Here is a 60,191-nt window from a genome sequence, read left to right as displayed (position 1 = left end):
GAATCCACTCAACCATAAATCTCAGAAGGTGAATAGATATTTCTGCAGCCATTCAATGCAGGCCTCCTCCTGCTTCAAAGGACAGACATGTGCCTAGAAAGTGTGGGACAAATATAAGTATGGATAAGCCATTGGAAATGTCCTTTGGTTCTTCTATCAATCATTTCTTTCTGTATTTTAATAATGGTTGCCTTGACAGAGAAGTAGTATAGAAAGGCCGGAAACATGCAAATCTTGAGCTGGAGAAGAGATATTCTTTCCCTTGTTGTAATAAAGGTTGTTTGTGTTGGTTTCCAAATTCCTTTTGCAGAGCGCCGACTCGGAGTGGGACATTTCCCATGCCATGCTTCATTTTCAGACATGCTTTGAATTCAAAATTAATTCAGCACTCACACACAGCCTTCCTTTAACCAGCAGCACCCCTCTGTCCTCCTCCTCCTCCTCCTCCAAGCCTGTGAGGAGCTGCTTCTTGAGAGGCATTTACACGGAGGAGAGCTGCTCAGCTGAGTGAGAATAAGGAAGTGAAGTTATGGGAGCATTGTCTTGTCTTCTCAGAAGGCATACTGAATTGAAATTACAGGCAGGTATCCATGTTGGTCTGCCATAGTCGAAACAAAATACAGTGGTACCTCGGGTTACAGATACTTCAGTTTACAAACGCTTCAGGTTACAGACTCCGCTAACCTGGAAGTAGTACCTTGGGCTAAGAACTTTGCTTCAGGATGAAAACAGAAATCGTGCTCCAGCGGTGCGGCGGCAGCGGGAGGCCCCATTAGCTAAAGTGGTGCTTCAGGTTAAGAACAGTTTCAGGTTAAGAACGGACCTCCAGAACAAATTAAGTTCTTCACCTGAGGTACCACTGTAAAAAAAATTCCTTCCAGTAGCACCTTAGAGACCAACTAAGTTTGTTATTGGTATGAGCTTTCGTGTGCATATCTGAAGAAGTGTGCATGCACACGAAAGCTCATACCAATAACAAACTAATTGGTCTCTAAGGTGCTACTGGAATAAATTTTTTTTATTTTGAATTGAAATTAATTTTTTCCCAGCTTCCCTGTGAGAGGGCAGCCCTCCTTCCAAGAAAATGTCAATTGTAAGGCAGTTAGGCCTGGGCTGTCCCAAAGTGACTAGCAATTCAAGTGAGGAGGGTCTGGCAGCTCAGAGTTGGAAGCTAGATCTGGGAGTTTTCACAAATATTCCCCACCCCCTACTACTACCCACAAACATGGACATCCATAAATTCTTGAGGATATTTCCTTTGTAATTATCAAAATCACAGTGGTTTCCACACATCTTCTGCTCAAGAGAGCTCCAGAGACTTGCCCAAACATCACATTTGAGTGCTCTGAAGTAAACATGAGAATTGAGAGAGAATCTTGCATGTGAGGTGGGAAAGACCGGTGTATAAATGCCTTTTGTTTCAATGAGACTTTGAGTTGGAATTTGGGACAGGTAAGTTGGACGATGACGGTGTGAGGTTGACTTCCATCCCCTTTAAAAGTGAAGCCGTGGCTGGGCTCCATCAACATTAGGAAAGCCGCTGAATGTCGCAAAAAGCGTTTGGCTTCCTCTAATAATTCTCTAGTTGAGAGGAGCAGTCACAAGGAAGGGAGCTGTTCCAGAATGGGACTGCTACTGCTGTTGTTGCTGCTTCTGCTGCTTCTGCTGCTTCTGCCTTATGTGGATTGTGGAGTGAAGGTGAAATGCCCCTTGACTCTGGAGAGAGATGAGATAGACCCATTCAGTTTCTACAGACCAGGAGACTACCTCATTAGTGGGGTCATGTCTGCCACAGGGGCTGTTTTTAAGCTACACACCTTCGAAGAGTCTCCCTCTACCAACTTCAGCCAGTAAGTAAATTTCCAGGGTTACAGATGCTCCTTCAGCTACGAAATTCATGAGTCCCAATTCCAGGTTCTCTCCTACTCACAAGCTTGTGGCTAAAGGGGTCTGTTCTTGGTTTTGCAAGTGGAAAAGTCCAGGGCACCCTCCCTCCACAAATGGATGGCGGAGCAACCACAGTCAGGGGCTAATGCTGTCAAACAGTAAATGTGTCCTACCATTTAATGAACCTTTAAAGTATTTTATCTGCTATTGTTCTTTAATTGAGGGTCAGCTGTTGAGTTTTAGGCTTTAGCTTCCCTTAAATCTTTCTATCTGTCATTATTATTTGAAGGGCTGTGCATGACTAATTCCATCACTAGAATTATCATCTGCATCACTTTTGTTTTCCAAAGGATAATAGCTATTGGCTGAACAACACTATTCAGCCACCTGCAAATCATGAAATAAGGATTGGTTGTTGAGCTTCCAGTTTTTGCTCTGGATCAAGATAAGAATAAGTAAAGTTCTAGAAACTGAATTCAGAAGTTTATATTGTGAGTTTGGGGAAACCCATTGCCAAAGTAGCCAAGTCTGCTTCTTAGTAATGCTTGATTTCTGCTTGCATGCAAGCTTGTATGTAGCTTTGGGAGAAAGAAGGCTTTCTGAGGTGTTAATGCTGTGAGCCCCTGCATCGTAGGCTCATAAAGACACCACAGTGTCCGATTTGCCTCATTCCAAGTAAACTGAACTATGGGTAAGTGTTTGGAACCCCTGGAATCTTGCATGCAACACTATTAGCTTTAAAAACCTGCCAAGAAAGGCAGAATTGAATCTAAAATATTGATGGAATGCTTGGAGAATGATGATGTACTATGTACATTTTTACAGGAAAGGTATAACAAGGTACTGGCTATTTCTGTCCTTTCTGTTGGCCATTCAGCATATCAACCAGAATCCCAGGCTCTTGCCCAACATCTCACTAGGTTACAGCATCCATGATAACTTTTATCATGGAAGGGTGACGTATGAAGCTTTGGCAGACCTGCTCTCTGCTGGGCAGGTGACTGTTCCAAACTTCAACTGCGGGGAACAGAATAAGCTGCTTGCTGTTCTTGAAGGGACTGACTCTGACTCTCAAAACTCCATCCAGATTTCTACCATGTTGGGCCTCTATAAAATCCCACAGGTAGGAATGGTGAGGGGTGTGCCATTTTCTGGCTGGGCTTAATTCTGGAGAACTTAAGGGGGTGGCACAATGTTATCCTCAACAAAATGAAAAAGACTTTGGACATCAACACATTGAATAAAGTGGATCAGAAATGGTCAAGGAGTGTGTCAAATGGTGATTCTAATCTCTCTCTCTCTCTCTCTCTCTCTCTCTCTCTCTCTCTCTCTCTCTCTCTCTCTGTGTGTGTGTGTGTGTGTGTGTGTGTGTGTGTGAATGAGGAATGGAAAAGAATGTCCATAATGCCAGTGGCCATGTAAATAAAAATAGAGGAAAGTAGAAAAGTTTATCCCGAGTGAAACAGTGTTGGTGTGTTTATTAATTTAAAACATTTACAACCCACGTATACAATCTAAATTATAAACAAATAAAAACTGGTTTAAGTTATTTACAGGTGTGGAGATTAAAATTGAGCCCAATGTTAGGTGTCAAGGAAAGCCTTGGGGTGGGACATATTTATTGTATAATTATTTGTTATGCACTGAAAGAAATAATTCAGCTTTGATACAAAACAAGCCAACAGCATTAAACTAAAAGGATAAAGGCGTATTTTAAAAAATGAAAACAGGAACTGTGGGAATTCATAAAAATAAAAATGGAATCCAGTCTTATATCTCAAGAAAAGTCTGGGCAAAAAACCAACAACACATGTGTTTTTACAAAGCAAATATATGTTATTTGGTGTATGAATTATTTCATCTTTGATCTCAAACAATGCAAGCCAACAGTCCTTCTTTTCTTGCCAGGTCAGCTATGCTTTTGGCTCCCATGTTCTGAATGACAAGAGGCAGTTCCCCTTTTTCTATCGGACGGTCCCCAAAGAAGACGCCCTGTACCCAGCGATTGTCAAGCTCCTCCACCACTTCAAGTGGACATTCATTGGTCTCATTGCTCCACACACCGAAAACGGAGAGAGGTTCATGAGGACTTTGCCGCCTGTGCTCCTAGAGAGTGGCATTTGTGTTGCCATCTCAGAAAGCTTCCTCCCACAACTAGGAAATAACAGAGTGAAATTCAGTCCTTTTCAATTCATTGAGTGGAGACAAGTCAATGTATTTATCTACTATGTAGAAACCTTTTATTTTGAATCGGGAATAAAAATTATGGAATATTTAATCAATATGTTTATAAAACCCACTGCAAGGAAAATCTTGATCACAACAGCGATGTGGGACATCTCCTTAGAATTCATGAATACTGGTTTAGATTTCCAACATATCCATGTTCTTTTTTCTTTCTTTGTTGGGAAAAGTGAATTGGCAAAATTTGATGGTTTTCCACAGTATTACTCTGCTATCAAGAAATTTTGGGAGGATAGCTTTAATTGTTCCTATTTAGAACATGCATTGTCAGTGAAAGGCCAGACAAGATGCAGAGAGAGAGAGAACCTGGAGATGCTGCCCCAAGATGATTTGGAAAGAACCCTCTCTCTAGACCAGTGTTTCCCAACCGGTGTTCCGCGGCACACTAGTGTGCCGTGAGACACCGGCTGGTGTGCCGTGGGAGGGAGGCGGGCGAGAGGCGGCGGCGAGAGGCGGCAGGGAGGATCCGCGTCGAGCCGGGGCGGCTCCGCGGTGGTCGTGCCGAGCGGCGGGGCAGCGCGCGCAAAAGGGAGGAGCGCGAGACAGCGGAGGAGGAGGAGGCCGGCATGTCCGGGCAGCAGCAGCAACAGCAGCAGCAGCAACTCCCGGCGACGGCTCCTCCTCCGCCCGCTATCGCAGCCGCCGCCGCCTCAGCTGCCGCCGCCGCCTCAGCTGCCCTCGCTCTGCTGCCTCCTCCCACCCCGGCAAGGGGGAGGGAAAAAACTTTCATTTTTGTGCGTCCCTCCCGGCGTGACGCTGCGCGCTGACGTCACGGGGGCGGGGCTTTAATGGTGGTGTGCCGCGAGATTTTTTTCTGGTAAGCAGGTGTGCCGTTGCCCAAAAACGTTTGGGAAACACTGCTCTAGACAGTCGCAGGATTTACAACACGGTCCAAGCTGTGGCACATGCCTTAAACGCTGCATATTCCTCTAGATCTAAGTGGAAGGTGAAAAATGGTCTGGAAGTTCAAAGGCTACAACCATGGCAGGTATTTCCTTTTCCATCACTGACATCTCTTACATGAACTTCAATCGTACTATTCCAGAATAACTGTCTTGGAGATTGTCTAAGAACTTATGGAATGTAGTGGGGAGATGAAATCTTGCAGACCCCTTTGTGCCGTGAACTGAATGGGTTCCTTTTTAGGCCCGCATAGAGGACACAGCCCCTCTGGTAAAGCACCCCGCACTGGCTTAACTCCCTCCTATTCAGCTGAGTAAACACCCTCCCTACGTAAGAATTCCCTTGGGCAAGCGAAATGGTCTTGCACAAGATCTCTCTCCCTAAAGCTTCTTCCCTCCTGACTGGGGTGCTATGTCAGAACCAACTGAGCTCCACAAAACTCCAGCCTTTTTTCAAGGGACAGGAACCTGTATTGTCTGAGTGTCTCATTTACTTATTAGGAGAGAGGTGGATATATTCTGGCGGGGTTTCGCCAGCCACTCTGGGCGATGTTTAACAGAATGTTAAAAACATGATAAAACATCCAACATTAAAAACTTCCCTAAACAGGGTTGCCTTCAGATGTCTTCTAAAATAGTTGTTTATTTCTTTGACATCTGATGAGAGGGTGTTCCACAGGGTGGGCGCCACTACTGAGGAGGCCCTCTGCCTGGTTCCCTGTAACCTCACTTCTTGCAGGGAGGGAACTGCCAGAAGACCCCCGGAGCTGGACCTCAGTGTCTGGGCTGAACGATGGAGGTGGATACACTCCTGCAGATATACTGGATCAAGGCCATTTAGGGCTTTAAAAGTCAGCCCCAAACTTTCTTTTATTAAATTGAATGAGGCATGCCCCCCAAATAAGTGTATGGGTTCACAGGCTGGGCCAATGTCAGAGACATTGCTCCCCTGAGCGATCCTAGTGGAGGAGGAGTCCCAGCCCAGGCACTGCAATGTGTTGATAGGAACCGGTGGCTGTTAACGGCTCGGAACGTGACTTGTTGTACATAATAAATTTCTTTAACACTGGAGGAGTCAACTGGCTGCCTAATTATGCCGAGTAATGAATCAGATCCTGACAGCGAACTTACATGTAGCCCACATGTGGGAGGCCTCTCAGCAACTTGAGTCTGCACCCAGCTTCAAATCAAAGGAAATTCAAGCTGGAAAAGGTCAGAGTTGGGTACTCATGGTTGTTTCCCATATTCTAAACACTGCCCTTTTCTCTGCCATTCCAGCTCCACCCTTTCCTGGGAAATGCCCGGTTTCACAATTCTTCCATGGATGGAGTGTATTTGGATGAGAATGGAGAAGGGGGAGCTGTCTTGGATGTTATGAACTGGGTGAGATTCCCCAACAAGAGTGTCTTTAGAAAGTATTTTGGCACCATCAAGCAACAGGGGTCCCCAGACCTAAAGTTCACGTTAGCCCAACATGCCTCTGCATGGCCCAAATGGTTTAACCAGGTGGGCAAAATCATCCCTTTCATTTTATTGCATTTCCCATCCTGTTGCAGCTCTAATTATGGTTTCCTGCTTAGGGTGAGGCTACTTTCACTTTCCTGTCAACATCAACATTCAAGATTTTTTTACAATCTAGCATAGTGTGTCTGTCAAAGTGTGTATATGTCGGATTCAACCGTTTTGGAGTGCAATTTCCAGGGGGTTGTTTATTTTAGTAATTTTTTTTATAAGATATTTATTAAAATTTCACAAATTATACAAAGAAACAAAGAAACAAACAAACACAACACTACAAACAAACATAAACAAAAAAAGAACAAGTATAATTTCAAACCCTTATTTTCTTATAACTTACTTCTCCAACCTCCTCATACCTCCCCTTTCTGCATTCCAATTTCCAATTTTAATTCAGCAAATCCTCACCCTTAAATTTACCTAATTTTTAACCTTTCTTTTCTTTTGACTTAATCCTTACAACTATAATCCACTTAATTTCTAAACCAACATCATTCTAACATTCATTAATTTTGCAATGTTTCTTAAGATAGTTCTTAAATTTCTTCCAATCTTCTTCCGCCGTTTCTTTTCCCTGGTCTCGGATTCTGCCGGTCATTTCTGCCAGTCCCATATAGTCTATCACCTTCATCTGCCATTCTTCCAAGGTGGGTAGATCTTGTGTCTTCCCATACTTCGCGATGAGTATTCTGGCTGCTGTTGTAGCATACATAAAAAATGTTCTGTCTTTCTTTGACACCAATTGGCCGGCCATGCCCAGGAGAAAGGCCTCTGGTTTCTTCAGTAGGTATATTTAAATACCTTTTTCATTTCATTATATATCATTTCCCAGAAAGCCTTAATCCTTGGGCACGTCCACCAAAGGTGAAAGAAGGTACCTTCAGTCTCTTTACATTTCCAACATTTGTTATCAGGCAAGTGGTAGATTTTTGCAAGCTTGACTGGGGTCATGTACCACCTATAATTCATTTTCATAATATTTTCTTTTAAGGCATTACATGCCGTAAATTTCATATCGGTGGTCCACAACTGTTCCCAGTCAGCAAACATAATGTTATGACCAATATCTTGTGCCCACTGATTGACTGTTTCATCCTGTGTATTCCATTTCAACAGCAAGTTGTACATCTTTGACAAATTCTTAGTTTTAGATTCCAACAACTCTGTTTCTAATTTTGACTTTTCCACCTGGAAGCCAATTTTCCTGTCCAATTTATAAACCTCCATTATCTGATAATAATGAAGCCAGTCTCTCACTTTGTCTTTCAATTTTTCAAAACTCTGCAATTTCAATTTATCTCCTTCTTGTTCCAGAATTTCCCAATATTTCGGCCATTTGGCCTCCATGTTAAGCTTTTTCTGGGCCTTTGCTTCCATCGGTGATAACCACCTTGGGGTTTTATTTTCCAATAAATCCTTATATCTTATCCAAACATTAAACAATGCTTTCCTTACAATATGGTTTTTAAAAGCTTTATGTGCTTTGACCTTATCATACCATAAATATGCATGCCATCCAAATACATTGTTAAAACCATCTAAATCCAAAATGTCTGTATTTTCAAGAAGTAGCCACTCTTTCAACCAGCAGAAAGCTGCTGATTCATAGTAAAGTTTTAAGTCTGGCAGGGCAAATCCACCTCTTTCCTTTGCATCAGTTAATATCTTAAATTTTATTCTAGGTTTCTTGCCCTGCCAGACAAATTCTGGAAATGTCTCTCTGCCACTTCTTGAAACAATCCATCTTGTCCACAATTTGCAATGTTTGAAATAGAAACAACATTCTAGGCAATACATTCATTTTAATCACAGCAATACGGCCTAACAATGAAAGTTTCAAGTTTGACCATATTTCTAAGTCTTTTTTACTTCTGCCCAGCATTTCTCATAATTATCTTTAAATAGATTCACATTTTTAGCTGTCATATTAATCCCCAAGTATTTCACTTTCTTGACCACAGTTAAACCTGTTTCATTCTGGAACCTCTCCCTTTCAATAGCAGTTAAATTTTTCTCTAATACCTTAGTTTTTAGTTTATTCAATTTAAATCCTGCAACTTGACCAAACTCTTGAATTAGTTCTAAAACTCTTTTAGTACTAGAGTCTGGCTCTTGTAATTTAAGTACCAAATCATCTGCAAATGCTCTCAATTTGTACTGTTTTACTCCGACCTGTACCCCTTTAACCAGCTGGTCCTTTCTAATCATGTTCAGCAAAACCTCCAGGACCGATATAAAAAGCAATGGGGAGATTGGGCACCCCTGTCGTGTCCCTTTTTCTATTTTAAATTCTTCCGTAACCACATTATTTACAATTAGCTTAGCCTTTTGCTCAGAGTATATTGCACCTATACCATTCTCGAAGCCTTGGCCTACCCCCATCCCATGTACATTCTTCTTCATAAAACTCCAAGAGATGTTGTCAAAAGCTTTCTCCGCATCCACAAATATCAATACTGCTTTAGTGTTTATATTCACTTCCAGTATTTCCAAAATATCTGTTATGTTCCTCACATTGTCTGACAAATGTCTTCCTGGGAGAAAGCCTGCTTGGTCCTTATGAATCTCTTCCATCAATACTTTTTTCAGCCTTTTAGCCAAGATGTCAGCAAAAATTTTGTAATCCACATTAAGTAACGATATAGGGCGGTAGTTCTTAAGCTGAGTCTTTTCAGTCTCTGTTTTCGGTATAAGTGTGATATAAGCCTCTTTCCACGATTCTGGTGCCTTTTTCCCCTCTAAAATTTCATTGCAGACTTCCTTCAAGGGTTGTAATAACCACTCCTTCAAAGCTTTGTAGTATCTGGAAGTCAGCCCATCCGGTCCCAGAGATTTGCCCAATTGCATGTTTTGAATGACACCTTCTATCTCCTGTTCAGTTATTTTCTGATTCAAAGCTATTTCACTTTGATGAGAAATTTTTTGTAATCCATTTTTCTTGAGAAATTCATCTATGTCTGAAGGCAGCCCTGTTTAGGGAAGCTTTTAATGTTTGATGTATCATAGTATTTTAATATTCTTTTGGAAGCCGCCCAGAGTGGCTGGGGAAACCCAGCCAGATGGGCGGGGTATAAATAATAAATTATTATTATTATTATTATTATTATTATTATTATTATTATTATTATTATTATTATTATTATTATTACTATGTCCATTTCTTTCTGCAGCCCTTGGGAATATAGTTGTTTAAAATATCTCTGGAAGCAATTTCTAATCTCATTTGGATTATAAATGTTCTTTCCTTCCACTCCTAAATTTGTGACCGTATTTAATTTTTGTCTTTTCTTCATTTGCCAAGCCAATAATTTACCACATTTATCTGCTGATTCGAATGTCTTTTGTCTCATTTGTTTAATTTTCCATTCTATTTCTTGATTCATTAATTCCATATATTGTGTCTGGTATAATTTAATTTCTCTCAGGATCTCTTGGGACTTTGGTTTAGATCTTAGTTTTCTTTCCCCTTCTTTTATCTTTTCCAAGATTCTATCCTTTTTCTCATTTTGGCTTCTCTTCTTTATTGCATTTTGTTGTATCAAGAAACCTCGCATAACAGCTTTACTTGCATCCCAGATTACTCTTATTCAACATTGGTCTTTATGTTTATTTCAAAATAGTCTCTCAAAGTTTTTTGGGCCTTTTTGTATACTTCCTCATCTCTAAATAATTCATCCTCCATCTGAAGGAACCAGCTGTTGTTAGCTTCATCTCCATCCTTACAGCATTATGGTCAGAGCACATTTTTGGGCAGATTTCCACTTTCTTTATCTTAGGTGCCATCCCTCTAGTAACCCATATTTGGTCAATCCTAGTCCATGTCATTTTAGCTTCAGAGAAGAAGGTTCCCTCTCTCTTGAGAGGGTTCTTTGTTCTCCAATGTCAATCAAGTCCATCTTATCAGTCATTTGTTTATTTTAGCAATTAGATGAGGTGGTCAAGGTTTACCGCAACCCCTGCCATATTTAAACTGTAAAAGAAACCAACTCAAAACCCAGAGGTGTGCTACTATGTCATGAGTCTACATGTGAGTTAGCACTCATCTGTATTCATACACACACTAAAGGGAGGTTTAGGATCTTTTGCTGGCGTTCTGACATGTGCCTGTTATGAATATGTGTTTACCTTATCCTAATGTCCAACAGAAGTTCACACCCGCATGCAAACAACTTGTAGAAAAGTGAGCCTGGCCATTTCCCCACAGAAACCCACACTTAATAAAAAGGCAGAAATGCAAAGGGAAGAAAGAGTATAACTATCCTTAAACATCTGTATGTTGGTTCTTGAGAATTGTGGATGATTTCTATTGGACATCGCAGAGCCAACTGACTACTAGCAAAGCCAAATGCCTACTGGAAAATCAGGGGTTTTAAATTGTGGTCTTCCTCTTAGGGAAGGGAAAGGGCTTTGAAATGAACAAGTCCTGCCCATTTCTCTCCTTGCCCTTCCGAGTGAGGAAATGGCTAAAGCTGGCCATCCTATTTCCTTCCCACCCTAGTGTGTGTGAAAGACTGTGATGTTGAGCCATTAACTGAACCCGACCATTGTCCCACCATCATTTTTTTATAAGATTTTTATTAAGATTTTTACATTACAAAAAAAGGATAAAACAAACAAAAAAGAAAAAAGAAAAAACACAGCCATTATTTTTCGTTTACTTGTTTCTTGGACCCCCTCGTACCTCTCTTTTTTGTATTCCAATTCAATTTATTAGCTCAGCAATTTGTTTCCCTCTTTATCCTACCCAAATCTTTATTCTTAAATTTTTATGATCTTAAAATTTTACTTCTATAAACCCATTTTTTCATATTCTTTTAACACATTACAGCTTTGTTGTTGTTTAGTCGTTTAGTCGTGTCCGACTCTTCGTGACCCCATGGACCAGAGCACGCCAGGCACTTCTGTTCTCCACTGCCTCCCGCAGTTTGATCAAACTCATGCTGGTAGCTTCAAGAACACCATCCAACCATCTCATTCTCTGTCGTCCCCTTCTCCTTGTGCCCTCCATCTTTCCCAACATCAGGGTCTTTTCCAGGGAGTCTTCTCTTCTCATGAGGTGGCCAAAGTATTGGAGCCTCAGCTTCACGATCTGTCCTTCCAGTGAGCACTCAGGGCTGATTTCCTTCAGAATGGAGAGGTTTGATCTTCTTGCAGTCCATGGGACTCTCAAGAGTCTCCTCCAGCACCATAATTCAAAAGCATCAATTCTTCGGCGATCAGCCTTCTTTATGGTCCAGCTCTCACTTCCATACATCACTACTGGGAAAACCATGGCTTTTACTATACGGACCTTTGTTGGCAAGGTGATGTCTCTGCTTTTTAAGATGTTGTCTAGGTTTGCCATCGCCTTTCTCCCAAGGAGCAGGCGTCTTTTAATTTCGTGACTGCTGTCACCCTCTGCACTGATCATGGAGCCCAAGAAAGTAAAATCTCTCACTGCCTCCATTTCTTCCCCTTCTATTTGCCAGGAGGTGATGGGCCCAGTGGCCATGATCTTCGTTTTTTTGATGTTGAGCTTCAGACCATATTTTGCACTCTCCTCTTTCACCCTCATTAAAAGGTTCTTTAATTCCTCTTCACTTTCTGCCATCAAGGTTGTGTCATCTGCATATCTGAGGTTGTTGATATTTCTTCCGGCAATCTTAATTCCGGCTTGGGATTCATCCAGCCCAGCCTTTCGCATGATGAATTCTGCATATAAGTTAAATAAGCAGGGAGACAATATACAGCCTTGCCGTACTCCTTTCCCAATTTGGAACCAATCAGTTGTTCCATATCCAGTTCTAACTGTAGCTTCTTGTCCCACATAGAGATTTCTCAGGAGACAGATGAGGTGATCAGGCACTCCCATTTCTTTAAGAACTTGCCATAGTTTGCTGTGGTCGACACAGTCAAAGGCTTTTGCATAGTCAATGAAGCAGAAGTAGATGTCTTTCTGGAACTCTCTAGCTTTCTCCATAATCCAGCGCATGTTTGCAATTTGGTCTCTGGTTCCTCTGCCTCTTCTAAATCCAGCTTGCACTTCTGGGAGTTCTCGGTCCACATACTGCTTGAGCCTTCCTTGTAGAATTTTAAGCATAACCTTGCTAGCATGTGAAATGAGTGAAATTGTGCGGTAGTTGGAGCATTCTTTGGCACTGCCTTTCTTTGGGATTGGGATGTAGACTGATCTTCTCCAATCCTCTGGCCACTGCTGAGTTTTCCAAACTTGCTGGCATATTGAGTGTAGCACTTTAACAGCATCATCTTTTAAAATTTTAAACAGTTCAGCTGGAATACCATCACTTCCACTGGCCTTGTTATTTGCAGTGCTTTCTAAGGCCCATTTGACTTCACTCTCCAGGATGTCTGGCTCAAGGTCAGCAACCACACTACCTGGGGTGTACGAGACATCCATATCTTTCTGGTATAATTCCTCTGTGTATTCTTGCCACCTCTTCTTGATGTCTTCTGCTTCAGTTAGGTCTTTACCACTTTTGTCCTTTATTATGGTAATCTTTGTACGAAATGTTCCTTTCATATTTCCGATTTTCTTGAACAGATCTCTGGTTCTTCCCATTCTGTTGCTTTCCTCTATTTCTTTGCATTGCTCGTTTAAGAAGGCCTTCTTGTCTCTCCTTGCTATTCTTTGGAAATCTGCATTCAGTTTCCTGTATCTTTCACTATCTCCCTCGCATTTTGCTTGCCTTCTCTCCCCCGCTATTTGTAAGGCCTCGTTGGACAGCCACTTTGCTTTCTTGCATTTCTTTTTCATTGGGATGGTTTTAGTTGCTGCTTCCTGTATAATCTTGCGAGCCTCCACCCATAGTTCTTCAGGCACTCTGTCCAGCAAATCTAAATCCTTAAACCTGTTCCTCACTTCCACTGTGTATTCATAAGGGATTTGGTTTATATTGTATCTTACCTGTCCAGTGGTTTTTCCTACTTTCTTCAGTTTAAGCTTGAATTTTGCTATAAGAAGCTGATGATCTGAGCCACAGTCAGCTCCAGGTCTTGTTTTTGCTGACTGTATAGAGCTTCTCCATCTTTGGCTGCAGAGAATATAATCAATCTGATTTCGATGTTGCCCATCTGGGGATGTCCATGTGTAGAGTCGTCTCTTGTGTTGTTGGAAAAGCGTGTTTGTGATGACCAGCTTGTTCTCTTGACAGAACTCTATTAGCCTTTGCCCTGCTTCGTTTTGATCTCCAAGGCCAAACTTGCCAGTTGTTCCTTTTATCTCTTGATTCCCTACTTTAGCATTCCAATCCCCTATAATGAGCAGAACATCCTTCTTTGGTGTCACTTCTATAAGGTCTTGTAAGTCTTCATAGAATTGGTCAATTTCAGTTTCTTCAGCACCAGTAGTTGGTGCATAAACTTGGATTACTGTGATGTTAAAAGGTCTGCCTTGGATTCGTATTGAGATCATTCTATCATTTTTGAGACTGCATCCCAGTACAGCTTTCGCCACTCTTTTGTTGACTATGAGGGCCACTCCATTTCTTTTATGGGTTTCTTGCCCACAGTAGTAGATATGATAGTCATCCGAACTGAATTCGCCCATTCCCATCCATTTTAGCTCACTGATGCCCAGGATGTCAATATTTATTCTTGCCATCTCATTTTTGACCACATCCAACTTACCCAGGTTCATGGTTCTTACATTCCAGGTTCCTATGCAATATTTTTCTTTACAGCATTGGACTTTCCTTTCGCTTCCATGCATATCCGCAACTGAGCGTCCTTTCGGCTTTGGCCCAGCCGCTTCATCAGCTCTGGATCTACTTGTACTTGTCCTCCGCTCTTCCCCAGTAGCATGTTGGACACCTTCCGACCTGAGGGGCTCATCTTCCAGCGTCATAACTTTTATATGTCTGTTGTCTTTGTCCATGGAGTTTTCTTGGCAGGGATACTGGAGTGGCTTGCCGGTTCCTACTCCAGGTGGATCACGTTTGGTCAAAACTCTCCACTATGACCTGTTCATCTTGGGTGCCCTGCTCGGCATAGTTCATAGCTTCTCTGAGTTCTTCAAGCCCCTTCGCCACGGCAAGGCAGTGATCCATGAAGGGGACATTACAGCTAGAAACCTCTTAATTTTAATCCAACATTATTCTAAAGTTCGTTAATTTTTCTTATTCTGTTCTTGTTCGTTAACAGAGGCATTGTAGTCTCTGTAAATAATCTTTAAATTTATTCCAATCTTCTTCCACTGACTCTTCCCCCTGATCTCGGATCCTGCCGGTCATTTCCGCCAATTCCATGTAGTCCATCACCTTCATCTGCCATTCTTCCAGAGTGGGTAGATCTTGTGTCTTCCAATATTTTGCGATAAGTATTCTTGCTGCTGTTGTGGCATACATAAAGAAAGTTCTGTCCTTCTTTAACACCGATTGGTCAACTATGCCCAGAAGAAAGGCCTCTGGTTTCTTCAAGAAGGTATATTTAAATACCTTTTTCAGTTCATTATATATCATCTCCCAGAAAGCCTTAATCCTTAGGCACATCCACCAAAGGTGAAAGAATGTGCCTTCATTTTCTTTACATTTCCAGCATTTATTATCAGGCAAATGATAAATTTTTGCAAGCTTGACCGGGGTCATGTACCACCTATAAATCATTTTCATAATATTCTCTCTTAAGGCATTACATGCCGTGAATTTCATACCTGTGGTCCACAACTGTTCCCAGTCAGCAAACATTATGTCATGTCCAACATCTTGTGCCCATTTAATCATAGCAGATTTAACTGTTTCATCCTTAGTATTCCATTTCAACAGCAAGTTGTACATCTTTGACAAATTCTTAGTTTTAGATTCCAACAACTCTGTTTCTAATTTTGACTTTTCCACCTGGAAGCCAATTTTCTTATCCAAATTATATGCCTCCATTATCTGATAATAATGGAGCCAATCTCGCACTTTATTCTTTAGTTTCTCAAAACTCTGCAATTTTAGTCTATCTCCATCTTGTTCCAAAATTTCCCAATATTTCGGCCATTTAGCCTCCATATTGAGCTTTTTCTGAGCTTTCGCTTCCATCGGTGACAGCCACCTTGGGGTTTTATTTTCCAATAAATCTTTGTACCTTATCCAAACATTAAACAATGCTTTCCTAACAATATGGTTTTTAAATGCTTTATGCACTTTGACCTTATCATACCACAGATATGCATGCCATCCAAATACATTATTAAAACCTTCCAAATCCAAAATGTCTGTGTTCTCGGCAATACATTCATTTTTATAGCTGTGATACGGCCCAACAAAGAAAGTTTCAAATTTGACCATATTTCTAGATCTTTTTTCACTTCGCCCCAGCATTTTTCATAGTTGTGGTTCGAGGACCCGACCCCCGCAAAGTAAAATGAAGACACAGGGACACGTGATATAAGGTTAATGGGCTAGAAAAGGCCACAACTTTATTGATTACAGCAATGGAAAGGTATTGGCTTAGGCATGGGATCGAAACAAGTGGGTTATTCACCAGTAGGTGGAGCCTGTTGATGCTAATCCAACTATAGGCTCACCCCTGCTGTCACCGAGGGTCGTGCCAAGGCCTCCCGCCTAGCAGGCATCGGACGGAATACACGACCCCCAGATTCCTTTACCGGAATACCCCTATAAATTGAAGGCATAGGCGATGGCTACACCTAGCACTTCGACACACCACAACACATTATTCCAATGCCTAACCGCCACCCGAGCTAAAGGCTCGCCGCCAATACCTTCAAAGCTGCAACCAATTCCAGATGCTTTTGCTGACACTAGCTAACCAAATGTCGTTCCCCAGATCCGATAAGTGGACGCCGTCATTCCGGTATAAAGCTTGGTCGCCAATCCGGATACAGTCATGATAAATGACTCGGCCATACATAGAGCGCACCCAATGGGCTACCACCCGAATTACGAGTTTCCTGGTTCTTTCAATGGCCATACAGCTTTGCGCACCGCGCCAAACAGTTCGTTTCAAGAAGGAGGACCTTTGCGCACCGCGCCAAACAGTTCGTTTCAGGAAGGAGGACCAGAGTTTCCTGGTTCTTTCAATGGCCATACAGCTTTGCTCACCGCGCCAAACAGTTCGTTTCAAGGACCAGAGTTTCCTGGTTCTTTCAATGGCCATACCGCTTTGCGCACCACGCCAAACAGTTCGTTTCAAGGACCAGAGTTTCCTGGTTCTTTCAATGGCCATACAGCTTTGCGCACCGCGCCAAACAGTTCGTTTCAAGAAGGAGGGCCTTTGCGCACCGCGCCAAACAGTTCGTTTCAGGAAAGGGGACCAGAACACCGTTGTTCTGGGACACAAGGCTGCAAATGCATTCAGGTCTCTTTTTATGCTCCACAACAAGTCCACACTCCCTCTGTTAGCGAGGTCATTCTCCCCCAAATGAATTACAAGGATGTCGGGAGGGCCGAACTTGGCTACTTTCTCCCACAGCAATGGCATAAGCTCCTCCCAATGCATGCCTCTTCTCGAAAAGCCAGGAAACTCGAACACCATGTGGAAGGCCACGATTGTATGCAAGGCCGCAGCTCACCGCTCGTACGCGGGCCCCATGAACTATACTGTGGCCGCAAATCCACACGCTTCTCCTGAGCATAGCTGGGGGTAAAAGACAGAAAAGAAAAGGCAGATAAGTAGGTTAAAGCTGCAGGTCACACATTAGACTTATAAGCATTGGATTTCCACCGGCCCATTTCTTTGATCCTGTCCGCCGGTAGCCCCAGGTGCACGGCCGTGGTTGCGGCGCCAATCCTAAATGAGTGTGCGGTGTACTCCTGGGAGGATAGACCACAAGCCTCAATAACCTTGCGAAGTACTCTGGTGAATTGGTGCCTCAACAAGGGTTACCCATCTTCATGGACCAGAAACGGACCCGGGCCGGGCGTCTGAGGTAGAGGTACCGCCTAGTGTCCTCTACCGGGCATGGGCCCTGCTGTGCCGACGCCGCGAGCTTAACTAGGACACCCTTACTCGCACAGGACGACGAAGAGAAATGAGGCCGGGGAGAGGCTGGCACTGCAGCATAGAGGCTGCTGGACACGCCCCCCCATGGCACCTGGTTGGGCGGCCACCGGGGGGGCGTGAGTGCCAGCCAGGTGAGCTGGAGGCAGGGGGCAACGCCCCCTGCTAGGAGCGGTGTTCGGGCTCCCGCCCACAACCACTCCCCTCTCTTTCAGGGAGGAGAGTCTTTATCTTTAAATAAGTTCCCATTTTTTGCTGTCATATTGATCCCCAGGTATTTAACTTTCTTGACCATTGTTAAACCTGTCATATTCTGAAACCTCTCTCTCTCGGTTTGTGTTAAATTTTTCTCTAAAACCTTGGTTTTTGACTTGTTCAATTTAAACCCAGTGACATGACCAAATTCTTGAATCAGTTCTAAAACCCTTTTAGCACTAGATTCTGGCTCCTGCAAAGTCAATACTAAGTCATCTGCAAATGCTCTCAGTTTGTACTGTCTATTTCTGACCTGTATACCTTTAACCAACTGGTCCCTTCTAATCATGTTCAGCAAAACCTCCAGGACCGATATAAAAAGCAGTGGGGAAATTGGGCAACCTTGTCGTGTCCCTTTTTCTATTTTAAATTCTTCTGTAACCACATTGTTCACAATTAATTTTGCCTTTTGTTCTGAATATATTGCACTTATACCATTTTCAAAACCTTGGCCAAACCCCCATACCCTGTAAGTTTTTTTTCATAAAAGTCCAAGAAATATTGTCAAAGGCTTTCTCTGCATCCACAAAGATTAAAACTGCCTTAGTATTTATATTCTCTTGCTGTAGAAATGAAAAATCACGGGAGACGAGAGAGGCAGGTGTAACATGAGGCGTCTGTCAGGGCGGGCCCTGGGAGCCTATTTTATTGAATATTGCAAGCATTGCCACAGGCGGGCCTGTGGCTGATTGGTTGATACATACACACAGAAACTTGTGATTGGTTAACATAAGTACTAAGGCGGGAATTACATGTGAGAGGTGGGGATTACATGTGATCATTTATCATTGATGGAGTAAAGGCTGGGAATCGGAGCTAGAACTAGACAGGCATGAAGCCTCCTAATTGAATTGTAACTAGAGATTAATATGGCACAAACAATATAACAATCAGGTTCTGTAGTTGTGGTCAGCTAGGCATGGAGAGCAGGTACGGTTTGTTTTCCATGAGCTTAGGATGTCTGTTACTAATGATTGATCATAGCATGTAACAATATAACAATCAGGTTCAGCTAGGCGTGAAGAGCAGGTTCGTACAGTGTGTGCAAAAGCAGGGAAAAACCTACGAGCAAGACTTCTCAGAAAGCAAGAAAAAAGAGGAGCAAGGCTTCCCCAAAATGGAGCAGTTTTGTGCAGAAAGAGACTAACAGTTATGTGCAGAAAGAAGACTTCCCTTTATCTTGCAATTTCTCTATAATGTTAATTATATTTCTCACATTATCAGAGAGATGTCTTCCTGGGAGAAAGCCTGCTTGGTCTTTATGTATCTCTTCCACCAACACTTTTTTTAGTCTTTTTGCTAAAATGTCTGCAAAAATTTTATAATCCACATTAAGCAGCGATATGGGACAGTAGTTCTTGAGCTGAGTCTTTTCAGTCTCTGTTTTCGGTACAAGTGCAATATATGCTTCCTTCCATGACTCTGGTGCCCCTCTCCCATGCATTATCTCATTGCAGACTTCTTTCAAAGGTTGCACTAACCATTCCTTCAAAGATCTGTAGTATCTAGAAGCCAGTCCATCCAGTCCTGGAGATTTACCCAGTTGCATATTCTGAATGGCACCTTCTATCACCTGTTCGGTTATTTTATCACTCAACATTAATTTGTTTTCTTGAGAGATTTTTTGTAGTCCATTTTTCTTCAAAAATTGGTCTAAATCAATTTCTCTCTGTGGCCCTTGTGTATATAATTGTTTAAAATACCTCTGGAAGCAGTTTCTGATCTCAGCTGGGTTCTGTATATTTCTTCCTTCCACTTCTAAGTTTGTAATTGTATTTTGTTTTTGTCTTTTTTTCATTTGCCAAGCCAAAAGTTTCGCACACTTGTTAGCTGACTCAAATGTCTTTTGTCTCATTTGTTTAATTTTCCATTCAATCTCTTGATTCGTCATTTTCATGAGTTCCGCTTGATATAACTTTATTTCTCTCAAAATCTCCTGCGACTTGGGTTTAGCTCTCATTTTTTTTTCGCCTTCCTTTATTTTTTCCCAAAAAAAATTCCCTCTTCTCATTCTGGATTCTCTTTTTTAGTGCATTCTGTTGTATCAAGAACCCTCTCATAACCGCCTTACTAGCATCCCAGATTATTCTTTTTTCCACATCAGTATTCATATTTATCTCAAAGTAATCTCTCAAGGTTTTTTGAGCCTTCTTTAAAACTTCTTCATCTCTAAACAAGGTGTCATTCATCCTCCATCTGAAGGAGCCAGTTAATATTAATTTCATCTCCATCTTAACAGCGTTATGGTCGGAGCAGGTTTTAGGGCAGATTTCCACTTTCTTAATCTTTGGTGCTATTCCTCTAGTTACCCATATTTGGTCAATTCTAGTCCATGTCATTTTGGCTTCAGAAAAGGTTCCCTCCTTAGCCAAGGGGTTCTTTATTCTCCAGATGTCCACTAGATCCAAGTTGTCTGTCATCTCAAAAAAGGTCTTCGGTAGTCTGCCATCCTTGGTGACTACCTGTTTTTGTGCTTTATCCATATGCGTAGATACCACTCCATTCATGTCTCCCAGCAAAACGAGATTGTAATCCATATAGTCCATCAGGGTCTCATGCAACCTTTTAAAAAATTCAGATTTCCCCTCATTTGGAGCATAAACTCCTACTTTCAAGAATTTCTCTCCCTGTATTTGAATTTCGACTGCCACGATTCTTCCTTGGTCATCTTTAAATATAAATTTTGGTTGCAATCTTTCTTTTGCATATATGACAACTCCTCTTTTTTCACTTTATCCGATGAGATAAACTCCTGACCAAGTCTTTTATTAACCAATAATTTCCTGTGTAATCTTGTTATATGGGTTTCTTGTAGACAAATCAAATCCAATTGCTCCTTTTTTAATGAATGAAACACAGATCTCCTCTTCTGAGGAGAATTTAGACCATTACAATTCTAACTTAGTAGCTGCAGAGCCATGATGTAGATACTATGCTTCTCCTCCGACTTCACCCAGTGCCTGTTCCATTTCTGTTGAGGAAATGGCTAAAGCTGGCCATCCTATTTCCTTCCCATCCTAGTGTGTGTGAAAGACTGTGATGTTGAGCCATTAACTGAACCCGATCATTGTCCCACCATCACCTTGATGCCCCCCCCACAACCATTCAGGACTTTGAATAGACTATCTATGGCAAAATTAAATTAAATTATTTTTAAATATGTTTTTACTACCTGCTCCCATATGTCTCTGCTGTGATACTGTGATACCCCCCCCCAAATGACTGTCCACCTATCAAATATATTTATTCTTTTAAAAACTCTATTTTAAAATCAGTTATAAAAATGATCGAAAGCACTGGAGAATAGCTGGTGGAAAAGCCCATTGGATGGCAGCCTTGAGAACTGCAGTTGTCTCCATGTCTGCTTTGATGCTTGTGCAACACCCATTGAAGGTTTCTGTGGTCCTTCTTTAAAAAATATGGTTAGCCACCTCCGATTAAACAGTGGTCTTTATTGGTGCAACATTTTACAGGGCAGAAGAGTAGAAGTATGTGCTTTCAAGAGTTTACAACCATGGAAGCAATATCATAAGATGATTTATTACAATCAGGTAGTACAGAAATTTCGTCATAGCTTTGAGTTTGTTAAAACAATCAAGTAAATTCACCAATCACCTTCTCCATTTCCATGGTGTGTTACATGGAAGATTGATAAATGAATTTCCATCTGCAACATGCTGTGCTAATTGAGTGAACTATCTTGCAGATCTCAACATTCACCATGGCATAGATTGGGGGGAGGGTGTCCTCCTCTAAGAACTTGGGCTCTGATCCAAGTAGCAACATGCTGAACTGGGCTCAGTAGCAAACACACAGCCAGTGTGGTTCTAGTAATCTCTTGTTCTGTTTTCCACACTTCTACCTCTGTCCCACTTGGCTGCTCCCACACTGAGCAGCCTGGCTGTTTCACTTCACACTATTTGCAGCTTCCAGGTTTCTTCATGTGTAGCCCCACAATAGGAGAGCCAGAAGGTTAGTGTAGCATGTAGAACTGAGGCCAGCCTAACCCCAACCAGGAAGATCCATGGCTAGTGAACCTGCCCGAGGTGGGAATACACACACAATGCCACTAAGCCTTAGTTGCAAGGTTCACGTGAGAATCCTGGGCCTTCCCAAACCGATGTCTCATTTCCATAGGGAAAAATAAATAGGCCTAACACAATTTCTTTGCTGCTTAGACCTTGCCTCCTTCCAAGTGTGTGGAAAGTTGCAGCCCTGGATTGGTCAAACTTGTTCAGGAAGGAATGCCACTCTGCTGCTATGATTGCGTTCCCTGTGCAGAAGGGACCATCTCCACTCAGGAAGGTGGGTAATGCCAGCAGAAAGGAAGAGGAAATCACCTCATTCCGATATACAGAGGGAAATTTTGAACTGATGATAACTCCAATACAGATTGGAGAAGTGGGCCCACATTAACCAAATAAATTTCAATAAGGGGGGGGGATACAAGGTTCTGGACTTTGGCATGAATAACCAGCTGTACAAATGTAAGATGGGGAATGCCTGGCTTGCCATTAGTACCCATGAAAAGGATCTAGGGAATTAGTAGACCACAAGTTTAACAGGAGTCAATAGTGTGATGCATAAGCAAAAACAGCTCATGCTGTTCTAAGCTGCATCAACAGAGGTCTAGTGTCCAGATCAAGGAAAAGAATAGCACTGCTTCATTCTGCCTTGGTCAGACCCCACCTGGAATATTGTTTCCAGTTCTGTGTGTCAAAATATAAGAAAGATATGGACAAGCTGGAACGTGTGCAGAGGAGGCTGACCAAGACGATAAAGGATCTGGAAACTAAGCCTTAGGAGCAATAGTTGAAGGAGTTGGGTATGTTTGGCCTGGATAAGAGGGAACTGAAAGGATGTACTTTAGCCATCTTCAAATACCTAAAGGGCCATCACATTGTTTTCTCCTGCCCCAATGAGTAGGACCTGGAAAACTGTCTTAACATTACAAGAAAGGAGATTCCGACTAAACATCAGGAGGAACGTTTTGATGGTAAGGCTTGATGGCAAGTCTCCCTCAGAAAGGGATATACTCTCCTTCCTTGGAGGTTGTTAAGCAGTGGTTGGACAGCCACCTGTCATGGAAGCTTTCATTGAGATTCAAGGGGGTGGACTAGATGACCCTTAGGTCATGCTACCCATTGTTTTCACCACCAATGGATGGCATATCTGTTGCCTCAAGCAGTCCATCATCCTTGATTTTATTGATACTGATTCCTGATTTCCTGGGTCATATGCAATTATTTTTTACTGGATATAGTTATGTGTCTTCTAGTGGGAACTACTTTGATATCACAGTCTGCACATTAAAAGCAATACAGAAGGATATAAAGTTGGTCTTGTTCTTTCCAGATGCTGAACATTGCACCAAGTGTCCAGAAGATCAACATCCAAACGAGGCCAGAGATCAGTGTCTCCGCAAGAGCTTCAACTTCCTGGCTTATGAAGAATATTTGGGGGTTCTCCTGGCTTCCTTGACCATCGTTTTAACCCTAAGTGCAGCCTTTGTGCTAGGAATATTCATTAAGTATAATGAAACTCCCATAGTCAAAGCCAATAACAGGGACCTCTCTTATATCCTCCTTGTTTCCCTCTTGCTTTCCTTTTTGTCCTCCTTCCTCTTCATTGGAAGGCCAAGGAAAGTGACCTGTCTTCTCCGACAAATGGCCTTCAGCATCATCTTCTCAGTTGCCATCTCTTCCGTGTTGGCCAAAACCATCACTGTGGTGCTGGCCTTCCTGGCCACAAAACCAGGAAACACGATGAGGAGATGGCTGGGGAAGAGTCTGGCCAACTCCATTGTCATTTCCTGTTCCATTGTCCAAGTTGCCATCTGCACCATCTGGCTGGGAATCTCTCCACCCTTCCCAGAGTCTGACATGAGCTCCCAGCCCAGAGAGATCATCCTGCAATGCAATGAAGGGTCTATTGCCATGTTTTATGGTGTCCTTGGCTACATGGGCTTCCTGGCCTCCATCTGCTTCACAGTGGCTTTCTTAGCTAGGAAGCTGCCTGGGGCCTTTAATGAAGCCAAGCTGATTACCTTCAGCATGCTGGTCTTCTGCAGTGTTTGGGTCTCCTTTGTGCCCTCCTATCTGAGCACAAAGGGGAAATACATGGTGGCTGTGCAGATCTTCTCTATTTTGGCTTCCAGTGCTGGGCTTCTGGGCTGCATCTTCTTTCCCAAGTGCTACATAATTGTACTCAGGCCTGAATTGAATACAAAGGAGGATCTAATGACAAAATCAAAAGATGGTATTTGATCTTGTTCTATGGAAATGGTTTGATGATTTAGAGCTAGTGTTCTATCAGATTCTGAATCTGGCAAATGGCGAATCCACCATGTTTCAGCGAAAGAATACTACTTTCTATGCAGCTAGTGCACCTAGGTTCAACTTGCAGAAAACAATGTGTATGCCTCCTTGTCGGATGGATTTAAAATATGTCTAAATGACTAAGCTTTACTTTTAATTGTGCTGTTTTAACTTGGAAAACATGACATCATTTGAGTGTTGTCTTCTTAAAAATCATACTCTTTGGCAGTTATTAAAATACTAATTTAAAAGAAAATGGATTAGGACTGCTTCCAAAACATCTTTGAGCAGAGGTGGCAACATGCAGTCTCTCTAGTCTCAAAGCCATGGTCAGCTCCTTGAAATAAAAATTGCTTGAGTATCTCTACCATGAGCTCCTATTTAACTCTGAATGGAGTTGCGGTTGCTGCTGCTGTTTTTCCACTACCATGATGAGTGGAGAGATTCTCCCTCTTTCATCTGGGCTATCTCTGATTCTCTGTAGCTGAAGCTCTGTCTCCTGACTTCTTTAGACATGGCAGAACTTGTCATAAGGAAGTCAATCCACCCAAGATTAGCTCCAGCTGGCCCTCTGGCATATAAGAGGCAGGGCAGAACTGCTAAAATAAACACACAGAGACACATTTAATCCATAGATAACAGGTGGTGGGGAGCCCTAGATTGTGGAGGGTGGGGACAAGGTCACACTAGCCAGGACACCCTCCTTCAAGGGACTGAGACTGTACTTTTTGAGAATACTAAGGAAAAACCATCTTCCGCAGAAACTGCTGCTTGCCTTCTATCACTGTGCCATTGAGAGCGTGCTCACTTATGGCCTATGTGTGTGGTACGGAAGCTGTACTACCCAGGACAGGATGGGGTTGTGCAGGGTTGTTAAAGCAGCAGAGAGCATTGTTGGCTGCCCACTCTCCACCTTAGAGCAGATTTATGCCACAAGGTGCCATAGGAAGGCACTGGACATAGTAAAAGATCCATCGCATCCTGGTCACTGTCTCTTCGAGCTCCTGCCGTCGGGACGGAGATACAGGACGATGAAGAACGAGCCGTCTTAAGAACAGCTTCTTCTCCAGAGCGATCTTGGCCCTGAATGGGAAGCCCGGACTTTGAAAGTCATCTAATCTCCCTTGCTGTATTAAACTGTATTGTTTTAATTAGTGTTTTTATGGAGCAGTCAAGTAATTTCGTTGTCCCCGAAGGGGGCAATGACAATAAAGATATTATTATTATTATTATTATTATTATTATTATTATTATTATTATTATTATTATTATATTTTAAAAGTTGCTCATTTGGACTCCCAGTGGACCATGGCAAACTGGAAAGAGTCCATTGCTTGCTCATCTGCCAGCATGGATAATTATTTGGTGATAAAAGGTGGTCAGAATATCTGACTGCCAAGAATTTCTCTCCTAGGGTCAATGAGAGATTAATAGGCAGGCCTCAGAAGTTCTGGAAAGACACTCGTCCATCATTATCAAGATGAAGATTAAACCTCCGAAGACATAGGGGGAGGGGTTAGTTCAGAGCATGGGGTTACAGCAGCTCATACACTGAATAATTGTCCTTCAATTAGGGATTCAAGTTTACATCATTATTCTTTGGCTTTTAAAAAAGATTGGAAAGAAAAGTTCACTGGGCTCCCTATTTGCCCATTAAACAGCACCCAGGGACAGTAGTTGCTAAGGGCTACAAAATAATATAAAAAATCATAACAGGGTGAAAATGTCCTCAAGAAGCTTTAAATATCGGCTAACTTAAAAAGATATACCGGACTGTGACTTTATCAACTGTTTACGATGTACTATTAATTTTCTTGCCCAAAGAGGAAGGCTTAATGATTCCCAACTAATAATGTCTGAAGAAAGCGCTATCGCTATCGCGCTCTCATATATATTATATTATTATATTATATTATATTATATTATATTATATTATATTATATTATTATATTATTATATTATATTATATTATATTATATTATATTATATTATATTATATGTTACAAAGTGAGCTATATCTTTTGGTATCACCATACTTAAATATTTAATAGAGTTCAAACAAATGTGGAAATGATACTCCTTAAATGAATTGTGTAAAATTTATTCCTTAAGTAAATTTTGTAGTTTGCTGTGGGAGCCATGAAGTCATGGCAAAGGCTTGTAGCGCCACCTGGTGCCTCGCTGACCTCTGTGACCTGCATGTCCGTGCCTTGCAGTGTATTAAGTGCATAACCTTATATGGAGTTGTGTTTCCTCTGGGCAGTAATTACCTTATATGGCGATGGGTGGGTAAAAGCCATGACCGGATGAGGTAACGTGAGACCTTGAAAAACGGCCATGCGACAGAAGAGAACAAAGGAGAATAAAATCGGAAGAGAGTGGTCGAAGGAGCTGCTCATACCATCCTGAAAATATTGCTGGCTCTCTGTGTCTTCTTTCAAATGCTGTACAGCGCCATTTGTGACGCCTGGCTTCCATCAAGTGGTGCCCCGTGTGAGACTGACTAAAAGAATACGTCTGAGGCTTTTAAAAGAAAACCATGTGAGGTTTTTCAATCCACGCAACGGATATCATCGACTCACCACGTCCGGCAAGGGTTGCAAGCGCTAATCATCTTTGGATCCCCGGTGAGTTCGATCTCTTTTATCTTGATTTTTGAAAAATGGGCAGCTCTTTGTCTATTCCCCAACAGAAATTTTTAAAAGACTTAAAATTTCTCCTCTCTTCCAACAAATTGGAAGTTCCTGAGGGTGATTTGATACAGCTTATTCTGGCCATCGATGAGCATTGCCCCTGGTTTCCTGCAGATGGGACTTGGGAATTAAAACATTGGGATAAGATTGGAGCACATTTTCATGGACACCGCAGCACTGGTGTTCGGATTCTAAATGCATGGTGCAAGGTTCGTTATGCCATGGGCTTTTATCACCCAAAAATATCTCCATGGCTGCATTGCCAACATCACCTCCAGCTTCTTTAATTCAGCCTGCTGTGTTATCGTCTGTTCCGATACTTGCCTTACTAGCACCCCCAGACCCCAAACCTCCAGTTCCTCACCAGAGGACCCAATCCTGCAAAAATACCGTGGTCTGGCTGGCAATGATCCTACTCTCTCAGCGACAGAACCAGCTACCCCCTTTCAACGTGCAGTCCTTGCCTGTTCCTTAATTCAGGATACTGTGGCATTTCCTGTTATTGTGCCCCCTGCTGGTGCCCCAGCAGGCACCCAAGCCCAACACCAACCTTTTGACTTTAAGATCTTGAAAGAGTTGCAGCAGTCAGTAAAGACCAATGGACTCCAAGCCCCATATACGCAGGCGCTATTGGAAGCCACATTAGCCCAACTCTTGGTTCCAGATGACATCACGCTTTTGGCCCATACAGTGTTACCCCCATCAGCTGGTGTATTGTTTGCCCATGAATGGGAAATCGCCTGCCGTGCTTATGCACCGGCTTTATTACAACAAGCCAGAGGGAATAACCCTAACCTTACCCTCGCAGATGTCATAGATGCCATGATGGAGCGTGGTCCCTTTGTTCAGGCTTCAGTGCAAGCCACACTGCTGCAAATCTTATTGAGGGATACCGCTCTTGCTGCTAAACAAGCAATGAGAAAAATCCCAGAACCCACCAGTATTCAATCAAGGTGGGGTTCAATCAGGCAAGAGGCAAGAGAATCATATTCTTCCTTTATGGACAGGCTGCTTACAGCAGTGAGTCGCCAAGTTGAAAATCCTGAAGCCAAACAAATAATTATCAAACAATTGGCCTTTGAAAATGCCAATGAGGACTGTAAGGTTGCGTTACGACCGATAATACAAAATCCTACCACAGACACAGCAGCCATGCTTCCCATTTGTCAGTCTGTAGGTACAGCCACCCACAAGGCTCATCTGTTAGCGGTGGCGCTAAATAAAAACCAGCCTGTAGCCACCGATACAACGTGTTTCCAGTGTGGCAAACCAGGATCACCGATACCCCCATGTGGGTAGAACAGTGGCCTCTACCAAAAGAAAAATCCGCAGCAGTGGCACCAGCTTGTTTCTGAACAGCTTATTTCTGAACAATTGACTTTCGGCCACATTGAACCATCTTCATCCCACTGGCTTCAGCAGACAGGGAACGGTTTGCTTTTACATTGCCAGTATATAACAATGCGCAGCCCACCCAGCGATATCAGTGGGTTGTCCTGCCTCAGGGCATGCGGAACTCCCCTACACTTTGTCAACTTCTGGCAAGCGATGAGCTGCACCTCACAACGGTTGGAAGAAATGTTTTTGCCAAAAATCTCAGAAACCTCATCAGGAGGGCTTTAAACTGACTAATGTGGGGGAGGGAGACAGTGCTCCTGAAGGTAGGAGTCTATCAATTGATGCAGATGATCATCCAAATGTCATAGACCAAATGGAGCAAACAGCACGCAGACCTAGTGGTGGGAGGGGAAAAAAATCCTTAAATAAGAGTCACGGGGGAATGATTAATGGACTTCAATGTCTGTACACTAATGCGCAAAGCATGGGAAATAAACAAGATGAGCTTGAGCTCTTGGTACAGCAAACTAAATATGACATAATAGGCATCACTGAAACCTGGTGGGATAAGTCCCACGATTGGAATGTAATAATGGGGGGGATACGATCTATTTCAGAGAAACAGACCAGACAAGAAAGGAGGAGGAGTGGCGTTATATGTCAGGGATGTGTATACCTGTGAAGAGATCCAAGATTTAGAACCTCAAAGCCAAAGTGAGAGCATTTGGGTCAAAATTAAGGCAGAGAAGAATAATAGAGATCTCATTGTGGGAGTTTACTATAGATCCCCAAGCCAAACGGAGGACATAGATGATGCCTTCCTGGAACAGATGGCCAAGCATGCAAAAGGAAGGGAGATAGTAGTAATGGGGGACTTCAATTACCCGGATATTTGTTGGATGTCAAACTCAGCCAAGAGCTTAAGGTCAAACAGATTCCTCACTGGCCTTGCAGACAACTTCATTGTCCAGAAAGTGGGAGAAGCAACAAGAGGAACATCCATTTTAGATCTGGTCCTAACCAATGTTGATGACCTGGTTAGTGGGGTAGAAGTGGAAGGATCATTAGGCGCGAGTGATCATGCTCTTCTGAAGTTTACTATACAGCGGAAAGGAGCAGCCAAGCATACTAGGACTCAATTTCTTGACTTTAAGAAAGCCGACTTCATAAAACTTAGGGAAGTGCTGGGTGAGATCCCATGAACAGTAATACTAAAAGGAAAGGGAGTTCATGATGGCTGGGAGTTTGTTAAGAGGGAGATAGTAAAAGCACAACGTCAGGCAATACCAATGAGACGGAAACATGGAAGGTGCTTAAAGAAGCCAGGGTGGCTTTTAACTGAGTTAAGATTAAAAAAGGATGTGTACAAAAAATGGAAAAGGGGGGAAACCACCAAAGAGGAATTCAAACAAATAGCCAGCACGTGTAGACACAAAGTCAGAAAAGCTAAAGCACAGAATGAACTCAAGCTTGCTAGAGAGGTTAAAAGCAACAAAAAAGGCTTTTATGGGTATGTTCGTAGCAAAAGGAAGAACAAAGAAACAGTGGGGTCACTCAGAGGAGAAGATGGTGAAATGCAAACAGGGGACACAGAAAGGGGTGAACTCCTCAATGCCTTCTTTGCCTCAGTCTTCTCTGATAAAGAAAACAATGCCCGACCTGAAGAATTTGGAGCAAATGATTCAGCAAAGGAAACACAGCCCAGAATAACTAAGGAGATAGTACAAGAATACTTGGCTAGTTTAGATGTATTCAAGTCTCCAGGGCCAGATGAACTGCATCCAAGAGTATTAAAAGAACTGGCAGATGTGATCTCAGAACCACTGGCAGTCATCTTTGAGAATTCCTGGAGAACAGGCGAAGTCCCGGCAGACTGGAGGAGGGCAAATGTTGTCCCTATTTTCAAAAAGGGCAAAAGAGAGGACCCAAATAATTACCGCCCAGTCAGTCTGAAATCAATACCAGGGAAGATTCTGGAGCAGATCATTAAACAAGCAGTCTGTGAGCACCTAGAAAGGAATGCTGTGATTACCAATAGTCAGCATGGATTTCTGAAAAATAAGTCATGTCAGACTAACCTGATCTCGTTTTTTGACAGAATTACAAGCCTGGTAGATGAAGGGAACACAGTGGATGTAGCCTACCTTGATTTCAGCAAGGCATTTGACAAGGTGCCCCATGATATTTTTGTAAAGAAGCTGGTAAAATGCGGTCTTGACTCTGCTACCACTCAGTGGATTTGTAACTGGCTGACTGACCGAACCCAAAGGGTGCTCATCAATGGTTCCTCTTCATCCTGGAGAAGAGTGACTAGTGGGGTGCCACAGGGTTCTGTCTTGGGCCCGGTCTTATTCAACATCTTTATCAACGACTTGGATGATGGACTCAAGGGCATCCTGATCAAATTTGCAGATGACACCTGTCAGGGGTTCAGGAGCAGTGGCGAGGGCAAGGGAGGAAACAGAGAGCGAGGGGGAGGAGGCCGAAGAAAAGATGAGTGATGACGATGACCCGAGATCTCCGAGTCTTTCCAGTGAATCAGAAGATTCACAGAAAGGAGCGCCAGTGGCCAGAGCAAGGGGGGAGCCTAGGGGGACACCCCAGGAAGAAGGGTCCAGAGGGGGCTCAGAGGGCAGCAGTTGGAAATCGGGGCCAGCGTCACCAACAGAGCGCAGTGGAGAGGAAGGGCGCCAGGTATCGAGCTCTGGCAGCTCGCAGCAGGGGGGAGGGCATGAGTCAGGAGTGGCCACACCTCCATCGGGGAGCGAAGAAACGGTTAAGCGGAAAGTGGAAGGTTGGGCGCGCGCGCCAAGTTCAAATGCACAGGAAGGTGGCGCAGTAAGCAGCCCGGAAAGGGAGCCAGGTCCTAAAGCCCGACGCAAGGAGACAGAAGGGTCCGGGGGGTCAGCGTCAGAAGAGTCCAGGAAGGAAGAGACCGCGGGGGGCAGAGGGACCCAGAGAAGAACGGTCAGGCGGAAAAGGTGGAGTAAGGCTAGGGTATTAAGCTGGTGTACAGGGGGCGGAGACTCAGACGGAGCTTCGCCGGTCTAACCCATAAGACGTAGAGCTGCACGCGGCAGCTTGAGAATGGAAACTGTAACTCAATAAAGACTTTTATAAAGTGAACGCTGGCTAGCGTGATCCTCTGTGAGCTAGGATCTGGAAGCAGCTCTGACAACACCAAACTGGGAGGGGTGGCTAACAGGATCACACTTCAAAACGACCTTGACAAATTAGAGAACTGGGCAAAAACAAACAAGATGAATTTTAACAGGGAGAAATGTAAAATATTGCACTTGGGCAAAAAAAAAGAGAGGCACAAATACAAGATGGGGGACACCTGGCTTGAGAGCAGTACATGTGAAAAGGATCTAGGAGTCTTGGTTGACCACAAACTTGACATGAGCCAACAGTGTGACGCGGCAGCTAAAAAAGCCAATGCAATTCTGGGATGCATCAATAGGAGTATAGCATCTAGATCAAGGGAAGTAATAGTGCCACTGTATTCTGCTCTGGTCAGACCTCACCTGGAGTACTGTGTCCAGTTCTGGGCACCACAATTCAAGAAGGACACTGACAAACTGGAAAGTGTCCAGAACAGGGCAACCAAAATGGTCAAAGGCCTGGAAACGATGCCTTATGAGGAACGGCTAAGGGAGCTGGGCATGTTTAGCCTGGAGAAGAGGAGGTTAAGGGGTGATATGATAGCCATGTTCAAATATATAAAAGGATGTCACATAGAGGAGGGAGAAAGGTTGTTTTCTGCTGCTCCAGAGAAGCGGACACGGAGCAATGGATCCAAACTACAAGAAAGAAAATTCCACCTAAACATTAGGAAGAACTTCCTGACAGTAAGAGCTGTTTGACAGTGGAATTTGCTGCCAAGGAGTGTGGTGGAGTCTCCTACTTTGGAGGTCTTTAAGCAGAGGCTTGACAACCATATGTCAGGAGTGCTCTGATGGTGTTTCCTGCTTGGCAGGGGGTTGGACTCGATGGCCCTTGTGGTCTCTTCCAACTCTATGATTCTATGATTCTATGAACATTTTGTGGGTGAAGCACTGAAACCTTTCCACATGCGCCACCTAGAGGTGCTGCACACAAGCTGCATCTGGCAGTGTTTGCCTTCCTCACCATTTGCCTTGCCATCCTTTCCTGCACCATTATACAAGGAAGAGAAGCAGACCACCCAGTCCAGTTGAAACCACCATATTTCACCTTATCAGCTGGCAAGCTGCTGTTGTCAGCTTCCTAATCTGGCTGGCAGTATCCACGGCTCAGCCACTCTCGAACTAGAAGAACAGTGTTGTTGAATAAGACTTTTAGGGGAGAAAATTATCATAAGATATGGAGGGATAATATTTTTGTACAAGATATGATTATGTTTACCAGTTTATTGCATGCTTCTAAATGTTGGTTGTGTATGCACATGCCGCCTTTTGCCCATCATTCAGGCTTAATGCTTCATGGTGTGCCTGTCAATGGATCTTTTCAATTTACTAATATTATATCCCCTAAGCAAACTTTTTGGCCTCCAGTACAATTGACCCTCCATGAGCCTGCTCCCATTTGTTTTCAAATTAAAGAGGGGAAAGAATCATAGGGCATATATCCAAACTGTCAATATACATTGAATTTCACTTTTAATAGCTCTTGTTCTCTTAAAGGAACATACAGTGACCAATCTCAGTGCTATAGAAGTGACACCAGTGCATGGCTAATAAACTAGAAAGGAAGCCTACCATGCAGCTTGGAATCAGAATTCTTATATTCTTGGCTTCCGGATGGAAGTTGTCTTCGACATTTATTGATTTTAGTGATCCTTATAGTAGTTATTTGCGTTATTTTGTGTTGCTGTATACAATGTATTCTTTTTAATCTCTATATGTATTGCATGGTTCTCCCGTCAGCGGCCTGCTTCCGGCCTCACAAGAGTCGCCTATCGCGCTCGATATAACCGTATTGGTACTGACATATATGACTCTGATTAATAAAATAAAGAAAGAGGGCATGTGGGAGCCATGAAGTCATGGCAAAGGCTTGTAGCGCCACCTGGTGCCTCGCTGACCTCGGTGACCTGCATGTCCGTGCCTTGCAGCGTATTAAGTGCATAACCTTATATGGAGTTGTGTTTCCTCTGGGCAGTAATTACCTTATATGGCGATGGGTGGGTAAAAGCCATGACCGGATGAGGTAACGTGAGACCTTGAAAAACGGTCATGCGACAGAAGAGAACAAAGGAGAATAAAATCGGAGGAGAGTGGTCGAAGGAGCTGCTCATACCATCCTGAAAATATTGCTGGCTCTCTGTGTCTTTTTTCAAATGCTATACAGCGCCATTTGTGACAGCTGGCTTCTGTCAGTTTGCACCAGTTAACAGCGTATTGTGATATTTAACCAAAAACATCTATCAGCATAAACATGGGAACTGTAAAATGAGGTTTAGAAACAATCAAAAGAATATATCTGCGTATGAATTCAATTTATATTCAACTGAATTGTGGACTACTCCATAGATCTCCCTATGTTGTCTAATAGCAGAAGCAAATATGAAAAAGCAAGGGTGAAATCAGACATGCTTGTCTAGTTCCTCTAAGTTGGGGTGCTCCAATGCACAGTCCCAAGAGCTGCATGCAGCCCTCAAGACCTTTGTCTCCTTCCAGAAGCCAAGGGTGGGGCCTGCGGACCATAGAGCTTCCTGCGGTGGCTGGGGGTGGGACACCTCAGTTGACCTGTGTCTCAACATGGTCCATATTCAAGTATCACGGCCTGGCTGGATGAGGAGGAGCGGGGGAGCCTCCCATCCAAGAGCCCCTCAAGGAAGACAGGGAAGATGAGGACTGAACCCCTGGGTCCTGGTGGTGGGACAAGGGGGAAGGGCTGAGCTGGGAGGTGCTGGAATCAAGGGGGGTGTCAGAAGGTGGAGGCCCTTCCAGGACAAGGCCGGAGGCTGAGTGTCTCAATGTGAGCAGAGACACAGACAGTGAGGAATCGGGGGTACACCTGCCATCCCACAGCAGAACAGTCTCAGTCCTGCTGGCTCTCCTCTCACACCTTGATCTAGAAGAGTCCTACATGTTGACAGACAGACCCAGGGGAGGAGCTCACCCCCATTTCGCAGTCTCCGTCTGTTGGGGAGGGCTCCAGAGTGAGAAGCTAGAGGGGAAAGGTGGGGCTGGAGCTAAGTTTCCTGCAACTTCTCGAGCTGAAGTAGTCAAACCAGAATGACCTCGCTGTCTCCCCAGCCTCTTCTTGACCTGCAATGGCCCGGCACTTCCCTGTCAGCCCTTGTGATACAGAAGCACAACCCTTCTAAACCTTCAGCCTTCCATATCCCAGGCATGACCTTGCTCAAGCTTGCAGTGGTGCCGCACTGTTGCACAGGTCAGCAGGCTCCCGCGAGAGCATGGGACCAATCTATGTGCATCCCGATTTACATCAGAGGAATGTTGGAGGGTGTGGAATGAGCTTCTTTCACCAAAGACTTTTTAGTTGCCCATTCTCTTATGCCTCTCAGAGTTTGAAGGCACATGTGGGAGTTTTTGCAAACATGTTTTTCAACAGCCTGCACCTGCGCATGAAGCCATGTAAAGAATTGAGGGCATTTCAGAGTCCATGCTTTTTCCCTTTATAATTATCAAAATCATAGAGGGGTTTTTCTTTCATCTTCTTCTCAACAAAGCTCCAGAGATTTCTCCAAAGATCACCTTTGAATCATCCACTTAAGGAGATATCTGAATTGACAACAACATACGGTCATTACGACCGTAAAAAGGATTGGTGCATAAAGGCCTTCTGTGCCACTGACAATTTGGGTTCAGATTTAGGACAGGCAAATTGCTATACAAGGGTGCAAGGCTGACCTCTATTCCTTCTAGGTGTGAAGTCTTGGTTGCATTCCATCAACATTATCTAATTATTTTCTAGTTCAGAGGAGCAGTCACAGGAAAGGAAGGTGTTCCAAGCAGGCACAGAATGGTACTGCTTCTCCTGCTCTTCCTGCCTCATGCAGACTGTGGAGTGAAGGCAAAATGCCCCTTGACCTTGGAGAGAGACTGGATTGAGCCATTCAATTATTACAGGCCAGGAAACCACCTCATTAGTGGAGTCTTCTCTGCCACAGGTGCTGTATTAAATCCGTGGCACTTCAATGAGCCTCCCTCTACCAGCTTTCGTAAGTAAGTCAATTTAGGGGAATGGGGTTACTGCTGCTCCGCGTAATATTGATTTTTACTTATCATCCTTTTGGAGCTGTAGTGTATCTGTGTACTTTGGTACTGCCAGGTTGTGGTGCTTTGGGGTCTATATTTTTAATTCTTTATTTTCCTTCTTTTTTAATGTTTGCATTCTTTTTTAAAACAAATCAATAAAATTACTTATAAAAATAACAGGCTTGGAAGGGACCCGAGGGGAAGGGAGGAGAGTGTGAGAGAGGGGGAAATAGATGTTCCGTGTTATTTAATGAGCCTCTAAAAACCTTTTATCTCCTATTATTCTTTGAAAGTCTGTGCCCATCTAATTCCATCATGAAAAATTCACTCTATTTTAGTTTTGTTTTCCATAGAATAATGAGTATTGACTGAACAAGGCTTTCCCAACAATCAGGCAACATTAAGTGAGGATTGGCTGTCAAACATCCGAACTTGGATCAGTGTTAGTATGATTAAATTCTAGAAACTGGATCCAGGACTTTAGATTATCCTTAGAAGCTTGTCCAAAAAAAGCAAGAGTTGGAAGTGATATATTCACTGAATGCTGGAGGATATGATATGATATGTACATTTTTTCAGGAAAACAGGAACAAAGTACTGGCTGCCCCTGTCCTTCTTCTTTGCCATTCAGCATATCAACCAGAATCCCAGGCTCTTGCCCAACATCACTCTGGGCTACAATATCTATGAGAACTTTTTTCAAGGAAGGATAACGTATGAAGCTTTGGTAGACCTGGTCTCTTCTAGACAGGCGAATGTTCCAAACTACAACTGTGGAGGACAAAATAACTTGATTGCTGTTCTTGAAGGGGCTGACTCTGACTCTCAAAACTCCATCCAGATTTCAAGCATGTTAGGCATCTATAAAATGCCACAGGTAGGAATGGAGATGGTGGGATCATCTGGCTGTGCTTCTCAGCCATGAAAGTGTTGGGTAGTGTCAACTCAGAATGAGGAAGACATAGGAGGTCAAGGGATTGAAGAAAGGAGATAAGGAATGGTCAGATGAATTGCTGTGCTCTTTTGGATATTACCTGTCCTTCCTCCCTTCCATTTGTGTCAAATGTGGATGTGTGTGTGTGTGTGTGTGTGTGTGTGTGTGTGTGTGTGTGTGTTTGTGTGTTTGTATGCCTGTGCATATAAAATGAGAAGGAAGGGAACTTCCCTCATACTAGTCACCATACCACTAAAAAGTGAATAAAGCAGAAAGTTTCCCCTGAGTGAAACGGTGAAATTTTGTTTATTAATTGAAAACTTTCATAACCCACTCAATAATTTAAAAACCTTTTAGTAGTGCACCACATAAAGCAGTAAGAAAATTGTTGAAATGTACAGTAGAATACCAGTAAAATAGAAGGATAAAAGCTTATTTTAAAAGATGAAAACAGGAACTGAAGGACTTCATAAAGATAAAGATGGGATGCAATCTTATGTGCCAAGGAAAGTCTGGGCAAAAAAAGCAACGTGTCTTTATAAAGAAAATATATGTTATTGGGGGTAAGAACTATTTCGTCTTTGATCCCAAACATTGCAATCCAACAGTCCTTCTTTTCTTGCCAGGTCAACTACGCCTTTGGCTCCCATGCTCTGAATGACAAGAGGCAGTTCCCCTTTTTCTATCGGACAGTCCCCAAAGAAGATGCCGTTTACCCAGTGATTGTCAAGCTGCTCCATCACTTCAGATGGACGTTCATTGGTCTCATTGCTCCAGATACCGACAATGGAAAGAGGTTCATGAAGAAATTGACACCTGTGCTATTAGAGAGTGGCATTTGCGTTGCCATCTCACTAAGCATCCCACAAATTTATACAAACCATGTGACAGTCAATGTTCCTCCGTTAGAAAAGTGGGGACAAGTCCATGTATTTTTTTATTATGTAGAAACTAATTATTTCTTGCTGGGAATACGACTTGGAAAAATAATATTTGACCAGCTGGTCAAACCCACTGCAGGGAAAGTCTTGATCACAACATCTATGTGGGATTTGAGTGTAGATTTCATCGACAGTCTTTTAGATTTCCAGCACTTTCACAGTATTCTTTCTTTCTCTATTGGGGCAAATAAATGGACAAAATATGATAATTTTTATGCCTTTTTCTTTGCAATCAAGCAGTTTTGGGAGGAAGCTTTTAATTGTTCCTATTCACAGAATACATTGTCAGTGAAAAACTGGACAAGATGCAGAGAAAGAGAGGAACTGGAGATGCTGCCCCAAGAATATCTGGAAAGACTCTTATCTCTAAACAGCTACAGGATTTACAACACTGTCCAAGCTGTGGCCCGTTCCTTAGATGCTGCGTATTCCTCTAGATCTAAGTGGAGGTTGAAGGACAGTCTGGAAGTTCAAAGGCTACAACCATGGCAGGTATTTCATTTCCCATCTTGGACATCTCAGCCAAACATGGCAATCAATTGTACAATTCCTGAACGGTTGCCTTGGAGATTGCTTGAGAACTTGGGGAATGCGGTGGGAAGGTGAGAAGCTCTATCCTTTGTCCAAAGATTGTGCGTGTTGATGGAGCCTGTATTAAGTGTCTGAGTGACTCATCTTCTCATTACAATAGAGTCTGATACACAGTCATACTCCGGGTTACAGACGCTTCAGGTTGTGTTTTTTCAGGTTACAGACCCGAGTTACTTCTGGGTTTCGGGTGTTGCGAATGCGCAGAAGCGCTGAATCACAACCCGCCTGTGCGCTGATGCGCCGCTACAGGTTGCAAACGTTGCAGGTTGTGAACATGCATCCCGCACTGATCACGTTCGCAATCCGAGAGTCCACTGTATATGGACACTTGTCATATTTCTGACATATTTCTATTCTGATCCCATTAATATGCTTTGAACTAAATTTTCCATTTCATATAGAGTATCTTGAATATTTTTTATCTTGAATATTTTTATTCAGAGGAGATAATAGCTGCAATCATCATCTGAGGCCTTTCTTTGTGTGCCGCCATCATGAGAAGTCTGGAGGGTGGCAACACGAGAATGTGCCTTTTCTGCAGTGGCTCCCCGTTTGGAGAATGCTGTCTCCAGGGAAGCTTGTCTTTTTTAAAAAAAAAATTATTGGTTTTTCACATTTTTTATACATACAAACAAATAAACACACAAACAAACATGTATAATTTCATATCCCTTGTTCTTAAACCTTACTTCGCCAACTTCCCCATACCTCCCCTTCCTACATCCCAATCTCCAAAATTATTTCAGCAAATCCTAAAGCTTAGTTTTATCAAATTTTCCCCTTATCCTTTTCTTTTACTTAATCTTTTTCAGCTGTAAACCCCCTTTCCCCCCCCTAAAATCTCGACATTTTAGCACTCATTAATTTTACAATGTTTCTTAAGATAAACTTTAAATTTCTTCCAATCTTCTTCCGCCGTCTCTTTCCCCTGATCACGGATTCTGCCAGTCATTTCTGCCAGTCCCATATAGTCTATCACCTTCATCTGCCATTCTTCCAGAGTGGGTAGATCTTGAGTCTTCCAATGCTTTGCGATGAGTACTCTTGCTGCTGTGGTAGCGTACATTAAAAAAGTTCTATCTTTCTTTGACACCAATTGGCCGACAATGCCCAAGAGAAAGGCCTCTGGTTTCTTAGGGAAAGTACATTTAAGTACCTTTTTCATTTCATTATATATCATTTCCCAGAAAGCCTTAATCTTCGGGCACGTCCACCAAAGGTGATAAAAAGTACCTTCAACTTCTTTACATTTCCAACACTTATTGTCAGGCAGATGATAACTTTTTGCTAGCTTGACTGGGGTCATGTACCACCTATAGATCATTTTCATAATATTTTCCTTTAAGGCATTACATGCCGTAAATTTCAAACCGGTGGCCCACAACTGTTCCCAGTCAGCAAACATAATGTTATAACCAATGTCCTGTGCCCACTTAATCATAGCTGATTTGACCGTTTCACCCTGTGTATTCCATATCAGCAACAAGTTATACATTCTAGACAAATTCTTAGCATTGGGTTCTAACAATTCTGTTTCTAATTTTGATTTCTCCACCTGGAAGCAAATTTTCCTGTCTTGTTTATAAACCTCCATTATTTGATAATAATGGAGCCAATCTCGTACTTTGGTCTTCAATTTCTCATGACTCTGTAATTTCAGTTTATCACCGTCTTGTTCCAAAATTTCCCAATACTTTGGCCATTTAGCCTCCATATTAAGTTTTTTCACAGCTTTAGCCTCCAATGGCGACAGCCATCTAGGAGTTTTGTTTTCCATCAAATCTTTATATCTGGTCCAGACATTATATAATGCTTTCCTAACAATGTGATTTTTAAAAGCTTTGTGCGCTTTAACCTTGTCGTACCATAAATATGCATGCCATCCAAATATATTATTAAACCCTTCCAAGTCCAAGATATCTGTATTCTCGAGGAGCATCCACTCTTTCATCCAGCAGAACGCTGCTGATTCATAGTACAGTTTTAAGTCTGGCAGGGCAAATCCCCCTCTTTCCTTTGCATCCATTAAAATCTTAAATTTTATTCTGGGTTTTTTGCCCTGCCAGACAAATTTCGAAATGTCCTTCTGCCACCTCTTGAAACAGTCCATCTTGTCAAGAATTTGCAATGTTTGAAACAAAAATAACATTCTAGGCAATACATTCATCTTTATGACTGCGATTTGGCCTAACAAGGAAAGCTTCAAATTTGACCATATTTCTAGATCCTTTTTAACTTCTGACCAACATTTCTCATAATTATCTTTAAACAAATTCACATTCTTAGATGTCATATTTCACCTTCTTAACCACTGTCAGGCCTGTTTCATTCTGAAATTTCTCCCTTTCCATGACTGTTAATTTTTTCCCCAAAACCTTAGTTTTTTGTTTATTCAGTTTAAATCTGGCAACTTGACCAAATTCTTGAATTAACTCTAAAACCCTTTTCGTACTAGTGTCTGGCTCTTGTAAAGTAAGTACTAGATCATCTGCAAAAGCCCTTACCTTATACTGTTTAGCTCCAACCCGAACCCCTTTAACCAGCTGGTCACCTCTAATCATGTTTAGCAACACCTCCAGGACTGATATAAAAAGTAATGGGGAAATTGGGCACCCCTGTCGTGTCCCTTTTTCTATTTTAAATTCTTCAGTTATCACATTATTTACAATTAACTTAGCCTTTTGTTCAGAGTATATTGCACCCATACCATTCTCAAATCCTTGGCCTACCCCCATCCCATGTAGATTCTTTTTCATAAAACTCCAAGAAATATTGTCAAAGGCTTTCTCCGCGTCCACAAATATCAGAACTGCTTTAGTGTTTATGTTCACCTCTAATAATTCCAAAATGTCTATTATGTTCCTCACATTGTCTGACAAATGTCTTTTTGGGAGAAAGCCTGCTTGGTCCTTATGAATCTCTTCCACCAATACTTTTTTCAGTCTTTTTGCCAAAATGTCTGCAAAAATTTTGTAATCCACATTAAGTAATGATATAGGGTGGTAGTTCTTAAGCTGAGTCTTTTCAGTCTCTGTTTTCGGTATGAGTGTAATATACGCTTCTTTCCACGATTCTGGTGCCTTTTTCCCCTCCAAAATCTCATTGCAGACTTCCTTCAAAGGTTGTAATAACCACTCCTTCAAAGCTTTGTAGTATCTGGAAGTCAACCCATCTGGTCCTGGAGATTTGCCCAGTTGCATGTTTTGAATGGCACCTTCTATCTCTTGTTCAGTTATTTTCTGATTTAGGTCTATTTTACTTTGATGAGATATTTTTTGTAATCCATGTTTCTTAAGAAACTCATCTATATCCTCTTCCTTCTGCGGCCCTTGTGAGTATAGTTTTTTAAAGTAACTCTGGAAGCAGTTTCTAATCTCGTTTGGCTTAAAAATGTTCTTTCCATCAACTTCTAGGCTTGTAACCGTACTCAGTTTCTGTCTTTTCTTCAATTGCCAAGCCAGAAGTTTACCACATTTATCTGCAGATTCAAATGCCTTTTGTCTCATTTGTCTGATCTTCCATTCTATTTCTTGATTCATCAGTTCCATATATTGTGTCTGATATAACTTAATCTCTCTCAGAATCTCCTGGGACTTTGGTTTAGATCTCAATTTCTTCTCTCCTTCTTTTATCTTTTCCAAGATCTTATCCTTCTTTTCATTTTGTTTTCTCTTTTTTATTGAGTTTTGCTGTATTAAAAATCCTCGCATCACAGCTTTACTTGCATCCCAGATTACTCTTTTTTCCACGTCTGTTTTTAAATTTATTTCAAAATAGTCCTTCAATGTTTTTTGGGCCTTTTTATAGATCTCCTCATCTCTAAATAAGGTGTCATTCATCCTCCATCTAAAAGAACCAGCTGTTGAGAATTTCATCTCCATCTTTATGGCGTTATGGTCGGAGCAAGTCTTTGGGCAGATTTCCACTTTCTTAATCTTTGGAGCCATCCCACTAGTAATCCAAATTTGGTCAATTCTAGTCCAGGTCATCATAGCTTCAGAAAAGAAAGTTCCCTCTCTCTCGAGAGGGTTCTTTGTTCTCCAAATATCAATCAAGTCCATATTTTCAGTCATTTCAAAGAAGGTCTTTGGTAGTCTCCCATCTTTGGAGACTACCTGTCTTTGTGATTTGTCCATATTTGTAGATACTACTCCATTCATATCTCCCATCATGATTAAATTGTAGTCCAAATAGTCCAGTAATGTCTCATGCAACTTCTTAAAAAATTCCGACTTCCCTTCATTAGGTGCGTAAATCCCTAGTATCAAAAATTTTTCACCTTGAACTTGAATTTCAATTGCCAGAAATCTTCCTTGTTCATCTTTAAACATCAATTTCGGAGAGAGTTTTTCCTTTGCATAGATTACCACTCCTCTTTTCTTAACTTTATCTGATGAAATAAATTCTTGGCCTAGTCTCTTATTGATGAGTAGTTTTCTATGCAATCTTGTCACATGAGTTTCCTGTAAACAAATCAAGTCCAAATGTTCTTTTTTCAATAGGTGAAACACATTTCTCCTCTTTCGAGGGAGGTTCAGACTATTACAATTCCAGCTTAAGAGTTGCAGAGCCTAGGGAAGCTTGTCTGGCACCTTCACTGTACATCTTTTGTTGCCAGACTGGAGTCACATGCAGCTCAGAACAAAGAGGCAGGCAGTTCTTAACTATTTATTCAAGAAAACGGCATATGACTCAGCAACACTTTCCTTTCGGTCTTTTATCTTTTTAAAAGTTTTTATTTGTACTTTTTAAATTTATACATTTGATTAGTTATTCCAGAAAACAGCATACAACTCAGCAACATTTCCTGAATGGTCTTTTCTTCTTTTTTATAGTTTTATTTATACTTTTCTAATTTATACATTTCATACGTTTTACAGTCATTTTTACTTTTCAAAAACTGACTTCTTTCCCCCTCCTTCTATGGTTCCTTAAATTTACTTTTTAATATCTTCTGCATATCCAAATCCATTTAATTTCCTCTTTTAATTATCTACTTTAAATATATATTCTTATGAAATTGCAGGATGTTACAATAATCCTGCCAATGTTTTTAGATGTTTGAAATTTATCTGTAAATATTCAATAAACCATATCAAAATACTTTTATAAAAAAGTTTGTTATGATGGTTTCTTATTCTTCCGGTAAGTTTTACCATTTCTGCATATTGCATTAGATTTTGTATCCATTTTTCATTTGCAGGGACTTCTGCTTCTTTCCTTTTTTAGGAGATTAGCTGCTGTAGTTGCATACATAAATAATTTTTGTACAATTTAGATATTTCTGTCCTTATCATTCCCAAAAGGTCCTTGGCTTCTCCAGCAGCCTCTTCACCCTTCTCCTCTGCTTCAGCCTCAGAACCTGAACTGCTCCCCATCACCGACTCTCCCTGCTCACTAAACCCTGTTGCCCCTTCAGCATCCAGCCCCTCATTGCAGTCTTCTTCCTCTGAGCTCCCTTCAGTCTCCCATCACCAATCCCCTGGCTCTGAGCCTTCCTCCCCTGGGGTTCCCTGGCTGGTGCTTCCCACCAAACTGCCCAACCAGTCCCTGACACTCTGTAGCCAATCCCAAACGAGAGCAGATCCAAGCATGAAATGTGCAGAGTTGAATAGTCAGTGTTGTTTCCCCTATTCTATATGCAGCCCTTTTCTCTGCCATTCTAGCTCCACTCTTTCCTGGGAGATGCCCAGTTTTACAATTCTTCAATGGACGGAGTGTATTTGGATGAGAACGGGGAACCGGCAGCTGACTTGGACATTGTGAACTGGATGGTGTTTCCAAATCGGTCCCTTCTTAGAGAGATCATTGGGATCATCAATAGACAGAAATCCCTAGACCTAAAGTGCTCCATCGACCAGAATGCCACTGTGTGCCCCAAATGGCTCATCAAGGTGGGGGAAATAATTTGTTTCATTTTATTAGATTTCCCATCCGTTAAATTCAAATCATGCCATCATGTTTTGTGTCGCACTGCCTTCAAATGCCTCCGGCATTCCTTGAAAATCTAACAGTGGGTCCCTGTGAAACTCTGTATATGCATGAATCAGCTGCTTTGGGAGTGTAATTTCAAGGTGGGTCTTTTAGTAACTAGATGATGTGGCCACTGGTTTCCCCCTTCCCCTCTCATATTTAAACCACTAAAAACTTAAAATCCATAAGAGAGTGTGGCTTTTAGCAGCCTCAGTGCTGGCAATATTTCCTGAACTGCTCCTGTAAATCCATGTTCTATGGAACAACTTCCAGAAAAGTGTGCAATAGATTTGTTTGCAAAAAGAGATGGACTCCTAACTTGAACCCTTCTAGGAAATTTAACTATGGATCTCAAATGAATAAAGTGTAGCTACCTCTGATTAATACAGTGATCACGACACTTTATCATGTACAAGAGGGGAAACTGAAACAGAGCTGAGCAACAGGGGAAAGGAAGCAGAAGGAACTAGGGCTTGGATCAAACAGGGAAACATTCTCATGAGAGGTTTTGCTGCAATAAAGTAGTGTATAAATATGGCTCAAAATAATTAATCAAAGCATTGTTATCATCCTTAACACATCAGTCTTAACACGTTTTCCTTGATGCCCCTTTATGCTTAGCCCTTGCCTACTTCCAGGTGTGTGGAAAGTTGCCAGCCTGGATTCTTCAAGGTAGTTCAGGAAGGAATGCTGCTCTGCTGCTATGACTGCGTTCCCTGTGCGGAAGGAACAATGGCCACTCAGGAAGGTGGGTGACACCAGCAGAAAGACCTGCCCTTGGGGAAGAGGACAAAGGACCTTCCGGGTGTCCGGGGTTTATTAAAGGGGAGTTCTAGAACTGATGTACTGCTACAACACAACTGGGCATTTTCCCCACTGGGTGTTCATACATGCTGTATTGACACATTGAATGACAATTAGAAGCCTACACAGAGAGGGAGAAAATCCTGAGATACAGGAATTTGACATTACTTTGACTGTTAGTCAGACTTGGCACAAGAGGCACCATGAACTCCCAGATGATTGTCAGGCACAAATGTTTCATATAGTTGAATCCAACAAGGTCCATTTTGAGTGTCATTTTCCTGCTCTCCCTGGTTGTACACAATAGTTTTTATATTTTCTTTTAGTGGGGAACACTTTGGTATTACTTTTTGTTAAGGAAAAGCAGTAAAGTTGTTATTCCTTGTGCTCTTTCAAGATGCAGAGCGTTGCACCAGGTGTCCAGAAGATCAGCATCCAAACAAGGCCAGAGATCAATGTTTGTACAAGATCATCACTTTTCTGGCGTATGAAGAACCTTTGGGGATCTTCCAAGCTTCCTTTGCCCTATTCTTATCCCTAACCACGTGTGTTGTGCTAGGAATATTCATTATATTCTGGGAAACTCCCATAGTCAAAGCCAACAATCGGAACCTCTCCTATATCCTCCTCAGCTCCCTCCTGCTTTCCTTTTTGTCCTCCTTCCTCTTCATTGGAAGACCAAGGAAAGCCACCTGCCTTCTCCGACAAATGGCCTTCAGCATCATCTTCTCAGTTGCCATCTCTTCTGTGTTGGCCAAAACCATCACTGTGGTGCTGGCCTTCCTGGCCACAAAACCAGGAAACACGATGAGGAGATGGCTGGGGAAGAGTCTGGCCAACTCCATTGTCATTTCCTGTTCCAGTGTCCAAGTTGTCATCTGCACCATCTGGCTGGGAATCTCTCCACCCTTCCCAGAGTCTAACATGAGCTCCCAGCCCAGAGAGATCATCCTGCAATGCAATGAAGGGTCTATTGCCATGTTTTATGCTGCCCTCGGCTACATGGGCTTCCTGGCCTCCATCTGCTTCACAGTGGCTTTTCTGGCCAGGAAGCTGCCTGGGGCCTTCAATGAAGCCAAGCTGATCACCTTCAGTATGCTGGTCTTCTGCAGTGTTTGGGTCTCCTTTGTGCCCTCCTATCTGAGCACCAAGGGGAAATACATGGTGGCCGTGCAGATCTTCTCTATCTTGGCTTCCAGTGCTGGGCTTCTGGGCTGCATCTTCATTCCCAAGTGCTACATAATTGTACTCAGGCCTGATCTGAATACAAAGGAGCATCTGACAACAAAAGCTGGTTCTTAAATTACTCATTTTTGACAACTGTTTTCCAGCACAGCTATGATGAAAAAGACATACTTGCCTTGCAAATGTAGCTTTAGATTTAAAGGCATGTTTATGGCTCCATTTCTGATGGTTACGTTTCAAACCTTTAAGAAGCATCTAAATGTTTACATTTTATTTTTAATTGTGCTATTTTAACTTGGAAAGCTGAATGTCTCTTAAAATTCAGGTTCTTTGGCACTTCCTGAATTTCAAAATATTGCTTTAATAGGAAAATTGATTATGACTGCGAAAACAAATAGAGTAAAAAAGTGGAATTCAGTAGTGAAATCTTTTGTTTCAGGAACAGTTAACAGAGGGCATGGAAACATTATTTACAGATATATAGACCACAATGGGAGGATTCTTAGGAGTGGTGAATAAGCCTGGTAGGAATAATTTATTCCTTATTGCAAAGAGCCATTTAAAACCTTGAGGTATGGATTGCTCTCCATTGTAGATAGAATTAATATCTATATTTTCCTTCACAAACATTATGTTAAAAATACTGAGAAAACTGTGCCCTAATAAATCTGTTGCTCTTCAAGGTGCCTCAAGACTTAGTTCCTTTTGCGCTAGTGAGAAATATGAGAATGTTACGGATATATTGATTAAGTATTATCCTTCCTTCACTCATGCTAGTGAGTGTTGTAGGAGAGCAGATTCCGCTCAATATAGCACTCTTCAGCTGTTTCTGGGTGAGCCAACTTTTGTTAGTGTGTCAACAGATCTTTCTTCGCTGTTGATGCAATAACCAAGTCTATTGTTTCAAGGACTTTTCTTTATTCGCCTTCTGATTCCCCTTGAGCCTTTATCTAAGTTTTCTCCCCTATAATCCCAACTTCCAGCTTCTGTGGCACAATAGTCATGGCTTTTCCCCTAAGACCTTTCTTCCAAATTGGCCCAAACAGTTTCAGCTGGTAAGAAGTATAATTTACCATAACAACGGGAAAGGTCCCCAAGAACCTTTAAATATCAGGTAACCTAAAATGATATATGGGAATGTGACTTTATCAACTGTTTATGATCTATAATTTATGTTCTTGCCCAAAGGCTTAATGGCACCCAACTAATAATGTCTGAAAAAATCTTGCTCGCTCTCGCTCTCCCGCATACTTCATGTTACAAAGTCAGTTATATCTCTTAGTATTACCTTACTTAAATATTTAATAGATTTGTAACAAATGTGGAACTGATAGTCCTTAAATGACTGGGTAAGTAAATTTTCACCTATAGGCACCAGTTAACAGAGTATTGTGATATTTTAACAGAGACATCTATATCTGCACAAACATGGGAATTGTAAAATGAGGTTTAGAAATAATCAGAAGAATATCATCTGCATATGAAATTAATTTTTATTCAACCGAATTACTCCATAGATATCTCAATGTTGTCTAATAGCACAAGCTAAGGTTTCCAAGCAAATGTGAAAAAGCAAGGGTGGAATTGAACAAGTATAGGATAGACTGAGATTTTGCAAACATGTTTTTCTCCAGCCTGCACCTGCGCATGAAGCCACGTAAAGAATTCAGGACATTTAAGAGGCCACGCTTGTTCCCTTTATAATTATCAAAATCATAGAGGGGTTTTTCTTTCATCTTCTTCTCAACAAAGCTCCAGAGATCTGTCCAAAGATCACCTTGGAGTCCACTCAAGGAAATATCAGAAATGACAACAACATAAGGTTATTAATATATTTCACCAGAGACTGGTGCATAAATACCTTGTGTACCACTGAGAATTTGGGTTCAGATTTAGGAGAGGTGATTTGCAATACAAGGTTGTAAGGCTGACCTCTATCTCTTCTAGATACCAAGTCTAGTATCTTCTAGATACCAACTCTGAGATGCCAGACCCTCCTCACTTGAACTGCTAGTCATGTTGGGGCATCCCATCAACATTATCTAATTATTTTCTAGTTCAGAGGAGCAGTGACAGGAAAGGAAGGTGTTCCAAGCAGGCACAGAATGGTACTGCTTCTCCTGCTCTTCCTGCCTCATACAGACTGTGGAGTGAAGGCAAAATGCCCCTTGACTTTGGAGAGAGACTGGATGGAGCCATTCAATTATTACAGGCCAGGAGACCACATCATTAGTGGAGTCATCTCTGCCACAGGTGCTGCACTTAATCCACAGCACTTCAATGTGTCTCCCTCTACCAGCTTTATCATGTAAGTCCATTTATGGGGATGGGGTTACTGTTGCTCCAAGCAATATTGATTTTTATTTATCATCCTTTTGGAGCTGTAGTGTATCTGTGTATTTCGTCCTTCCAGGCTGTGATGCTCATTTATTTATTTATTTATTTATACATACATACATACATACATACGCCACCCATCTGGCTGAGTTTCCCCAGCCACTCTGGGCGGCTTCCAACAAAGATTTAAAATATATTAAAACATCAGTCATTAAAACTTCCCTAAATACGGCTGCCTTCAGATGTCTTCTAAACTTCAGATAGTTGACATTTGATGGGTTTAGGGTTTAAAATTTTACTTCTTCATTTCACTTCATTTTTAATGCTTCCATTTCTTTTTTAAAACAAATCAATACTTTTTTAAAAAAAAAATAAGAGGCTTTGCAGGGACGGGGGGCGGCAGTGGGGAGAGAGTGAGAGAGAAAGAGAGAGCAATAGATTCCCCGTGTCATTTAATGAGCGTCTGAAAACCTTTTATCTCCTATTATTCTTTGGAAGTCTGTGCACATCTAATTCCATCATGAAAAATTACTGCTGCTTTAGTTTTGTTTTCCAAGGGATAAGGGGTATCGATTCATAGAATCATAGAATGATAGAATCATAGAGTTGGACGAGACTTCCGGGATAGCGCGAACGGGTAATGGCGGATTCTCTCCGAGCTCCGGAGGGAATCGGCTCCGTCGAGGACGGGTCTTGCCGTGCCGGCGACACGGGGACCCTTAAAAACCGCAGGCGCGGAAGCCTGCGGACTTCGTGACTCGGTGGGCACCTTAAGCGCCCTCCCCGACCCGCGAAGAGCCTTTTTAAAGGCTGCGGAGTGGACTGGGGGGCGGCGTGGTGCTGAGAGTCCATCGCTACCTCGGCGGAGCGAAGCCGCGAGCCAGGACCGAAGAGCGCTATCTTTCTTCCTGAAATTGGACTGGAAAATGAAACCCGTGAGTAGAAGGAAATTTCGGCACTAAAAGACTTTATTTTTGAATTTAAGTAAGATCGGGGGGACGTGTTAAAAAGGAAGTCCACACTCCCCCCCCCCACTAAAGGATCTAAAGCAAAGAGAGATCACTAGGTCGGAAAAGACGCTGGTGTTTAAATAGATAACTTTCATAAATTGGATTAAGAAGTATTTGCGCTGGAGAGGAAGAGAGAGGAATTTCAGAGGTTTTCTTTTTGGGTTGACCCCCCCCTCTAGACCCGGGAAGTGCCCTGTGTGTGAGCCTGAGAAAAAGAACAAGGAGTTTGACAGCTGTCAAAAGAGCTATCAAACGGGAGACTAAAGATTGGAACTGTGTTAACAATATCTTTTTGGATTAAAAGTGCTACATTAAAAGTGAACTGATTGGAAACAAGGTGACTGTGAACAACAAAGTAACGGACGGTTGGAAAGGAATTGATGGAAATCCCCCTGGAGGGAACTAAAGACATTGCAATGGCTGCAGAAGGAAAAGTATGGGCGGAGATAGAAAGAATGCTTTGTCTTGTGGGAACTCTACAAGAGCACAGTACTCTTATGAGTGAACAATTGATGACCTTCAATCTTGAACTAAACAACTCTGTCGATGACACAAAGGGGATGGAAAAAAACTCTGCAGCTGCAGAAGAAAAGATAATCTTGGAGCTGGGGGAAAAAGAAGAAGAGAGAGGAGAGGAAATGCAAGTGGAAAAAACCAACCAAGAGCCTGCAACCTTTGGAAACAAGGGAAGTAAAGAAGATGACCAGTGGATTACAAATCTGCAGAAGGAGAGAAAGATAAAGGAAGAAGCCCCTGGAATAACTCGAATATTGGATTATAAAAAAACAGACATTTATGATCGGGACTTCTTCTTTAGGTTGGAGTTTGGGAGATTGATTGATCCTGGCCAGAAATTGCTCTTGGTTGACCTGGAAAGAGGGAAATATGAGGGGTGGATGGCAGAACCCCCTCGAGAAGAGAAGGTCAACAAAATGGACTGCCAACAAAACTGGTGGAGAGAGACCAACTGGGGCTTAAGGGCCTCGGATGTGAGAAATCCGGGCTAAAATGGTTTCTTTTCTTTAAGGACATTGGTTTGGGAAGGGACGGAAACCGGGGAAGGGGGGAGGGGAGAGTAGAGTAGTGAAAATCTGAGATTTAGAATGGGAATATATGATTTTTGGTTTAACATTTTAAGGAGGGAATTTGTGGGAGAGAATTTAGGCCGACTCTAGAGAAAGTACTTAATGTATAAAGCTGGATAAGCAAAATTGGGCCAAGAAAAAGTAATAAACTTTAAGAAAAGACAAGAATAACATTTAAGAGACGGGAGAAAATAATTTGCTGAGACAATTAAGGAAATTGGAAGGTGGAAAGGGGGGTGTGGGGAAGTCAAGGAAAGAAGGGAATGAAAGTAAATTTATGAAATTATACGTGTTTTATTGTGTCTTTTTATGTTTGTATGTCTATTAAAATGTGAAAACCCAATAAAAATTTTATAAAAAAAAAAAATAGAATCATAGAGTTGGAAGAGACCACAAGGGCCATCGAGTCCAACCCCCTGCCAAGCAGGAAACACCATCAGAGCACTCCTGACATATGGTTCTCAAGCCTCTGCTTAAAGACCTCCAAAGAAGGAGACTCCACCACACTCCTTGGCAGCAAATTCCACTGTCGAACAGCTCTTACTGTCAGGAAGTTCTTCCTAATGTTTAGGTGGAATCTTCTTTCTTGTAGTTTGGATCCATTGCTCCGTGTCCACTTCTCTGGAGCAGCAGAAAACAACCTTTCTCCCTCCTCTATGTGACATCCTTTTATATATTTGAACATGGCTATCATATCACCCCTTAACCTCCTCTTCTCTAGGCTAAACATACCCAATAAGGCTTTCCCAACACTCATGCATTATTATTTGGGGATTGGCTGAATTTGGATCAGTGTTAGATTGATTAAAGTCTAGAAATTGAATCCAGGACTTTATATTACCCTTAGAAGCTTGTCAAAAAAAGCAAGAGTTGGAAGTGATACAAGGTACTGGCTGCACCTGTCCTTCTTCTTTGCCATTCAAGAGATCAGTCAGGATCCCAGGCTCTTGCCCAACATCACGCTGGGCTACAATATCTATGAGAACTTTTTTCATGGAAGGATAACGTATGAAGCTTTGGTAGATCTGGTCTCTTCTAGACAGGCGGATGTTCCAAACTACAACTGCGGAGGACAGAATAATTTGATTGCTGTTCTGGAAGGGGCTGACTCTGACTCTGAGAACTCCATCCAGATTTCAAGCATGTTGGGCATCTATAAAATGCCACAGGTAGGAATGGAGATGGAGGGATTATCTCAGGCATGAAAATTTTGGGTGGTGTCAACTCAGAATGGGGACATCAAGGGACTGAAGAAAGGTGATAAGGAATGGTCAGCAGAATTGCTGTGCTCTTGATGATATTACCTGTCCTTCCTCCTTTCCTGTTGTTTCAAATGCTGATTCCTGTGTTTGTGTGTTTGTATGCCTGTGCATATAAAACGGGAAGGAAGGGAACTTCACTTGTACTAGTGGCCATGCCACTAAAAATGGGATAAAGCAGCTAAGTTTCCCCTGAGAGAAACCATGATATTTTGTTTATTAACTGAAAACATTTATAACCCACTCAGTTAAAAAACCTTTTAGTAGTGCACAACATAAAACAATAACAAAATTGTTGAAACAGATGTACAGTATAATACCAGTAAATTAGAAGGATAAATGCTTATTTTAAAAGATGAAAACAGGAACTGAAGGTCTTCATAAAGATAAAGATGGGATGCAATCTTATGTGCCAAGGAAAGTCTGGGCAAAAAAAGCAACGTGTCTTTATAAAGAAAATATATGTTATTTGGGGTAAGAATGATTTCAGCTTTGATCCCAAACAATGCAAGCCAACAGTTGATCTTTTCTTGCCAGGTCAACTATTCCTTTGGCTCCCATGTTCTGAATGACAAGAGGCAGTTCCCCTTTTTCTATCGGACGGTCCCCAAAGAAGAGGCCGTTTACCCAGCAATTGTCAAGCTGCTCCATCACTTCAGATGGACGTTCATTGGTCTCATTGCTCCAGACACTGACAACGGAGAGAGGTTCATGAAGACATTGACACCTATGTTTGTAGAGAGTGGCATTTGTGTTGCCATCTCACAAAGAATTCCAGACTTGAATAGATTCCATTTGACGTTCAATGTTCCTGCATTAGAAAAGTGGGGACAAGTCCATGTATTTCTTTATTATGTAGAAACGACTTATTTCTTGGTGGGAATGCAAATTGCAGAAATGATGTTTGACATGATGGTCAAACCCACTGCAGGGAAAGTTTTGATCACAACATCTATGTGGGATTTCAGTGCAGACTTCATTAACTTAATCAAGATTGGTTTAAATTTCCAGCAGTTCCAGGGTATTCTTTCTTTCTCTATTGGGAGAAAAAAATGGGCAAAATATGGTGATTTTGATGCCTTTTTCTTTGCAATTAAGCAGTTTTGGGAGGAAGCTTTCACTTGTTCCTATACAGAGCATCCATTGTCAGTGAAAAGCTGGACAAGATGCAGAGAAAGAGAGGAACTGGAGATGCTGCCCCAAGACCATCTGGAAAGACTCTTATCTCTAAACAGCTACGGGATTTACAACACAGTCAAAGCTGTGGCCCGTTCCTTAAATGCTGCATATTCCTCCAGATCTAAGTGGAGGTTGAAGGACAGTCTGGAAGTTCAAAGGCTACAGCCATGGCAGGTATTTCCTTTCCCATCACAGACATCACTGCCAAACATGACAATCAATTGTACAATTACTGAATGGTTGCCTTGGAGATTATCTGAGAACTTGGGGAATGCAGTGGGGAGGTGAGATTTTGCAAACCCCTTTGTGAAGTGCCTTGAATTTGATACATTTATCTCCTCTCAGATGATAGTCTCTCTGGTAACACTTCCCACAACTGACCGAACCTCTTCTTTGCCTTGCAGTGGCCCATTTGACCCCCAGCCCCTCCGTAAGAATTCCCTTGGGCAGAGAAGAACAGGCTCTCTCTCCCAAAGCCTTCTTCTCTCCTGTTTAGGGAGATACTTTGGCACCTACTGAGCTCCCCTGAGCTCTGTCCTTTGTCCAAAGATTGTGTGTGTTGATGGAGCCTGTATTAAATGCCTGAGCGACTCATGTTCTCATTACAATAGAGTTTAATATATATGTACATTGGTCATATTTCTGGTGTATTTATATTTTGTTTCCATTAATATGCAATGAACAAAATTTTCCATTTTATATAGAATCTTGAATATTATAATATGGAGCAAATAATAGCTGCAATCATCATCTGAGGCCTTTCTTCGTGTGCCGCCATCATGAGGAGTCTGGAGGGTGGCAACACGAGACTGTGCCTTTTCTGCATTGGCTGCCTGTTTGAAGAATGCTGTCTCCAGGGAGGTTTGTCTGGCACCTTCATACATCTTTCAGTGCCAGACTGGAGTCACATGCAGCTCAGAACACAGAGGCAGGCAGTTGTTAACTATTTATTCAAGAAAACCGGCATTAACTCAGCAACACTTACCAATGGTTCTTTTTTAAAGATTTTATTTATACTTTTATTTACAATCATTTTAACATTTCAAAGTTTGACTGCCTTCCCCTTCTCTCTGCGGTTCCTGAACTTTGCTTTTCAATATCTTCTGCATATCCAAATTCATTTAATTTCCTCATTTAATTGTCTAAATATATATTCTTATGAAACTGCAGATTATTACAATAACCTTACCAATGTTTTTATCTGTTTGCAATATATCTGTAAATATTCAATAAACCTTTTCCATTCTTTTATAAAAAGGTTTGTTATCTTGATTTCTTATTCTTCTGGTAGGTTTCGCCATTTCTGCATATTCCATGAGTTTTTGTGTCCATTCTTCCTTTGCTGGGATTTCTGCTTCTTTCCATTTTTAGGCAAGTTGCATTCTTGCTACTGTAGTCGCATACATAAATACATTTCTCTACAATTTGGGTAGTTCTATCCTTATAATTCCAAAAGGTCTTGCCCCTATAGAGCAGTTGCCAGGACTGAGCGGCCCTGCAACCCATTCTAAGGCCCCAACGCTCTTGGATGTTTCCCAAGCATCTCAAACTGCATTTCTGCACCTCTCGTCTCTGTTCTGCCCTTCACATTATCCTGCAAGTTTTTTGATACCAGGGACAAGCGGAGCTTGTCCCAGCAGGAGAGGGAGAGTCTATGGATTCTCCAGCAGCGTCTTGACCCCTCTCCTCTGCTTCAGCCTCAGAGTCTGAACTGCTCCCCGTCACTGACTCTCCCTGCTCACTAAACCCTGTTGCCCCTTCAGCATCCAACCCCTCATCACAATCTTCTTCCTCTGACCTCTCCTCAGTCTCTCACCACCAATCCCCTGGCTCTGAGCCTTCCTTCCCTGGGGTTTCCCTTGGGAGTTCCCTGGCCGGTGCCTCCCATAATTCCTCAGACTGCCCAACTAATCCCTGACATTCTGTAGCCAATCCCAAATGAGAGCAGATCAAAGCATGAAATGTGCAGAGTTGAATGTTTCCTTTGTTCTATATGTGGCCCTTTTCTCTGCCATTCTAGCTCCACTCTTTCTTGGGAGATGCCCAATTTTACAATTCGTCAATGGACGGAGTGTATTTGGATGAGAATGGGGAACTGGCAGCTGATTTGGACATTGTGAACTGGGTAGTGTTTCCCAATCAGTCCATCCTTAGAGAAAGGATTGGAAGCATCAAGGGACAGAAATCCCTGGACCTGAAGTGCACTATTGACCAGAATGCCACTGTGTGCCCCAAATGGCTCAACCAGGTGGGGAAAATAATTTCATTTTATTGGATTTACAATCCCATAAACTCAAATCACGTCACCATGCATTTCTTGTAGCTCTAACAGTAGGTCCCTGTGAAACTGTGATATGCATGAATAAGCTGCTATGGGAGTGTAATTTCAAGGTGGTTGCTTATTTTAGTAACTTAATTAGGTGGCCAATGGTTTCCCCCATTCCCTGTCATATTTAAATCATAAGAAATCTAAAATCTGTAGGAGAATGTGGCTTTTAGAAGCCTCAGTGCTGGCAATATTTCCTGAAATGCTCCTGTAAATCCATGTTCAATGAAGCAACTTCCAGAAAGTGTTGAAAGATTTGCAAGAAGAGATGGCCTCCTAATGAAATTTAACCATCCCTCAACATTTCCAGTTAGCTCCTCTCCCAACCCTTTTAGTGAATGAAAATTATTTTTGGGAAACACTGTCCCAGCTCCAGTTCAAACACACATTGCAGGGAGATGAACCACTTTACCAGTTAAGTATTTATTTCTATGAGGGTTGGCTAATATCTGGAACCCCCTGTCACAAATTCTATTTGGCCTAGAAGCACCCTTTATTTAAAAAACAAGCATTATTTTCTGGAAATGGTTCTACCGGGCTCCTGTATGCAGTAATACTGTAATTCTAAAAGGTTTTGTAATATCTGCACCCCCTCCCCCAAATTCTATTTTGCACCTAGCAAGCATTATTTTCTGAAAATGATTTTACTGTTCTTCTGTATGCCTGCTGCAGTTATACTGTGGTGCTAAAAGGTTTTGTGACACCTCCCTCCTGATCAAATAAGTTTGTGCTGTTAAAGTTTGTGGGTTGTAAATCCTTTGACCCACTGAGTCTGCTGCAATGGCCCTATAATAAATTTAATTTATTGCCACTCCGACAAACTTCCAATGGCGCCCACACGCTTCCACTCACATGCTGTCATTCTTCTCAGTTGCCGGATAATAGCATAGTTCACACGTAGTGTAAAATGGCTTGTCTGTGTCAACATGGTGTCTTCAATAACGCAGCTCGACACCAGTGCTTCTATTCTAACACTCTTTATTTAGAAACATAACAAACAGAAAAGAAAAACCTACAGAATCTAGCTGCATGCTTGCAGCTTTCTGTCTCTAACAAAAACGAAACTACCTTGCTCACATTCTCAGACAGTCTGCTCTCCAGAGAGAGCTCAGCCCCCACAGAGCACAGATCAAAGGAAAAAATGCCCGGGTCATGTGGGCAGTGCACCCAGTTAATAAGAATGCTCCTGGAGTGTTAACTCTTGACTGTCCAGAACGACAACATGTGCAAATATGGTTTTTTAAAAACTGAATCATACAATGAAGAATAAAAGTGGTTTAGAGTACTGGGAAATAGCTGATGGGAAAACATATTGGACTGAGGACTTGAGAGTTGTGGTTCTCAATCAAGCCCACTTTGAAACTTTTGCCAAACCAATAGAAGGTTCCACTTGAGTCACTATGGCCAAATAGAGAAACATTCTCATGCGAGCTTTTGCTGCAATCAAGCAATATATAAATATGGTCAAAGATAAATAATACATTGTAATCATCCTTAACACGTCAGCCTTAACACATTTCCCTTGATGCCCCTTTATGCTTAGCCCCTGCCTACTTCCAGGTGTGTGGAAAGTTGCCAGCCTGGATTCTTCAAGGTAGTTCAGGAAGGAATGCTGCTCTGCTGCTATGACTGCGTTCCCTGTGCGGAAGGAACAATGGCCAGTCAGGAAGGTGGGTGACACCAGAAGAAAGACCTGCCCTTGGGGAAGAGGACAAAGGACCTTTCTGGAGTCCGGGGTTTATTAAAGGGGAGTTCTAGAACTGATGCACTGCTACAACACAACTGGGCATTTCCCCCATTGGGTCTTCATACATGCTATATTGACACATTGAATGACAATTAGAAGCCTACACAAAGTGGGAGAAAATCCTGGGATGTGGGAATTTGACAGTACTGTTAGTCAAACTTGACACAAGAGGCACCATGAACTCTGGGATGATTATCAGGCAAAATGTTTCATACAGTTGATTCCAACATTGAGTGTCATATTAGAAGCTTTTGGCCTCATAACCTTTATCCTAACATTGGCATTCTTTTATTCCTGTCAGAAATATTATTGAGGGCCTCCTGCATTGTGATTCCCTTAGTATGTGGAATCCTCTCCCCAGTGTTTTTACCACCAAGTGAAGACATACCAGTTACCCCAGGTTTTGTTGTCCCGTAATATTATTAATATAAAAAATTGCTCTCCCTGGTTATATGCAATGATTTTTATGTTTTCTTTTAGGGGGGCCACTTTGGTATTACTTTTTGTTAAAGAAAAGCAATACAATAAAATTGATAGGCCCTATGTTCTTTCCAGATGCAGAGCGTTGCACCAGGTGTCCAGAAGATCAGCATCCAAACACAACCAGAGATCAATGTTTCCATAAGATCGTCACCTTCCTGGGTTATGAAGAACCTTTGGGGATTTTCCTAGCTTCCTTTGCCCTATTCTTATCCTTAACCACTTGCGTTGTGCTTGGAATATTCATTATATTCCGAGAAACTCCCATCATCAAAGCCAACAACCGGAATCTCTCCTATATCCTCCTCATCTCCCTCCTGCTTTCTTTTTTGTCCTCCTTCCCAGTGGCGTAGCGTGGGGGGTGCAGGGGGGCCGGCCGCACCGGGCACAACATCTGGGGTGGCGCTCACACTCGCAGCTCTCTGCCCCTACTAAAATCCATGGGTTAGGGGCGCAAATTACTTGCCTTGCCCCGGGTGCTGACAACCCACGCAACGCCACTGCTCCTTCCTCTTCATTGGAAGGCCAAGGAAAGTGACCTGTCTTCTCCGACAAATGGCCTTCAGCATCATCTTCTCAGTTGCCATCTCTTCTTTGTTGGCCAAAACCATCACTGTGGTGCTGGCCTTCCTGGCCACAAAGCCAGGGAACAGGGTGAAGAGATGGCTGGGGAAGAGTCTGGCCAACTCCATTGTCATTGCCTGTTCCAGTGTCCAAGTTGTCATCTGCACCATCTGGCTGGGAATCTCTCCACCCTTCCCAGAGTCTGACATGCATTCCCATTCCAGAGAGGTCATCCTACATTGCAACGAAGGGTCTGTTGCCATGTTTTATGCTGCCCTTAGCTACATGGGCTTCCTGGCCTCCATCTGCTTCATGGTGGCTTTCCTAGCCAGGAAGCTGCCTGGAGCCTTCAATGAAGCCAAGCTGATCACCTTCAGCATGCTGGTCTTCTGCAGCATTTGGGTCTCCTTTGTGCCCACCTACCTGAGCACAAAGGGGAAATACATGAGAGCCGTGCAGGTCTTCTCTATCTTGGCTTCCAGTGCTGGGCTTCTGGGCTGCATCTTCATTCCCAAGTGCTACATTATTATACTGAGGCCAGATCTGAACCTGAGAGAGCACCTGACAAGAAAAAACCTAAGCAGGACATTTGATTCTTAGCTTTAAGGATATCATAGAATGAAGTAAAAAGTTCTACAAGAAAAGTTAGTTCATGAAAGGACACTGCTGGAAGTTTTGGCTTTGGACAGGACAATGATGTTGATTTTAGGTAGTCAGGAAGGAGATGGGTGGTCTTTGGAGGAGTAAAGTTGTCAGACTCAGACATAAAGAAAGGGGAACAGTTGGATGCATGTGAGGACCTCGTGTAGACAGGGCTTTTTTCAGTTGGAACTTAGAGGAACTCAATTCCGGCACCTCTCAGGTGGGTGCCATTGCCATTCTAAGAGAAAGAAGTGTGAGTTACAGCACCTCTCTTTCTAGAAAAATAGCATTGTATGTAGGCATGTCCTGGTATTTATGCTCACCAAAGGGAATGTGAACAATTTGACCATCCTTGGTAAAAGCAAATGGAAAGTATAGAAGCTGGTGTTTTTATGCCAAGAGGTTGTCTCTTCCTCAGAAATAGCTACATTTGACAGAATCAGCCTCTCTCGAAATGTATTTGCCACTTTGCATGTTTCAGTTTATATTGATCTCTGTTGCTCTTGCCTTCAGATTTGAATCTGGCAAATGTAGAATCCATATGCCTCAGTGAAAGAATGCTACTTTGTATGCAGCTAGTGCACACCTGGGTTCAACTTGCAAAAAACAATTTTTAAGCTTCCTTTTCTGATGGATTCAAAACATGTCTAAATGATTAAGCTTTACCTTTAATTGACTTCCTTTATATTGTATGTGGGCTGGAACTGGTCTGTGACCGTAATAATAAATTCATTCATTCATTTGAGTGTCTTCTTCTTATATTTAAAAATACAAATTTAAATGAAAATTGATTAGGAGCTATTCCAAAACATCTTTGAGCAGAGGTAGCAGCACGGGAAGTGCAGCCTCTCTAGTCTCAAAGCCACTTTCAGCTCCCATCTTGGCCTCCAGTGCTGGGCTTTTAGGCTGCATCTTCATGCCCAAGTGCTGGGGTCTGATCTGAATACAAAGGCATATTTAACAATAAACAGCCAAAAAACCCCACACCACTTGGAGCTTTAAAGCACACACGTGTGCCCAGATAGCATGGGGCAAGAGGTAAGCATGGCTAAGCCATTGGAGATGTCCAAAGGTTGTTTTTCAAAAAGTTGCATGCATTGACTTCCAAACTCCCTTTCCAGAGTGCAGATGTGGAATGTGACCTTCCCCACGTCATGCTTCACTTTCAGCCATGTTTGGAATCCAAAATTAATTCAGCAGTCTCTTCCCACCACACTTGCTTTCACCAGCTACACCTCTTGCTCTTCCTACCCCTTCTCTTTTGGCCCAAGCCTTGATGAACTGCTTCTTGACTGGAGCTTACAGAGAAGAGCTGCTCTGGTTAGAGAGAATAAGGGACTGAAGTCATGGCAGCATACTCTTGTCTGCTTAGAAGACATACTGAGTTAGAAGACATACTGAGTTGGAATGAACTTTCTTCCAACTTGGCTGTGAGAGGGAAACACTCCCTCTAGGAAAATTTCAAATGTAAGGCAGTTGGGGTGGGCAAAAGTGACTTGGGGTTCAAGCAGCGGCACCAACTTGGGCCCTATACTGTGGGTGTCCTGCACGTGTATAATGCCACAACATCATTGGCCGGGGAGGGCTGGGTATAAATAAAATTGATTATGATTATGATTATGATTATGATTATGATGACATCGTACAGGCTTTAGTGCAGACACAGGTCCTAGCCCAGTTGTTACGGGGGCATCAGAGTGCCAGAAGTTAAGTGGTGGTGGACAGCAGTGGACGGCCGTGGATGGCGCGTGGCGACAGCTGTGGGTGATGAAGGTTGAGCATCCACAGGGGGGGGGTTGTCTGGGCTCCCAGGGTCTCCTAAAGTTGG

General features: G+C 42.4%; 2 protein-coding genes across 2 annotated transcripts; both read left to right on the top strand.

Moving 5' to 3' along the window:
• Window positions 1-1,464: 1,464 nt before the first annotated feature.
• Window positions 1,465-24,016, top strand: LOC308579761 (vomeronasal type-2 receptor 26-like; the record flags this gene model as incomplete). The annotated part of the gene is made up of 7 exons (XM_081180695.1): window positions 1,465-1,470; window positions 2,765-3,010; window positions 3,796-4,487; window positions 5,002-5,119; window positions 6,312-6,539; window positions 21,929-22,055; window positions 23,106-24,016. 7 exons carry the CDS (start codon window positions 1,465-1,467, stop codon window positions 24,014-24,016), a joined length of 2,328 nt encoding a protein of 775 aa, XP_081036821.1.
• An 11,054-nt stretch (window positions 24,017-35,070) lies between these two features.
• LOC308579760 (vomeronasal type-2 receptor 26-like) lies at window positions 35,071-45,851 on the top strand (the record flags this gene model as incomplete). Its single annotated transcript, XM_081180694.1, has 6 exons — window positions 35,071-35,273; window positions 35,886-36,183; window positions 36,867-37,673; window positions 43,439-43,666; window positions 44,367-44,493; window positions 44,947-45,851. The coding sequence occupies 6 exons, from the start codon at window positions 35,071-35,073 to the stop codon at window positions 45,849-45,851; spliced, it is 2,568 nt and encodes an 855-aa protein (XP_081036820.1).
• Window positions 45,852-60,191: the final 14,340 nt, after the last annotated feature.

The sequence above is a fragment of the Podarcis bocagei genome (assembly GCF_964188305.1).
Source record: "Podarcis bocagei genome assembly, chromosome: 2".
Taxonomy (NCBI): Eukaryota; Metazoa; Chordata; class Lepidosauria; order Squamata; family Lacertidae; genus Podarcis; species Podarcis bocagei.
The sequence above is the reverse complement of the archived record's forward strand: the minus strand, read 5'-3'. Positions and strand labels throughout refer to the sequence as shown.